The following is a 72089-nucleotide window of genomic DNA, read 5'->3' as shown; positions in this document are numbered from 1 at the left end:
AATACACTGCACCCAAAATATTTCATAGTTCAGCAATACTGATCAATCTAATAAACGTAAACCTACTCAATCCTTCCTATTCTGGTATTTTAAAGAGTACTTAGCAGAAATCTTAAGCAACCTAACTAATAGGGTTGCAAACTCCCAGCAAAAAAAAATAAAAAATAGGGAACCACCCCCCAAACCTCCACCTCATGATGCTTAATCGACGTAATCAACTTTAATTTGATGCAGTGTGGAAAAAAAATGCACAGAAAGAAATTATTTTTGAAAAATAATTAAATAGATTCAACATCTTCCTTCAACAGAACTGCAGACTGTACAGATGGTATCTTCCCAAAGGAAAAAGTAATATAGCTTACTAGGGTATATTAGACTTAACAGTTATTATATACAGTAATGGACTTTGGGTGTAAGATTCAGATAATTATTGATTAAAAGCCAGACATTTTAAATGAGAATAAGAAAGAAAAGTATGTCTTTGTGCCCCCTCTTCCCTGTTCATGCCCTATCGGCCCCCCTGGCTAAACTTTGCTAGATCCGCCCCTGGACAGTTACCAGCCGTCAGCTGCATAGAAAAAGATCCTGGTGTAGAAAGTAATATTAAATAAATTCTAACAACAGCTTATCAAGCTTAAACGTGCTGCTGTTGTTCAGCCGCTGGTTTCCTCTTTCTGGCGCGAAGTGGGCAATAAACAAACAAGAGAGACGGAGTCGTGACAGAAAAGCCGATCAGCTGATCATTAAGCAGTTTCATGATTGAAGTAGCAGCAAGAAGAGGCAGTCGCTCCAGGTATTGGTTGTTAAGCTTAACGCAGGAACGCTTTACAAACATTCAGAGATGAACTTACACACTTGCTTTACTTCTCTCTGGGATAACCTTCTCAGAGATGAAATGCTGGTTTGGTAGCAGGCTTCAAATACACACAGCCGCTCTATGATGTGAGCACACTGCTCCGACATGCTACGGTTATGAGCAGAGTGCTTTTTTTATATTTAATGGATCAGATTACATTTTTTTATTTCTCTTCGATCTCTGATCCAGTAATTTACGTCAGTATCGGACCGATACCGATACGTAATATCGGATCGGTCCATCTCTAGTTTGTACCACACAGCAGCCCATTGTATTAGCCAGATAATTGCATTACAAATGCTTTTAAAGTCTCCATGACCACAAATACTGTGGCGCGATCCAGTTAATTAGCTCGAATCAGAGGAAGCCTATTTTGGCACACCTGTCATTCAAAGCATGCCCCTAAGCCTCAACAAAACACAAAACAGGTGAGCTCTGAGGGAAACTGGTGTGTTAACATGTTTGCACTCTGGTACAAAGGTGTCAAAGTATAAGTTTGCTGTATGTAGCTTCCAGATTTAAAAGGCGAAACCAGTTTGTAGTACCTTCATTACTTAATAAGTTCATAGTCTTAATAACTTCACCTGAACTTCAGGTGTTATTTAATGCAAAATGGTGTTCATTGTCTGAGTTGACAAAGCAGGGCATGCTTGTTTTGGTTTATTCTTGGTTTTATTGTCATGTGATTGACAGGGTGTACTGTTTCTCGAACTGATTCCCCTCACTCATTGCTTACGGTTTCAAAACACAGTCTTCAAGGTGAGACTTTAATAAAAAATGGGTGATAACTACATCCTTTATAAACAGTCTGTGGTTGTAACATCTTACACAAATGATGACATAGTTCTTTTGGAAGAATACCCTAAAACCTTTTTAGGGGTTGGTAAAAACGAGGCATTCGTGTTTTCTATAGTGGTCCTCCATGGACTTAGGCCTTATCCTTCAATATAAGAGTGAAATTAGGATAAAATTTCAGGTGCAGCAACCATGTATTAACAAGGAGACTTTTGGGGGAGAACCTATTTGCAACTGATTTCACCTAGCAGCTATCAGCAACCAGTCGTCAACTGGGAGCTGGAGGTTGCCAGGGAGTCTTTAGGTCTGTGTGACTGATGCCTCCAAAGGTTGAACTCATTCGCTTATATAGAAACACTAAAAGTCAGCCAGAGATGAGTTTTCAGTGCACTCACAATTTTACGTATGTAATATTAATTCAGTAAAATAACTCTTTTTGGGGGTAGGGAGGGCTTAGCAAACAGTCGTGTTCACTGACTTTGAAATTGACTACTGTAACACCTTGCAGTCTGATGCTATTTTGCTCTTTCACGCTAACCTTATTGGAGACGGGTGTCCTCTCGCCCCCTTTTTGCACCATCATGTATGTGAAAGTGTGTAAAGAAGAGGAGAGAAGGCGAGGTGAGACGAAGGGGGGGAGAGCCTTTGATGAATAACTGCGGTACTGATGCTGACAGCACACTTCAGTAAGAGACCGTGTGTGTGTGTGTGTGTGTGTGTGTGTGCGTGTCTGTTTGTGTGTCTCTGTCTATCAGACGAGAACCAGGGATCCATCAGTACTGGTTCTGCTGTCGTCATATCTGCTTTTAAACCAATTCCAGCATTCATTCCCGACTATTTGAAGAGTTTTTGATGAATGGGAGTTTCCCACCATCCTGACTCTCACTCCTTCGTCTTCCTCCCCACCTTTCTCTCTTAAGACTCGAGCACCAGCACAGGCTGACACTGAGCAATCTTGATTTTCTCATCTGTTCACTACACGGGCCCGTTTTCCAATCTCTAACGCACCACTGATTCCTCCGAGAGACAAACACACATGCCATCGTGCTCTTTCTCCCTCTCTGTCTCTCTTCTGGCTCCAGGCTTGAACATTATTGCCAGTGTCCTCTCATTAGGTGGGTGGAGTGGGGGCACGTTTAGCATCTTTGCCAGATTGAGCTGAGCAAATACAGCTTAAATTGGGGCTTCATATCTAGGAAACATCCATACATCACCATCATCATCACCATCATCATCATCCCCACCATCAGGCTCCTTTCCTTGCCTCTCCACTCTGTTCCTCCCTCTCCACACAGTTTAATGATCCTACTATTCACCGAGCGTTTCCTTCATTAGCATTTCAGTAATGTCGCAGCCGCTGGGAACAGCGTATTGATGTGAGAGCCTTTTTCAGTCCATCATATTAAGGTGCAAGGAGAAATCATACGATCTGTATGATTTCTCCTTGCTCAGGAGTACAAATCATTACCATTGCATCTTCATCTGCAGGGGTTGCGTATTATTGCCGGCAGCTCGACAATTACTGACATAACTCTGAAGTTTACTTTTCAAAACAAAGCGTTTGAGTTTTTAGGTTTCAGCTGAACACACTGTGGGGCTGACCATTAGGTCAAATGATGGAAATGGACAAAAGGTGCAAGCCACCAGTAACTCAACTGTGAATATGCCCAGTTGGATGTGTTGTGCTCAGTCAGCTAAAATTAACAATTAAAACAACTGGTTTGGCTCAACGACTGCATTAGTTTTTTGGGGGTTTTCGCCCTTGTATCATTGCCAACAAAGCAAAGCAGCATCAGGGAGAATTCATTTCTTTTGTTAGCTATTGTAAACTTAATAGAATCACAGATGTAAGCACAGAAGCACATTTTCAACAGTACTGCACGATGAACAGAAAACACAAAGTGCAATCTCAGTGTAGTAAAATAGAACGGGTAGAATAGAAAGGGTGTTTAATAAAAAATTTAGTCTTTGGGGAAACTTTTGCTTGACAGAGCAATTTGCAGTTTAATGTCACCATCACTCACCATCTCCAATTCAAATCACTGAAACGTATCTGCCGGCTGCATTTTGTGGGGTTGGTGCCTTTTGGTGCATTTTAATGGAATGATTTGCCAAATTATGTGGCTACCTGTGAGGTACTGCTCAAGTTTTCACATCAGCATCATTTTGTGAGTGAAATCAGGCACATAGTACTAATTTCTTGGCCTGTGTCATGTACCCATGTAGTTTTAACTTAGAAATTCACCCTCTTGCACAAGTATGTGGTGTGGCTATGGCAGTGGGAAAAAAGTGAACTTTGAGGTTTACCAATAGTCTAATTTTAACCTGTAATAAAATCCAAAGGGAGGAGAGAGAGGAGGTGGGTCACTCTGTCTATGTCCAAATATGTAGCTCTGCATTTGTGTGTGTGTGTGTGTGTGTGTGTGTGTGTGTGTGTTCGCTTACATACATTGTCTGTTTTTTGTGTGTGTTTTTTATAGAAGAATGAACACATTCCTGTGTCTGCATTGACTGAATTCCCATAATCCTTTTCTCTGCACAGCCTGGGAGCCACACAAATGTGTGATTCTAAATCCAGCTTTACCAACTCAAGACCATTCGTATAACATAAAGATTAAGGATGACATCAAAGTACTTCTGGGTCCCCTTTGTCACTAAGCTGTCTTATCCAGAGTATTTAACTGCGCTTTATGCAGCTTTTAAGTGTCAGAAAGAAATGTGCTGATGCCTGAGCCACATTGTTAGACAATAGATTCAAGGGGGCGGTTAACTTAGTGAACTACAGAACTATTTTAATGAAAGTTAACAATAGTTTTGTTTTTTTAAGATAATTTTTTATTATTCTATATTTACTGCTGTGGCAAATTTAGCAGTAACTCATTATGCTGACATTCTTCCTATTGTAACCTGATCACTGCAGTTCTAATGTGCATTTTAAAATATGGAAACAGGACCCAGAAAATCCTCTAAAGTTGGGTTTTGTTGGTGCTTAAGGGTGAAAAACAGAAGGAAACAACATGTAAAGAAGGTCCAGCAATTCCATGCAATCATCATAAACCGTATTTAATCTAAAGGACTATTAAAGCGGTGTCCTGAGCATCAGACACAGGCCATCACACTGATTCAGATTAAAACTGGATCAAAAAAAACAAACAAAACCCCACAATAAATTCTTGCTAATGTCCTCATGTGTTGTCAGATAAATGGTAAATGGCCTGTATTTATATAGCGCTTTACTAGTCCCTAAGGACCCCAAAGCGCTTTACATATCCAGTCATCCACCCATTCACACACACATTCACACATATAGATAATAAAGATAAGAAAGCAAGATAAGTTGCCTTCTTATCTTTTTTTTTCTTTTTATCTACACGTGTGTTACACTGCGTTTATATTTAAGTGCATATGTATGCTATGACTCTATATATCTGTGGGTTGTTTTTTTTTTAACACTGAGGTGATCCTGAGGAGGAGATAACACAGAAAAAATGTGAGGATGTTACTCATGACAGCGCAGGACAGCGAAAAAGATGACACGTGGGCAGCGTAAGTGCGTGGCTGAGCAGAAATGAACGTGTGTGCATTAGCTCAACCTAAACCCACGGCAGCTCCGCGTGACACCACCTGGAGGCACTGCCACCACCCTCAAGGCACCTTTCCAAAAAACGCATCGAGTATTAACAGAAGATCAAAACAGAGGACCAGTAGTGCAGCCTCAGTCCACGCAGTGCTGCACTGTACACTGATGAAGCGCGTCCAGATGTAGAGGTCAGCGGCGGTTGCGTAATAATCCCCTTCTTTCTACTCCCGTATTTGGCAGCAAGACATCAAAAAGGTAGCAGCTCTGGGACTCCAGCTGGAGTCATTACTAATTCACAACAGTGGCTCTGTGAGAAGTGGGAGGATTGGATAACTGCATGCTGTCACAAGTCATCTGGAACACATGCAGACACACATCTTTTCTTCCCAGAAGCTTTTCATGTATTTTTGAATATGGAAGAGAATTACTCGCTGTTTTCCATCACGTAAAAATTGTACTTCTGAAATGTAACCAGCAGGGGGCGAGCTCAAAAAGCGCACCAACTGGCTGCAAACAGCAAAAGAAAGCAGGGTATTAAAAGGTTCACAGGTGCTGTGTTACATTAAGAACGATGTGTGCCTTACACAGGTGTAGTCAGCTCATTACATTTAGAATAACACGTAAAAATATACTAGTATGATTTTTTTTAGTATGATTTTTGTGGTGGAAAGATACTAGTCAACAGTATTATTTAGTATTGTGACAGTGTTACTTTATTTTATTACTATACTTAAATCCTAAGTAAAAAAGTAACGATATATACATAATATATATACCCTGTCTGCTCCTTTATTTTAGAGACTTAAAAATCTTCATGTTTATTACACCAGTATTTATCAAATATATGTTTTTTATTTATAAGATATTCTAGTTGAGGATATACTCTCGAGGCTATTGATGATGTATTTCAATGTTAACTCAAAGGTACATTTTTGCTTAACTCATCAGGCCTCACATCTTAATTTTCCTAAATTTAGTGCTTGTAAAGGTTAATGTTTTATCCCAAAAAGTTGATTCTGTTCATTTTGTAGCGTTTCACAAGTGACTTCTTCAGTCTCAGGTTTCAGCAGGTTTCCACAACTTTATAAACAGAGCATTTGTTAATTTTCCATAAGATTTAGAGATTGGAAATTATGACATGTTGTTTTTTCCTATTGTTTGAAATATTAGGAAAAATACAGTAGCTTCAAAAATAGGGCCCAGGGGCCAGAATCGGTCTAGCACAGACTCCAATCAGGCCCCACTAGAAAACATGAAGGAAGGCATACATTTTCATAAATTTTACAGCTTTATCTTTACTGGTAAAAACCTCCCACATGGTTATTCATGCTACACCCAAATAATAAAATAATGAATATGAAAAAAATTGTTTTCCCCCCCTTTTTCTGTTTTGTGTTTGTTTGTTTGTTTGTTTGTTTGTTTGTTTGTTTGTTTGTTTTTTACAATGGATACACAGGATACACTGTGTGTACAGACTTTTGTGTATGTTTAAATTTCTCAAAACAATAAACTGGAAATGAAAGATTAATATGAGACACAATTAAATCTCTTTTAATGTGTCACTTTATTTTCTGTCCATCCTGGGTAAAATTATTAAGGATCCAAGAAGGGCAACCCAGAGGAGCCCTGTTCATTTTATTACTAACCAACACTTTGTGAAGGCAACTGAATCAGTCATGTAAAACCTCCAGTCTCTCTAAACATGCACAAAGCCCGTCTCAGTCTGGTTGCGCTGATAGTTTTTACTATTAAAGAAAGACATTAATATCTACAGAAATTTATTAAGAGTACTGAGTGATGCTTAGTGGGGTAAAAGCAAAAGAAGCACGTGGATTTCAATATCAATACACAACAACAATACAATATCAGTGGATCTTCATTTATAGAGAGCGTGATAAACATTGGCAGAAATATTGATGGACAGAGTTTGGATAGAAAGCTGGAGACATGCACAGCAGCCCTAAACATGTAGAAATTGTCCATCTATACATCAAACTTGGAATTAAACTGAAAAACACATTCAGGTTTAAAACACATGCAAGCACAAGTGTTACTTACATGCAGATGTGCACCTGATATAAGTACAAATTAGTGCTTTTAGAAAATGTAAGTCATGATAGATACAAATGTTGGTATTTTTGCCTTCGGTCAGCATGGATTAGATTTTAAAGAGATTCTAGGATCTTTTTTCCCTCCAATGAATAACTCAGATATTCCCTGAAAAGCTTAAAAAGCCAATCTTACAGGTATTTTTTAACAATAAAATAAACAGTGTTCGTACTGAAACACCCTGCTCTCTACTTATCATTCAGACGGTCTTTTCTTCATCGAGCAGCCTGGCGAGTGAAAGGTGACACAGGAGCAGATTGCATGCCACGTTTGCTCCATCAAAGGGGCTTCACAGTTTGACTGTTACCGAATGATGACGCAGTGGCTTTTGAAGTGTCGGTGCTGAACGGGGTGACAGCTCTGAATGGTGCTCATCACGTGTGATTGTTGTGCAAAGTGTGGTGAAATGAGGCTTAATTGCAGCACAGTTAATGTTTCGTATTGAAGCACCTAAATATGCTTTACAGGAATCACTCTGTGCACTTAAAGAGCTGCATTTTGTCTTTCTGAGAATTTGAGAAAGTCGGAGATGTTCTGAGAGACCAAATCAGCGCTCGTTTAAAATGTTCAGGAAATGTGACTCACTGGGTGCCTTTGACAGGTGGAAAGTATTTTTTTCCCCCATTCCACTAATTTCATACTTGCTCGGTTTGTAAATGTTTTTTTTTTTTTTTGATGCATTTCACATTTGTATTAGCCTAAAGTCAAAATATGAGTAAGGATGCAAATGGCAACAACCCACTGCTTACTGCTGAGGGATGCAGTCAGCCGCACTAGAGCTGGTGTGATTTGGCAGCCAAACACTCCCACTATTTTCTCTGGCTGATGCTTGGGGCTGCCAACTGACTTCTGGCAAAGTTACTTTGCAATTTGCACCTTATCAATTCAACACACTAATGAGTGTGTGTGTTGAGCCAATATTCAATTAAAGTCATAATCAGCCACAACAGAAATGACTGAGAGATGACAACAGAATCTCAGAATGACAATTAAACGGCGTCATTAAACATACATTATGGAACACAAATGAAACGGCGAGAGGCGGGCTGGAGTGCAGTTTATATGTAATGGTGATTGAGCTGGTGTCAACTGGAATCCATTACTGGTCCCATTAAAGGGCGTCGATTGAAATACTTATGGGAAAAGGGAGCAAGCAGATCAGTTGCTTGACACCTGGAGTCCCAGGCTTCTACCGTTCTACCTTTAAAAGCCGGAGAGCAGTCAAATGCTGGAAGTGGAAGATATGTATATTAGGTTGTTACCTAGGAATTCTGGAGGGAGGGGAGTGGGGGTGTGTGATTGAGGGGGTGGGGGAGCTGCTAAAAGCTGTGAACTTCCCTTTTGTGTTTCATCTTGATGCATTCTCAATCATCCAGGGAAATAAATCTCCAAAAGTCACCAACTTGGAGTGTTTCAGTTTGCCATCTTAGGGAGAAATCAACACACATGGGTGTATTTCCTTTGTTGCTGAGATTTATTGATAAAAACAGTACAAAAGACCAACCATTTGTACACATATTTACAAATAATAATAAAAAGCGAGTGAGTACATTACAACATTTTCAGCAATCACTCACAATCCTGGCATCCATCACATCCACGCCACACTTTGTTTTGTTGTAAAGGGTGACAGTGTTTGGCTTCCTTTTGGTAGTGTTATCAGTCTGAACCACGCTGTGCATGCTGCTTGACCTTCCCATTGCTCACAATTTGAATTTGTTCACACTGCAGATGAGGAGACTGCTTCTCCACTGAAAAAGAGAGCTTGTTTGGGGACTGAGACAGCGAAAGATGGCACAGTGTGGCGTGAAGAACAGGTGGGGACCTGTCTCCCTTTCACCCCAATAGAAGCGTACGCTGCAGATGGAGAGCCAACGGCTAAGGCCAGGAGAAGTATCTCGAGTCGCCTTCAGAGCTTCCTGTGTTTCATCACTCTTGACATGCTTCATAGCATTCAAGAATGGACTATTCAACATGCACAGCAAACGGAGCATGTTCATTGGTTCATGGACCTCCCTGAACTAATGGCATTTATTGCAATTGTCATCAGGATTGTGAGTGATTGCTGAAAATGTTGTAATGTACTCACTCGCTTTTTATTATTATTTGTAAATATGTGTACAAATGGTTGGTTTTTTGTACTGTTTTTATCAATAAATCTCAGCAACAAAGGACATACACCCATGTGTGTTGATTTCTCCCTAAGATGGCAAACTGTAACACTCCAAGTTGGTGACTTTTGGAGATTTATTTCCCTGGATGATTGAGAATGCATCAAGATGAAACACAAAAGGGAAGTTCACAGCTTTTAGCTCACACACCCCCACTCCCCTCCCTCCAGAATTCCTAGGTAACAACCTAATATACATATGAATGACTAGCCAATTTAGCTTCCACTTCCAGCATTTGACTGCTCTCCGGCTTTTAAAGGTAGAAACGCAAAATGATGGCTCCGCGGGGGTTTAAGTGTTGAACAGCCTGAATTTGTGCAGGGAGGGGGGTGGGGGGTAGGTTGGGGTAGGGGTGGGGGTAGTGATATAAACCAGGTTAGTTTTGTTTTCACAATCAGGCGTTATGGTGCTTGTGTCACTGGGGAAAAAGTTATATTATATGCACTCATAAACACTTTCTGTTTTAATGAACAGCAAGGCCTAATTTATCATACAGTCATTGCTACAGTAAACAAAGACACACAGCCTATTTTTATACCAGTGAAGATGCTGCATAGCTTACAAGGACATAACATTAATAACTTCAATAACAACCACAGTCTTGGCCTTTTTTTAGTCCCCAGGTAACTTCAGAAAAGAGATAAAGTGACTTTTGTGGGTATGATGAAACCGAATGGTAATAAGTATGTTGCTTTGTTTGCTTTGTGATAGCAATTTGTCTTCACACAGGTGCACAGGTGTGTTCTGGGGCTATGGCACTTAATAAAAAAAACAAACCATAAAACAGCATCTTGTAACCTAATGCTGATTTTATTCAGGGCAGATTTCTCTGAAATTTAAAAATAATAAGGAAACTTCAGATACGTGAATAAAAACTATTATGCCTCCCTCAAAACAGCACCCACTAATTTAAGTTGTAGATATTGAAAAATTCTTATGAAATCAACTGCTGGCACCTGAACTTTATATATTACATATCACACTATGATGAGAACCCCAAACAACCGAGACTTTAATTGACCCAGTTTGGTTTTGTGAGTTAAGCTATAATCTTTACTATCATAACTGTAGTGTACTGTATGTAACACATGCACCAGAGCAAACCTCTGCCTGCTCCACTCCTGCTAAACAGGTGAAAATAGATTTAAGAGCGACAGGACTGCTGCTGAATCTTTGATTTTATTTATTTTCTGCTGTGTTTTACTTGACTCTATTTGAAAGAGTGAGTGTAAATACAAACATTTTTTTTGCCTGTCCCATTTGGTTCTCAAATGGATCATGACGGCCTTGCCGTATTGGTGCATTTGATCGACCTTTGCTGTTATTATTTATTTTATTTTATTTTCAGTTGTTACAGATGGGACAGACATGACTGAGGGATAGGAAAGGGAGAAAGAAAGAAGAAAAAAAATTTCCTGGATCACCTGTTGAGAGAAAAAGAAGAGAAAACAAGCAAAACAAAACAGAGCAACATACTAAACACAACACCATCACGTTAATCTAGGACCGACAGCGCACAATGTGCTTTGAAGTAGCAGTCAAGAAAGGTGTCGTTTATGTCTATGAACAGTGAACACCCGTGTGCACACCCATGTGGATCAGTGCGCTTGTATTCAAAAGGTTTCCCTATGTAATGGTCTGCTATAGGGTGTAGAGAGCCATAGCCCTGTCCCCCAGGGCATGAAGCAGGCATGGAGGCTGGATGTCTGGATGTCTGGAGCAGGCTCCAGAGATCCAGAGGCCCCAGAGTGTGAGAGCCCAAGGAGGACCACCAGAGGGGCATCCGTGCCACCCTCCTGGGAAGAGCTGAGGAGAGCCCCAGATGAGGGGTCACCCAGTAGCCACGGAGCAGAAACTAGAGGGGGCTGCACTGGCATGCCCGCCGGCTCTGCCGGCAGCCAGCTGTGCCAGAGTGAACCAAGCCGCAGGCCCAGAGGCCGGAGGGCCCCCTACTCCAGAGCCCTGACCGAGCAACAGGCGCCGGCCCTGCCAAGTAGCCACCAGGAGTGAGCTGGTACATACCTGAGTGCTCAGCCCCGGACACCAAGAACCACCAACGCACCGACCCCTGAGGGCATCAGTCACCGGCAGGGAGTGTGGTGAGGGGAGATAGGCCTCCATACTTTGGAGGGCTTGGGAGTTCCCAGAGAGGTGGAGTGTAAGACCTGACCTGATCACATAGACACAGACAAACAGGCACACACAGACACAAACATGCATTCCCACCCTCATGCACACATATACAAATACTCAGCACTCACCCAACGTAAGGATAGACATAAATGGACATGTACACACAATCACCCTCCCCAAACATACTCTATACCCCGGGTCCAGGTACCCTCGCCCCCAGAGGGGGAAACGGCACCTAGACCCAGGAAATGTTACCCTTTCCCCCGGGGTGGAGGCAAGCAGACCGCCCCGGGCTCCGCAGCAGCAGGGAGGCCCCGCATCCCAGATCCCAATCGAACGGCCAACGCTTCCTCCCAGCCCCCCCGCCCCGATGGCCAGCAGAGAACGGGGGTGTGTGAAGACCCCAAACCTCCCTCCTCTCGCTCATGTGTAGTGTTGCTGCGTGTTGTTCTTAGGTGGATTTAAAAAATGGGAGAGCATGGTGCTGTTGCCAGAGAACAGCAGGTGTTAGCACGGCCCCTCCCGAGGGTTCCTCAATGTCTACATGGATTTAAAATTGAGAGGTGGGCACTGGCGCCAGAGGAGGGGTTGAATGCTGTTGCATGCTGGGGGAGCAGGCTGAGGGTCGCAGATGCCAACAGACTTAATAAACTGATCCGTAAGGCCAGCAATGTTGTGGGGATGGAGCTGGACTCCCTCAAGGTGGTGTCGGAGAGGCGGATGCTGTCCAAGATAAAGACAATGTTGGATAACACCTCCCACCCACTCCATGACATGTTGGTCAGTCACAGGAGCACGTTCAGTGAGAGACTGAGATTACCGAAAAGCACCACTGAACGACACAGGAAATCATTCCTGCCTGTGGCCATCTCCCTGTACAACGCATCCACTTAACACACTGTTTGCTGCTACAACTACACATGTTTCTTTTCCAAATATTTATTTATAAGTGACTTATGTATGTATATATATGTATATATTGTACTATTCTTAGTTAGCGTATTGTCTGTCTTGTCTTAATGTTGGTTTAAAATGGAGCACTGTAACAAAAAATAATTTCCCCCAGGGATCAATAAAGTATTCTGATTCTGATTCTGATTCTGAATACACAGACTGTCCACTGGACGCCGTTGACGTGCCCACCCTCAAGGCCCTATATGTATGTGTTATGAGAGTGTGAGTAATGTGGATGTCTAAGTTGTGGAATAAAATTGAGGCACAGGTGGCCAGAAGGAGACAGAGGGGAGGGAAATGCCTCCCCTGCACCCTGGTGACACACCCGCACCCCAAGGCTCTACTTGTGTGGGTGGGTGTGTCGGAGCGGGAAGAGGGAGGAAGCTGGGGATGGGGAGGAAAAGAAGGGCCAGCTCCCCCGCTGACCCCAGTAGGCACCCCTGTCCTTCGGCACCCACCAAGGCAAGGGAGCCCAGGCCCATCCAGACAGGGGCCTATGGCAGCAGCACCGCCAAGCCCCACTGGACCTGGGCAGCCCACCCGACCCCACCGCAGAGGAAACTGTACCCACCCCAACAGCTTTTTGTTAAATATTGATAATTTAATAATTAGGAATCTACCCTCTGGATCTATAACTGTATCGAGTAAAATTGTTACTCCCCTTTGTCTAGAATTATAACAGGCTGCAAATACATTAGGAAACTCAGGTGTTTTAAGTTTGTTTAAACCCTGTGACAGGCCTGTGAGTTTCTTGTAATAAAACAACATCTGCCTGTTGTATTTTAAGCTGGTTAAATATCTTTAACCTCTTTTCTCTGGTGCCAGTTCCATTTACATTCCATGTAACAAACCTTAGTGTGCCCATAATTGTGTGTCTATGTCTAATGATGTACGCTGGGTGTTTCGTTTAGACGGGTGAAGAGAATGTGGAAACATCACTTGTTTGTAAAGAGAAAACAAATGTGTGGTGAGAGGCTCCATCAGTCTGACTATTCACTAATATGAACAAGCGTGGCTTGCGTGTGTGTCCTATAAGTCTGTGTGCACTGTGAGGCTGTTGTAAATGTGCTGCCGTTGAGCGCATGTGTTTGCTTGATTGTGGTGTGTGAATATGCAGAAATAGAGGGTGTTGTTTGTAGGTGAGTGGGGAAGTAGGTGATCACCGCAGTGAAAGAAAAGAAAGAAAGAAACCACGAGAACGGTGAGAGACAACAAAAAAAGAAAAAAAGAAAAAAATGGAAACTTTCCAATTAAAGCAATGAAGGAGGGTGACGGTGTTATATCGGCTATGACATCATACTGATATTACAAGGTTAAACACATGTTAAAGTAGAGTGTGAGTGAATAAGAAAAGAGTGTAGCGGGTTCTTATCTGGAGTGCAGTCAATATAACCACGGTGTGGTGCCGGGGTCGCGGTAGAGCTGTCCATCCACGTAGAGCCGGTCCATGGCAATGACAGCCCGGGAGCCTCTCTGGATGAAGCTACGTTGAACTGGGAACAGGACCATGCGTGAATACAGGATCTCTTTGGGGAACTGGTCGTTCACGCTGAAGTCTGTTCCTTTCAGCTCCTCTGTTCCTTTCAGCTCCCTCTTCACCTGTTCCTTCTGTTTGAATTGGCCGAATTTGGCCACAATTGGATGTGGTCTCCCGGTCGGCGACCTCACGGCCCCCAAGCGATGCACTCTTTCAAAGGCGATGTTCTTTACGGTGTCCTCCGGCAGCTTCAGGTGGATTTTAATGAAGCTTTTCACCGTTGCCTCAGCGTCCTCTCTGGCAGATTCTGGAATACCAGAAAACACAAGGTTGTCTCGCATGCTATGGGCTTGTAGTTCGATAACGGACTCTTTTATTTTTTTATTTTCTATGTTTAGCTAGGTCATATTATCGGTGACAGATTTGACCGACTCCCGTAGCGTGGCATTTTCAGAGGCAAGCGTTTCCACCTGCTGCTGGCTGAACTCCAGGGATTCACTCAGAGATTTAAATTCTAGGTGTAAAATCACCAGGGACAGCTTCGCATCGAAACTGGACTATCGCTTGTTGATTGACTCCAGGATGTCTGCAATGTCTTTGCCGGCAGGCGATGTTGTGCCGGGGGAGTCTGCCGGGCGACATCTCTTTGATGACGGTGTCTCAATTTTGGCCGGGAAAGATGCACTCTGAGCCTTCTTCATTACTAAATCTTGAAGCACCGGTTGATGTAATCTTGGAGAGCGTCTGAACTCTCCCTGTTGTCCTCCAGGGTGTTAGAGATGATAGGACAGATGTTGTTAGTTATATGACAATTGATTAGTATATTTGGTATACTTGAAGCTTAAAGAAACTCTAGACGTCTGACGTCACCATGGGTCCTTACCTTGTCCCGTCACTTACCTCTCTCCTCTCCCTCGTTTTTTTGCCATACCTTTGCCATTTTTTTAATATGCTGGGATATGTAGAAAATAGGTTTAAATGTTAAACCAATTTCTTCCAGTCAGAGAATGTTTAATTTGTTAATTTGTTTGTTAAAAGATTCAAACTAATAAAACAAGATTTAAAAAGAGACTTTTTAATTTGATTACATTTTATATGATGGATTTGCAAGTGCCGAACTCCAGGCCTTGAGGGCCGCTGTCCTGCAGGTTTTAGATGTGTTCTTGATTCAACACAGCTGATTTAAATGGCTAAATGACCTCCTCGACATGTCTTGAAGTTCTCCAGAGGCCTGGTAATGAACTAATCATGTGATTCAGGTGTGTTGACCCAGGGTGAGATCTAAAATCTGCAGGCACTCGGGGCCTGGAGTTCGACACCCCTGCAGAAAAAGTAGAATTGGGCTGAAAGATCTATTACTTTATTACCTGTTAAGGTTGTGTGTCATGTTTTTAAAAGTAACTCAGTATTTTTGAAAACAATCAGTAAAGTAATGGGATTACTTTTTTAAGAGTAGTCAGTAATTAGTTACTGATTACTTTTTCAAGTAACTTCACCAACACTGGTCAGGAGTGGTGGTCCCATCCTGCGGTAGTAGCTAGCTAGTTAAACAGCACCTAAAAAATGTTTAGCTATCCCACCTTGTTTATTAGTTGTTGTTGTTCCTTTTTAAAAAAATCAACAACCTTGTTTAAAAAGCTTCATCCGTGTACTGTAAGGCTGAATCTTGGCCATTCTTTCACGATTTCCATGACACTCATGTCTAATGCAATTTAACGCAGAGCCAGCCTGACGATTCTGGGCATTCAATGCTGGTTTTTGGCCTCATCCCTTGCGCACAGAGATTTCTTTTGATTCTTGGAATCTTGATGTTTTTATGCCAACGTAGATGATAAGAGCTTTGAGGAATGATGGCTGTGTGAAATGTTCTGGCTACTCTCTCTTTCACACACACATGCTCAGGTTTTATTGTATCGTTTTCTTTGTTTCCACTTTCCAGTCACTTTACTGGTTATTTTGTTCGTCTCACCAATCACTTGGAAAGCATCAAACAAACACACACACACACACACACACACACACACACACAAACCTACACAGTTAGCACCTATAGCAGACGAAGAGCGGGAGACAAACTGTGATTTAGTAGCAGTGTAAACTAGGAAACCGAGGCCCGCGGCTCTGCTTTATCAGCAGTGCTCCATCTTGCCATGGGAGACACGAGAACTCATTTAGGGTGTTGCCAGAGATGGTCTCGCACCAGCCGATAGCACGGTTGAATTACTATCCCACCTCCACTCTTTTATTTTTCTCAGTTTGTCTGCCTGTGTGTATGTGTTGTGTGCCTGAAGGTATGGCAGCAGGTGGAGCGACTGCCATTTGGAATAGTCTGCGACTACTGACACTCGAAATTATGCAAACTCATTTGTGTATCATCATAACACAGACACACACAGATAAGAGGCTAATAATGAGAACAATAAGCTAGATCTCATCCTCCAGAGTTTTAAAAGAAGAAATTATTATTACCAGGAATCATTTCTGACAATGGGTGATTTTTGCTGTGTGTTTGTGTGATGCTTCATATTGTGCTCCAGATGGCTCTAGGGTCACCATGGAGACTGGTGACATATCACCGGGATGTAGTGGGCGGTTTTGGCTTCCTGGTGTGTTCAGGGAGGTTGGAGGAGGGTGTGTTGGTGTCTGTTGCTAAATCACTTCCCAATTTATAGTCATCTCACAAACGGTAACGTGCTATTAATCTGGAGTTTTTCATATATATATTGTATATAACATAAACTCTATATTTCCTGACAAAAGTAGTTCTGTGTTTTATGTGTGTAATCCTTAGCAGATCTGGGTACTTAGCATGTGTAAAGCTACTTAGAGAAGGCTGATTAAGAGAAAACCCAATTGGAGAGACATCTCAGCTTTCTAAATGGTTTGACTGGCAGGTGATCTCTGACTGCTGCAACAGCAGAAATCTCTCTGCAAAAATAAAAACGAAAATTCATGCTGATCTGGAGCTCTGTAATACAAAAATGGTCATCTGACTGAAACAACCTGAGTTTTGTAGCCACACAGGCAGCAGAAACGTGTGGGAAAATTAGAGCCAAAGATTGTGGCAATAAATCTTGTTTAAACTGGATCAGCTCACTTCTGCTGTGATTGGTTTTGCTGTCAGACAACTAATGATGCTCTGGGAATTTGAAAAGGTCACTTGGCAGCTAAATGGGTCAGCGGTGGAGTTGGCTAGGTTGCTTGTTAAATGTTTAACGTTGTTTAACGGAATTCCGAGTAGCTTTGAAATGTGATTTCTTTTTTGATTGAGATGTTCCAGCAGGTCCCTGTGCACGCCTATAAGATAAAAGCTGATTAAAAATATTGTTTAAAAAACTGTTTGGGGCGTTTGTTTGAACTGAAGTCGGCTCATGTTTGGAACCAGACCATGGCCACTATGTTTTTTGACTTGTCGCATGATGCTCATGCAATCAAGAAAAACTAGCATTCCAGTAAAAGTGTGAAAAGCAGACATGACTGTAGCACAACACTTCTAGAGATTTGTCATCTCTATGTTCCCGGTAGCAATCTACCGACATACTCTAAATGAAGACAGAGGAGATCAAAGGACAACTTCTGTTTAGCAACATGATACATTATGTGTACATCATGAGTGGTTGGTATTAAGGAAAGTGTATGTAAGGTAAAGGTGAAGGTCCTGTTGCAAAACTCTGGGGACTATCTTTCTGTATGTAGTTGTCTTGAGTGTAGCTCATAATGTCACGGCAAAAACGCTAGACCACAGAATGGACCAAAACGCAGATTCAAGAAGGAGGCTCAGGATATGTGCAACTTGAGTTTTATGTACAGTGATCGGGCAAGATATAAACAGTGATATATACAGGGTGTGAATCAATACAAACAGTGAGCAAATGGTCACACTAGTGAACAGGCGACGGCTTTATACAGGAGCGTGGGCAAAACAATGACAGTAGCAAGTTCCAGTGAACATGACCTGTGAGTAATACTAGGGCTAAGAATCAAAACGCTATAAACACAAACATGAGCAAATGGTCAAAGTCATGGAAACGCTAACTGTGAGGATGAGAGGCAAACACTGACTAAAGCTGTGTCCCAATTCCTAGGCCGCTTTCTTCAAGGACCCGGCCTTCGTGGTCTACGTGGGCCGGGTCCTTCGAAGACTGAGAAGGCCGGAAGTGTGAGGCTGTGAAATGGGACAATCTAGCCTTCAGATTTGTGTCACCAGCTGTCGGTGGAGTTTAATAAACTCAGCCGTCTGCTATCAATTTGAAGTTTACACAGATACATTCTCGCCTGAAAATATCTTTAAAGTTTATTTTGTGACCTAGAAAGAGTAATATTAAATCTAAGTAGCTGCCGCCATTCTTGGAAACGGGAATTGGCTGAACCAAGCTATGAATTCTGGGATAGGTTGGGCCACGAAGGATACACCCGACCCATCCTTCAAATGAAGGACGCATTGGTCATGAAGCAGGCTTCTTATTGGGACTGCCTTCGTCGCCTGGCTGTGATGTAATCGGCCTTCAAATGCGGCTTCCGAAGGATGTGTCCAAGGAATTTGGATACAGCTTAAAGCTGCATGAGTTACATGGACAGGGACGGAAGCATGACAAGGGAGGTCCAGAGCTAGAGTGGGGCACGTGGACGAGTGAGCTGAAGGTCAGAGGCACTGTAACACAGGGAGAGGACAATCAGAGCGGAGCCAAGGGAACTCAAGGTAACTGATTCGTGTGTGAGAGGGGGAGGCAGGGTTTCAGGAGTCCGATTGAGTGTGGAGAATGATCTGATCCGAGAGATCCCAGAAGTGAGTCAGAGGAGCAGGCAAGGGAGCGTTGGAGTGGAGTCCGTACTGTAGTTGTGGCTGCGACGGTGGTAACCACTATTAATAAAGATAATTCAACTTTATTTTCTATTTTACCTTTAATAAAGTACCACACACAAAATATGTATTTGCTTCAAGATTTATTTTCGGCCTTTATTAGATAGCATGGTACAGAGGAGAGATGATGGAGTAGTGAGAAACGAGAAATGGTCTGAAGCAGACTCAAACCCAGACCTCTACAGTTATCAGCATCTGATTTCCCCACTGAACCAGGTGAGCTATAGCAGACAGATACACTTTAAGAAATGTATTATCAATATAAACAGATTATTTCTTGATCATAAAAAGATTGCATTTTGAAACAGAGAAAGATTGATAAACATCAAGCGTCACAGAGGACCTGTGGACAAAAATCACAAAAGAACTAATCAAGAAAACACTTAAATATTAAATAAATATGTCTATATATTTCAAAGTACATTAAAACTCCATGAAGATGCAAGGAAAAGGATTTAATTTTTTTTAAACTGCAAACATGAAGGTAAAATGTTAAAGAAATGATATGAATTCTAGTAAGCAAATTAACATGTGAACACTAACACAAACTACTGTTGGATGTTAGTGTATACAGTACAAATACATTAAAACAAAATGCACGTTTAATGTAAATACGTAAAATTTGTTTCTAAAGGTGAAAATGGTTTCAGTAGCAGGTCAGTCATTTTCATTTCAGTTGTGAGACGTTAACTCAGATGACCACGATGTCCTCTCTTCACAAGCTCAGTCTGAAAAGTAAGAAAAATAATTGAAATAACATTTTTATTTACAATTACATCAGAAGACTTATTATTTGGCTTTTGCAGATTTATGGATAAAGCTACACAGCTTCATTTATAACTTAGCTTGAAAAACAAAAGCATAGAAATAGACTGATTCAGCTATTCTGGCCACTGGTAAAAAAAAAAAAAAAGAACGCTAGAGAAAACTCATTTTACTATATATATAAAAAAAACACCCAGCACGCCCCTGCGGGTGGTTTATCCTTCAAGCTCGGGTCCTCTACCAGAGGCCTGGGAGCTTGAGGGTCCTGCGCAGTATCTTAGCTGTTCCCAGGACTGCGCTCTTCTGGACAGAGATCTCCGATGTTATTCCCGCGATCTGCTGGAGCCACTCGCCTAGCTTGGGAGTCACCGCACCTAGTGCTCCGATTACCATGGGGACCACCGTTACCTTCACCCTCCACATCCTCTCGAGCTCTTCTCTGAGCCCTTGGTATTTCTCCAGCTTCTCGTGTTCCTTCTTCCTGATATTGCTGTCATTTGGAACCGCTACATCGATCACTACGGCCGTCTTCTTCTGTTTGTCTACCACCACTATGTCCGGTTGGTTAGCCACCACCATTTTGTCCGTCTGTATCTGGAAGTCCCACAGGATCTTAGCTCGGTCATTCTCCACCACCCTTGGGGGCATCTCCCATTTTGACCTTGGGACTTCCAGGTTATACTCGGCACAGATGTTCCTGTACACTATGCCGGCCACTTGGTTATGGCGTTCCATGTATGCCTTGCCTGCTAGCATCTTGAACCCTGCTGTTATGTGCTGGATTGTCTCTGGGGCAACTTTACACAGCCTGCACCTGGGGTCTTGCCTGGTGTGATAGACCCCAGCCTCTATGGATCTTGTGCTCAGAGCTTGTTCTTGTGCTGCCATGATTAGTGCCTCTGTGCTGTCTTTCAGTCCAGCTTTGTCCAGCCACTGGTAGGATTTCTGGATATCAGCCACCTCCTCTATCTGCCGGTGGTACATACCGTGCAGGGGCCTGTCCTTCCATGATGGTTCCTCGTCTCCCTCCTCTTTCTTGGGTTTCTGCTGCCTGAGGTATTCACTGAGCACTTGGTCAGTTGGGGCCATCTTCCCAATGTATTCTTGGATGTTCGTTGTCTCATCCTGGACTGTGGTGCTGACACTCACCAGTCCCCGGCCCCCTTCCTTCCGCTTAGCGTACAGCCTCAGGGTGCTGGACTTGGGGTGAAACCCTCCATGCATGGTAAGGAGCTTTCTTGTCTTTATGTCAGTGGCTTCTATCTCCTCCTTTGGCCAGCCTATTACCCCAGCAGGGTACCTGATCACGGGCAGGGCGTACGTGTTGATGGCCCGGATCTTGTTCTTACCGTTCAGCTGACTCCTCAGGACTTGCCTGACCCTCTGCAGGTACTTGGTGGTTGCAGCTTTTCTAGCGGCCTCTTCATGGTTCCCATTCGCCTGCGGGATCCCCAGGTACTTGTAACTGTCCTCTATGTCTGCGATGTTGCCTTCTGGTAGTTCAATCCCCTCAGTTCTGACTACCTTCCCTCTCTTTGTTACCATCCGACTACACCTCTCCAGTCCGAATGACATTCCAATGTCATTGCTGTATAGCCTGGTAGTGTGGATCAGTGAATCGATGTCTCGTTCACTCTTGGCATACAGCTTGATGTCATCCATGTACAGGAGGTGGCTGATAACTGCTCCGTTCCGTAGTCGGTATCCGTAGCCAGTCTTGTTAATGATCTCACTGAGGGGGTTCAGGCCTATGCAGAACAGCAGTGGGGACAGAGCATCTCCTTGGTAGATCCCGCACTTGATGGTGACTTGTGCTATGGGCTTGGAGTTGGCCTCTAGTGTTGTGCGCCACATCCCCATTGAGTTCCTGATGAAGGCTCTTAGGGTCCCATTGATCTTGTACAATTCTAGGCATTCCAGTATCCAGCTGTGGGGCATTGAGTCATAGGCCTTCTTGTAATCAATCCAGGCAGTGCACAGGTTGGTCAGTCTGGTCTTGCAGTCTCGGCTGACTGTTCTGTCTACCAGTAGCTGGTGTTTTGCGCCTCTGGTATTCTTGCCAATTCCTTTCTGTGTCCCGCTCATGTATTGACCCATGTGCCTGTTCATCTTAGCCAATATGATGCCTGACAGGAGCTTCCATGTAGTACTGAGGCAGGTTATTGGTCGGTAGTTGGAGGGGACTGGTCCCTTCTTGGGGTCCTTGGGGATCAGGACTGTCCGACCTTCGGTTAGCCATTCCGGGTGTCTCTCATTAACTAGCACCTGGTTCATTTGTGCTGCCAGACGCTCGTGGAGTGCAGTCAGCTTCTTTAGCCAGTAGGCGTGAACCATGTCGGGCCCTGGTGCTGTCCAACTCTTCATACTGGAGACCCTTTCTTGGATATCTGCCACTGTGATGGTTACTGGACACTGTTCAGGGAGGTCGCTATGGTCTGCCCTCAGATCCACTAGCCACTGAGCATTGCCGTTATGGGTTGCGTCCTTCTCCTATATGCTCTTCCAGTATTGCTCCGTCTCCAGCCTTGGTGGTGCTGTTCTCTTATTATTATTGTTCCCTTGCCACTGAGAGTACACCTTTGCTGGTTCTGTGGAGAACAGCTGGTTTATTCTCCTGCCTTCTATCTCTCTGGTGTACCTCCTCAAGCGGCTGGCCAAGGCTGTGAGTCTTTGCTTGGCAGTTTCCAAGGCCTCAGGTATGGACAGCTTGCTGTATTTCTTATGCACCTTCTTTGTCGCACCTTTCTACAACTCAGTTAGTTGGCTAACCTCCCTCCGTGCTACTTTGATCTTGCCCTCTAGCCTCATTCTCCATGAAGGGTACTGCCCCTTGTGGCTGTTCAACTTGTAGCCAAGCATCTCACTGATCACTGCTGCCGTATTGTAGATCAGCTTGTTAGTGTCGGTAATCGTGGTTGTAGGTATTTTCCGTAGTGTTGCATTAACATCATCTAGCAGACCTTCTGAGGGTACTTCACGTAATCTTGGTAACCGGCTTCGGGGGATCCAGGTTTCAAGCTTGGCCATGATCCTATTTTTCAGGTCAGTTCCTCTCGCACTCAACGATCCTTCTCCTATCGCACTTGGGGCTATGTACCCAATCTCGGGTGGGGGTGATGATATCTCCCCCCTGACCTGGCGTCCTGACTCCTCCTTGCCGTAGCATTTGTGTTGTACCTCGTCAATCTCTAGCTGTGAGAGCAGTCCCTTCTTTCGAATGTTGGAACACTGAGCTACTAGTTGTATATATATATATAACAATTAACAATGCTGTGATGTATAGAAGAGAATACAAATGAATTTGTTGCTGTTTAAATCTTTGCTTGCTAGTTAGAGTGATGGCCAGCAAGGCCCCAGCATTACATGTTGCTTGATGTTTTGCGCAGTGTTGGGGAGTAATGGAATACATGTACCAGCGTTACGCATTTAAAATACAAAATATGAGTAACTGTATTCCGTTACAGTTACTGCTTAAATAGGTGATTAATAAATGGATTACATGGCAGTCTTTTCCCGTTTTATATGTTAGGCTATCCCCTCTCTAATTTTGGTAATTCCCTACATTGCTGTAAACCCAAACAAAACACACAATAAGAGGCTTTAATGTAAGCGTCCTGTTAATGGTGGTGGTGTCAGTTAAAAAAATGGACCCAAAGCCTGCACAACAGAGCCAGCAGTGCATGGCAGGAATGCATTTCTTACTTGGAAATTATGACGCAACTTCATATTTAAAGAAGAAAGGGTTGGGCGAAATATGACTGTGCAATCCAAACTCTGTTTGCCAGCAAGCAAGCCACTATTTGAAAAAAGACTCCATCTGCAACCTAAAGAAACATCTGGAATTAAGTTCTTTTTTAAAACTAATGGTAGCCTACTGCTAACTACCTTGTTTTAGTTCTGGTGGCAGCCTGGTTTATGTATCACTTCGGTATCTTCGATGTACTGTTGCTGCGTGATTTATTACAGTTACTGAAGGCTACTTGTCACCGAGCTAACATTGTTAGCTGGTGTTAGCTGAGTTTAGTTCATAGACTGCAGACTGTTAGACTTGATGGATAGCATTAACAGCTGCAAATAATCACATGCTGTTCGGAAAACAGTCTATAAACTAACCTCAGCTAATGCCAGCTACTCGGTGGCGAGTAGCTTTCAGTAATAGTAATAAATCACACAGCAATAGTACATTCATGTAGTTGTTAAATGCATGACAATATATTAAGTAATCCAAAGTATTCAGAATATGTTACTCTCATTGAATAACTTAATGGAAGACATTACAAACTACATTTTGGGGCATGTATTCTGTAATCTGTAGTGGAATAATTTTTTAAGTAACCTTCTCAACAGTTTAGTGTTTAATGATGTGTTATATCAGGGAACCTCTGATTTAGTGTCCAAGAGAAGAAATCGGTAAAGTTTCTGATAGGAATACATTTTAATTTTTTAGCATCAAGAATAGTAGCATTTGTTTCCAGTCTATTTGCTTAGCTTCTCTGTAGACTTGCACTGCAATTAGATTGACCTTTATTATAATTATGTATTTATTTTATTTTCGGGACAGACATGACTGGGGGATAGGACAGGGAGAAAGAATGAAAGAAAGAGAGGGAGAGAAAGAAAAACAGAGGGGAGAAGAGACGGTGAGAAAGGGAATAAATACAGCACCATCACAATAAACTAGCTAGCAGTAGATAACAGTAGATACTAAATATTAAACGCTATTGTCCAGCATGCAAGATAGACCGCGCACAATGTGCTTTGAGGCAGCAGCCAAGAAAGGTGTAGTCCGCGTCTGTGAACACCTGTGTGCACACCTGTGTGGATCAGCATGCTTGTATTCCAAAGGTTTCTCCATGTAACGATCTGCTAGGGAGTGTGGGGAGCCGTAGTCCTGTCCCCCAGGGCATGAAGCAGGTATGGAGGAGATCCAAGGCCCAGACATCCAGAGGTACCACATAGTGGTACTCTTTATAGAGCTCTGTAGATATGACAGTCAGACCTGAAGGAGAATGAAATGTTACTTATGACAAATGCTGCAATATGGTAATCCTACAGAAACCAAATAGCTTATTTTCATTGCACTGATTCTAAATATGGAGTTACTGTCACATACTCAAAAACATTTTGCAGACTGACCTGAAAAAGCGAGTGCCAGCAGTAGTGTCTTCATCGTCCTGAGAAACAGAAACTTTTTTGTCACTTTCTCCAACCACAATAAATGTACTTGATTTTTCCTAAAAATAAAAACTACTAAAAAGTCTAAGGGATAGTTTAAGTCTGTATTTGAATTATATACAGTATCCAAGGTGTTTGAGCTTTTTTTGCATGTGTATGACATTGAAAATAACTTCAGTATTATACTCATGCTTTGAAACTTTACCAAAGAATTTAAATGCAATTGAACTCCAGCCTCTGAACCACAGAAGTGGAAGAAGAAGATGTTGAGAGAAAAAGGCGACAACAGTAAAATTTTGAGACCATACTTTAGGCTTACCTAGACTTAAGAATGTGTCAGCTTGCTTCTCTTGTTCTTGTGTTGTTTATGTCTTTGCTCTGACTCTGCACACCTGAAACCTTCAGTAGAAATCTTCTTTCTTTTAAACACTTTCTCCCCTTCTTCTCTAAGGTAACTACGCAAAGCCAGTGTCACTTATTTATTATCAGAATAGCATGTAAAGACGTGAAAATTAAAAAAAGAAAAAAGAAAGTAACTTCAAAGTACGATCTAATTAGTTCCCAGAACTTAAAAACATTATGCAAACCCGTTGTCTTAGAAGAGCTAGGCATAGCTTACTAAAGATAAGTCAGAGCAACCTCCTCATTGTGAGTGAATAGTAGTATTTGTATAAACGTTCTATTTTTAATTTTCTTTCATACAAACTGAATGCAAGTAAATCACATTATGTTTGATCATCCTTGAACTTAAGCGATTTCTAGTAAAACAACACTTAATAAACACTGTAAGTGTGATTCAAAAAGAATAATTAGGAACATTTTTTGTAATGTAGTAAAAATCAGCCTAACTTACATTTTCACATGTAAAAAAGGATTTTAGCCAACTCTAATAAAGTGGTCAGAGTATCTGTTCTCCAAGGTAGTATTACACAGTAAAATTCGGAGTGTTAAAATAACACTTAAAGAGTTAAATTTAACACTGGTCCCGAGTCTATTTGGTCCTATTCGGAATTGGTGTTAAATCAACTCTTTGTATAGTGTTACAATTTTAGAGTAAAATTAACTCTAAATAGAGTAAAAATTTAACACTGAGTAACACCGCAGAGTGTTAAATGAACCTAACACTACTAGTAGTGTCATATTATTTACTCTATTATAGTGATAAATTAACTCTATTTGAGTAAAATTCCACTGATTTTTAACACTGAATTGAGTTATTTCAAGTTAACACTGGGGGTTCAAATAACTCTGATGAGAGTTGATGTTACTCTATACTATGTTATTCATACACTTTTTCTTGTGAAAAATTAGCTCTCATAGAGTAAAATTTTAAATTAATTTTACACCAAGTAGTGTTACTAAAACTCTTCCTCTTCCAGCATGAAAACCTGGTTTCTAATAATGCTTTAAAATATAAAACAAGTAAGCAAAAACCACAACTAGATAATACGTTTAACGGCTTTATTTTGATGTCAGGCTCAAAATATTAAAACATCTCATGTAGTGTACATAAAACACTACATACACAAAACAGTCATAAAACACTTTAAAACAATGAATTTAGTTCGGCATAAAATGACAATATGGAACCACATACAGGGAGGAATCAGAAGTGCCATACTTCATTTGAAGATCAAATGGTTTGAAGTAACACAGCTCTTTTATGTTCAACACCTTCAGCACCATATTGGGGTGCATTCTGACCTTAAATGCATGATAATGGTCATCAAAACACAGGGTTTCCATCAGTTTTCCACAGAGCAATACAATGTCATCTTTCACAACAATACTTTTGATCTTATAAAACACTGGAATCTCAGACACTACCTCTGTACAGATGATAAAGTCAGTGCGGTACTCTGTACCATGATGTTTTATCCACTTAGCTGAAAAAACACTGGTAGACAACGCAGCTCCAAATTTTAAAGCAATTTCTGGACCTTCTTTCAGCTCTCCAAGTGTCACCATCTTTCCTGGTCCTAAAGCTAATCTTTCGAGGCTAAAAGACTCCCAATACATGGCCATACAACTTTGGTGTTTCTTGGCCAATGTCATTGTAATGTTTTTAAAGCTTTTTAATTGCTTCTTAAAGAAGTTATGTTTGGCTTCGTAACGCATGCACCACATGTGCAGAATTGGGCCAATATTTCGTATACTGCGAGGGTAATGTATCATGAAGTGATGCTTTGGTAGGAGACTGAGTGTAGGAAATAACTGCTTAAAGAGCTGATGATGATCAATAATTAAATGTTTGAGGTAGATGGTCATACCTTCTGACAGCACTGGTGAAAACACAATATTGACAATTTGTAGAAGCAGAAGTAGAAGATGCCAGTAGCTATCACCCACCTGTACCAAATCGCCAAACATCAAAGGTACATTACGCAATAAACACCAAGATTGAATTGCATTTAGTCCTAAATCATTACTGCCATCAAACAACTTTACCCTTGGTGGGCGATTTCGCTGCTGATTGAAGCCATAGTCAAAGGCATGTATTCTACCAGCAAGTTGTTCAGCACTTAGGAAGTTCTCCTGAATGTACTGCAGCACAAGTTTCACCTCTAACTGAGCAACTCCCTCCAAAATGTCATGCATGATATCTACAGAAAAATTGTTGGCTGTGTTGAAATATTTAAGTGAATTCAAGAGACAAGTGCGTTTCACACCACATACATGAGGTAGCGTAGGATCTCTTTGTACACTTTCACAGTGCTGCTTATGCATATCAAGAGTTCTTAGTGCAACACCAGAATCATCTTCACAGAACACACTTTGAAAACAATCCTTCTCAAGCAGACAAAAACGACAACAATATCGAGCTGCAAATGACTCCACGAACCCAAACAGACTATGCAAGCCAAGATTGTCCCCAGTGACCTGGATTACAGTGCCATGAACCAAGTGTTTAAACATGGGAAGTTTCAGTCCCTCTGTCTCAAGAACTTTCAGATCATTGACAAGTGGCTCAAGGATTGAATTAAAGCCATAACGCTTTGAGTCTTGTGCATGAAAAAGAGCACACAAATGAATATTGACCAACAACGAATTAAAGATTGGAGGAAAATTCCTTAGTGTAAAGTATATTGCACCTAATTTATGTACACCCTTTTTAGAGCCCAGGGGATTTGCAGTTTCAAAGTCATCATAAAACAGTTGAATTTGTAAGGCATCTTTTTCTGCAGAAAATAGGGGACATCTTTTAACATAGGCAGCATCGATTAAGTCTGCATACACACCTTCTCTGAACATATTCCTCGACTTGAACATGTCGACAACATGGTGGTTTTGAAAGATAGTTTTCAGTGTTTCCAAAATAGGAACATATGCAAACCTATCGGTTACAATGACTTGATCAAAAGTCCCTGTGATCTTGTTTCTTCTACTGTCAAATCTTGTGCCAAGCACCATTTCAACAGGTTCAACAGTTGCCCATTTTTGTTTAAAGTGCCTATTTCGTTTAGCTTCTGAATTTAACAGTGTAAATGGATTTTCAAAGTTTTTGAATGACTGCTCTAATTTCTTTTTACTTGTAGTGTCCTGTGAAGGTAAGCTCTGTAAAGCTGCATCTTTAGCCTGAGTATGAATCTCAAAAAACACTTCCTCCATTGAGGAGACAAAACTATTCACAGTAGATTGGCTTAATCCAGCTGCCCTGAGCTGTGCAACAGTAGAGGCACACATATCCAAAGTGCTCTTATTTGAACTTTTCAACATTTCAGATGTTGTGGGTGTTTCTTCTACATTAGTTGACACCACCTCCCCTGTAGTGCTAACTTCTTTAACTGCCACATCAGGCTGTAAATTAACATCAGTGTCAGCCTGTTGGTCGAAATAGTTAAGGTGTTTGGTATTTAAATGTTTTCTAAAACCTGAAAAAGTGCCAAACACACAGCCACAGTCACGCTGGGCACATTTAAGGCGAAGATTTCTTCCAGGTAAGTAACCATGGACTAACCGTAAATGCCTAACAAGCATGTTTGAACCAGTAAACTCAGCCTGACAGACAAAACACTTCATGATGGAGAATTAACCTTCAAGCCCTAACGAAGCAACCTTGTCCTTATTTCAGCAACTCTGGGACTTTCTTTGATTTTGCCAACATCTATATTGTACACTGTGGTTTGGATGAACGTGTACATGTTGTGAAGCATGGTGTTGTAAGATGTGCTAAACACAAAATGTGCTTTAAACAGTTCATCAAAAGCACCAAGTGAAGAGGTAGACTTGCATGGTATGGCATTCTTGTCAAGAATAATGAAGAACTGGTGGATGTCATGCTTTTTCACCCCAACAGGCAGGAGGTAGGGTTGAGTGCTGGTAGTGATGGCATCAAGGTGCTCTTGGATATTTGTTCCAGTCTGAAAAGACAAATACAGACAGACAATAAGAATCAAGTGTTTCTTAAACTGGTAATTCATACCATAAAAATAGAAAAGAAACAAACCTTCTTGAAGACCACAAGATGCCTTTCTGCTTGAGAAGCTGACACCTTTCCTGGTCTCTTCCGACCCTGACCAGATGGTGGAATCAAATGTAATAGCAATAGAATCGCTGCGAGGTCACTGTCCCAGCCTGAAAAAAATATTTGTTTTTAATAAAGTTGAATCATCCTCATCAATAACAAATTTCAATGCATCTGCATTGACAAAATGTTTGAGTAGACCCAAAATACAAAAGGACAGCTGTTCTGTGACAAACATTATATATCCTGTGAATGTTCTAATTAAAGAAATAACAGCTCACCAATGTCAGCATTAACTTCAGTGGCATCCTCAGGAGAGTCAGCTGCCAGCAAGAGTTCTTCCAGGTCACTGGTAGAAGGAAGCTTCCTGCCTTGTTGGATAATCTTTCTTTTGAATGTTGTTGGCCACCTCTCCAGCAACCTGCCTGATACATCTTCACCAAACATCAGTACAAAATCCTGTTCGATCTGTAACAGGGATAGAGAACAGAGAATTATATCTGCTATCTGCAAAAAATAAAATGTGTTTACATTGTCAATGTAATGAAAAATATTCACCAAGCCTTTGATATCTTTGAAACGTGGAAACACAGACAGTATGTTGCTTGACAGCAGGGGGTCAAGGACCATGTTGTGTCGATAAACAAATGTCAACTTCATCTTCTTCTTGACTGTGTCTTCATCAGCTGAATGTTTCATCAGAGCGATTGCTTCCTTGCACTCATCCTCACTCAGCACGTTCTCTGTAACAAACTGCAACTCTCGTCTGACAGTTGGTCCACCACACTGATCTTCACCCGATGATCCATCTCCTGGTGCTAGACAATATGAAATACAACTTTATCAAAACTAATAATAACATTTGATAACCATTATTAATACAGAACCACAATTTGGAACTGTATTATATGATTCCACTGAATTATAAGTGTTACCTCCAGATGTTAATCGCCTCTCTTTAGCAGTGCATCTCTGTATGGTTTTAATCCTCCAGGCCAAGTACCCAGTGCCACTCTCGCCATCATAATAATGTTCCTTCTCGCCATCATAATAATGTTCCTTGGAGAGTGAGACATACAGACATTTTGTTTATTAATTTATCAGTAAGTTATGTGACCATGAACAGTTGATGAGGACATAAATTTTGGCAGGATTTAAAATTTTGATTTTAGTTGTATCAGTTATTGCTGTTAGCTACTTACATAGCCATTTTTTGAGTACGGGTCACTGAGGTAAGGGAAAAAGGTTACAATTCCTCTGGCATACATTTCTTTTACCTGCCGTGGTGGTGATGTACTGCAAGATCAAAAGGAAAAGAACTAGTCAGCTTCCCTGGAATTAATAGAGATTTAAAATAATTTGAAAATGATAGTAAAAATCACAGGGCCAGAAATAAATTACCCATTTTTTTCTGTCATGTCAGCTACCAGTATGTTGACCATTTTTCTTCTGGTTTCATCCACCAGGGACTTGGTCCGATTGTACTCATTTATTATACGTTCTCCACCAGGTTTGCTTGTGAGAATGGATTCCACCAACTGGAAAACACAATAAAAATATTCTACAGGTTGATATAACCACCGCAGTTCAGAACACTTAAACTACAAACAAAAAAGACACTATTAGAAGAATGTGGAAATCATTTAACTCTTACTTGCTTAGCTTCTGCATCCAGCTTCTGACGTTTCCTCAAAGGGCTGTCTGAAAGGATGACCATATCCTGTGAATCTGATGAATGTGGCGATGATAACTGGAACCGCTCAGGAGACACTTCTGCAACAGATGTTTCCAGACCTTAAAAATAGGAGCAAAAACAAATCAGTTTACATCGTCCCTCCATAGACTCATTTTATACACTCTTTGATTAAACGATGTAATAATGACACTAAAAAAAGACATCCAATGAAACACAAATCACTCAAACAAACCTGTTTCATATTTGATGGTTAGTACCCCGGTTGAGGGATCTGTTACTATATCCTCAAAAACATCCTCATCCAACTCAGTCCCTGAACTATCAAAAACTTTCACTCCTTCTGTTACGGCTGGCGCACCAAACTTTGCAAATGCTGGAAACAAGCACACAAGTTTGTGTAAACAAAAAGACATGACATTTAATGTTTTGTAGCTTAAAATGAAGATCATTTCAAGATACTCTTTCAAAAATGAGTCAGATAAACAAAGGCTAAATTATTAAGCGCCACTAACATGCTTGATAAGTGGTAGATTAAAAGGAGTGACACTCACATTATGCAGTTTTCCCCCCACTAAATATACATTCATAACTAAGATGCTTCCAAAACACAGATCATTTTCAATTAATCATAAAATGCAGTTTGAAGAGACTAAATAACAAAAAGAACTTAAAGCCCCTTGTACACCTTTTTAATACAATGTTGGTTTCTTACCGGCAATCAAAAACTCCTTAAGGCTTGGCTCAGATACTCTAACGAATTTCTGCACACCTCCGAGTTTTGCTTTAAGCAGCATGCTTCCTGTAGACCGTAATTTCTTATAGTCAGTGCTCTTCATTGAACTACAGTAAACAGAAAATGTGAATATTAAAACAGTCCCATAAATCAGAATCAGAATCAGAAAGGGGTTTATTGCCAAATGTTGAGCAGGTTTACAACATTAGGAAATTGCTGCGGTGCTTCAGTGCAAACATGCTGTCATAAATAGCACTTAAATAGACATGAAAAAATAAAAGTAGGAATAAGAATTAAAAGTGCTACGTAGAAAGATATATACATGAGTGCAGGTGGTGATCAGTGCCAAACATGGAATGATGCAGTGACACAGCGTAGGGTCATGTGTTAGTGGCGGGGACAGTCATATGGTTATTGTTCATGTGTCCAACAGCAGAGGGGAAGAAACTGTTCTTATGGCGAGAGGTTCTGGTGCGAATGGACCGGAGCCTCCTGCCTGAGGGGAGCAGGTCAAACAGACTGTGTCCGGGGTGAGAAGGGTCAGCTGAGATCCGGGCTGCACGCCCCAGTGTCCTGGAGGTGTACAGGTCCTGCAAAGATGGGAGTCTGCAGCCAATCACCTTCTCAGCAGAGCGCACAACACGCTGCAGTCTCTGTTTGTCCCTGATAGTGGCTCCAGCGTACCACACGGTGATGGAGGAGGTGAGGATGGACTCGATGATTGCAGTGTAGAACTGCATCATCGTCCGTGTTGGCAGGTTGAATTTCTTCAGCTGCCTCAGGAAGTACATCCTCTGCTGGGCTTTCTTGATGACGGAGGTGATGGTGGGCTCCCACTTCAGGTCCTGGGTGATGGTGATACCCAGGAAGCGGAATGAGTCCACAGAGGTGATGGGGGTGTCAGTCAGGATGATGGGGGGGGAGTGGAGCTGTGTGCTTCCTGAAGTCCACAATAATCTCCACTGTCTTCTGGGCATTCAGCACCAGGTTGTTGTGGCTGCACCAGGACACCAGACGTTCAACCTCCCTCCTGTAGGCAGACTCATCCCCGTCCGAGATGAGCCCAATAACGGTGGTGTCATCTGCAAACTTGATTAGCTTGACAGACTGGTGGGTGGAGGTGCAGCAGTTGGTGTACAGGGAGAAGAGCAGAGGAGAAAGAACACAGCCCTGAGGGGAGCCGGTGCTGATGGTCCGGGAGTCCGAGACATTCTTCATGCTACATGCTGCTTCCTGTCCGTCAGGAAGTCAGTGATCCACCGGCAGATGGGATCATGCACATTCATCTGGGAAAGCTTGCCTCGGAGATGGTCTGGAAGGATGGTGTTGAAGGCAGAGCTGAAGTCCACAAACAGGATCCTGGCGTAGGTTCCTGGGGAGTCCAGATGCTGCAGGATGAAGTGTAGGGCCATGTTGATGGCGTCGTCTACAGACCTGTTGGCTCTATATGCAAACTGCAGGGGGTCCAGGAGGGGGGCCGTGAGGGTCTTGAGATGGGAGAGAACTAGGCGCTCAAATGACTTCATGACCACAGATGTCAGAGTCACGGGTCTGTAGTCATTTAGTCCAGTGATCCTAGGTTTCTTGGGGACAGGGATTATGGTAGAGGACTTGAAGCAGGCAGGCACATGACATGCCTGCAGTGAGGAGTTGAAAATGCCAGAAAACACTGGGGCCAGCTCGTTTGCACAGTGTCTGAGGGTGGCAGGAGACACGCCGTCTGGGCCGGGAGCTTTCCGAGCATTCAGGTTCTTAAACTGCTTCCTCACATCTGCTTCATGAATATGAAGAGTTGTGGTGGGAGGAGGTGGTGTGAAATCCTCTTTTGTGTGGGGTGAGGAGGGGGGTGTTGTAGGTGAACAGTTTGAAGGTGGTGATGGCTCTATGGAGGGGGGAGAGGTGGGGGAATTAGTGTCCAAAGTGCCTCTATTGTTGGGGCCGTTGGAGGTGTGAAGGCTGCCTGATGGCTCGTCAAAACGGCAGTAGAAGTCGTTAAGGGTGTTGGCCAAGAGCAAGTCATCAGTGGAGTGGGGGGTTTTAGGCTTGTAGTTGGTGATATTCCTAAAACCTTTCCACACAGAGGCCGAGTCATTCTCTGAGATCTGCTGCTGCATCTTCTCAGAGTGCTGGTGTTTAGCAATGTCCACTTCTTTAGTGAACCTGTACTTGGCCTCTCTGTAGCAGTCCCTGTCTCCGCTTCTGAACGCCTTTCTCTTTTCCAGCCACAGCTTTTTGAGTTTAGGAGTAAACCAGGGTTTGTCATTGTTATAACTCACCCTGGTGCGTGATGGCACAATGCTGTCCTCACAGAAGTGGATATAGGAGGTGACAGTGTCCGTAAACTCGTCCAAGCTGTTAGAAGCAGCCTTCAATGTGTCCCAGTCTGTGGTCTCCAAACACGTGCGAAGCTCCTCCACAGCCTCGTTGCTCCACAGTTTTTTAGTCCTCACGACAGGTTTGGAGAGCTTCAGCCTCTGTCTGTACGCGGGGATTAGGTGGATCATGACGTGGTCAGAAAGTCCGAGTGAAGCGCGGGGCACCGCGCGATAGGCCCCGCTGATCGTGCTGTAACAGTGGTCTAATGTCCTCTTGGCTAAACAAGGCTAAACAGCCTTGCAATGTGATTTCTTACACTATATGTTACTTTTATGTCAGTGTAACAAGGTGTCAAGATATAATCCTTAATACAAAACTAAAATAATAACTACTACTTTTTACCATTTGTCTGACCTAACTTAGCACTAGGGAGTCAGTATTTTGTTCATCTTTAGTTTAACATACTGAACAGTCTGGTAACCAAAATGGAAAAAGCAGCAGGGTAACTTTTGTCAATACCATCAACTCACAATAAATACAAACGCTGTCATCTTAAATTCAAACTACTAAAAAAAAGCATTAAAAACTGAATCCTGGACATTTTGGATATTTTATCAAGCTTATAACACCTGCTGACAGTTACTGGTTGTAATCCTGTAACCGTAAAATCGCTGAAGACAGCCGAGTTAAAATAAGACAATAACCTTACTGAAAACGACCTCTATATCTGGTACCTAGGTATCAAAAAAAAGAAAAAAAGAAAGATGTAACATTTAGTGTAAAATTTTAATTAGTTAATGCTTGAGTTAGGTAATTTAAAATTTAACGATAACTAGCGAATTGCCCGCGCACTGAGGTTAGCCAAAATGCTAGTTAGCTAGCTAATGTTAATATGTAGATCCCAACACATGGAGGGTTTCATTTAATGGAATTTCGAACATGCTAGAACACAACACAATCACCACTACACACTGAAATAAATTTTGATAACAAGCCTTACAGTCCAACACGGATATCAGTCAACTTTTTTAGCTAATTAACAACCTTACATTAGCATACAGACAGTGTCACATTTGCTTCTGGTACAAAATGAAATATATAATAAACATGGACAAAAGGAATGTAACCTTATTTTAACGTGCTACCTGTGCTTAAAATGTCGAATTGTTGGTTTAATAAGTAAATATGAACAACTTACCCTGCAACTGATGTGAAGAAAATGGCGTCGTGAAAAATCCTCTTGGTTTGAAAACCAGTCTGTGGTGGGAGGAGCTTTCTAGAGTAACGTTGACACTGCCTCTTTTAACTCCAGGAATCATCACCCACACTGGGGGGCGTTTTGCTCCAGCTGTTGTTATAATGACTCTATTAGAGTAAATACACTTTAACACTGCTGATTTAACACTGGGAAATTTACTGTGTATAAAGGGTAGTGAACCATGAACAACACAAGATAGTCTTAGTTTTAATTATTCTCTTAACTTTATGTAAAGCTTTGTGTTTTATATTGACACAATTACACACACACACACACACACACACACACACACACACACACACACACACACACAGGTACTGTACAGCAAAAATGTTAAAACATGTGCTTTAAGTGAATAGTCCTAAATAAATGCTGTTAATCTGGAAACAGTATCTTAACTTGAAACTTATTTAGATCAGCTGGAATCAAAAGACTGAGCACTGGCATGTCTATCAAAACTTGAGGATTTTACTGGGATGGGGTCCAGAAGGCCCTCGGGTCATCTGAAATTTACTTTAACACGTGGTATAAATTATACATGTATGTAAACTCTTGTAAACTACAGACATCAGACTGTCTCCTCTATCCCCACATTTTTATATGTATTTTGTATACTCGTACTGTACTTTGTCTACTCTATGTAGAAAAAATTGCTTGGTCACGTTAAAACTTTTGCTGAGTCACATTGTATTTATTTTTCCTTTTGCTTTAAATCTAGACTGCCAGCCAAGATATTTGATGGACTGCTGACCTGGCTTTTGCACAAGCAGAAGGTGTACTGGCATCACTGGCTATCACTGAGGAAGAGAAGAAACAGATTGAGGAAGCAACAGATGGGGAAATAAAGAATGCATTGTGGTAAGAATGTGCCTTGATATTAATTCTGTTAGGTGCTAAGTAAGAAATTTAATGAACTATGCCTCTTAATTTGTGTTTTTATAAAAGGTCAGCACTAAAAAGAATCACAGCCAGCAACTCTGGTTTGTTCTTGGGTGCAGTCAAGCAGAGCTCATGTCCTCCTTCCTTGTTTAGGACTCTACTTGGCCAACCTGACAGGATTGAAAGTAAGTTAGTATAAAAGGGGTCTGTGCTTCTATGAAATTATGGCTAAGAGATATTTTCATCCCCAAAGGCAAGTGACTGGGGGATCCTTCATGAGTCAAAGGCCAAGCTGTTGTACATTGACTGTGTCACAGGGTGGAATGAACAAGTTTAACTTGGTGTTTTTTATTTCCTTGCATGTAGTGCTGTGTTTTATTTTTTGATCTTTTATTAGCGTGTAGTGTTTTATTTTTGAGGGGTTATTGCATGCTTGTTTGTGTTTGATATGTGATTTGTTCCGGGGGGGATGCCCATTGCACCGCCCCTCCTGATCATTAACTTGACACACCTGGGACCAATCAGGGTTCGCCACAGTTATTCAATAAGAGGCAGAGAGAGCGAGGGACAGGAGGAGAGACATGGCGTAGTAACCGGGGTTGGCAACAGAGGCGTGCGGCAAAGGAGAATGGGACCGGAGATCGCGGACGACTGCGCACGGGAGAGAGTGATTGGGGATGAGCAGAGAGGTCTGTGTTGGTGCTGAGGGGAGGTATCTCCTCACCGAGAGAGGCCCATGGCAGGGGATTGAGAGGCAGCAGGCTGGCACCTTATGTCCCTGGGACGGCGAGACCATGGCTACGCGTGTGAAGCACAGCAAAGTGGCGGGCAGAGTTAGGAGCTCTGCCCATCCGGGGTAAGACGAATCTCCGGTGGAATCAAAGAATGGTGACTGCCGCTGCCCCTCTCTTCTTTTTAGTCGGCACCAGAACGAAGAGGCAGACAGGACGGTGATGGTGCTGCTGGTTTCTGCGCTGTTTGGACTTTTATTGGACTTTATCTTCGTGGCTAAGGCCATTGGATTTTAGGTGTATTGTTTTAATGTTTTTAACTTATGTTCTCCCTGGCCAGAGTATTTTAGTGCTTTCTTTGTAAATAAATTATAGTTTTGACAACCTGAGTTTATATTTACTACTTCCCCTGCTCCTCCACTGCTCTTCCTGTTAGAAGGGTTTCCCTTCTGTTTCAACCTACCACCTAGTGTCTACACAGCAAATCCAGCATGTCCAAATTAACACTGTCGGATTTGATTTCAACACTATTAAAGTGTCTATATGGGTCCACACCAGAGAGTGTTAATTTAACTCTTTTTGGAGAGTTAGTACGTTAACTCTGATTTAGTGTTAAACACCAAATCTGTCTGGAGTTGATAATTTAACACTTGGTGTTAAGAGTTTATATATTAACTCTCAAAGAGTATTTTAGTTTAACTACGTAAGAGTTATCTTCTAATTCATTCTAAAAAGCGGGAATTTTACTGTTCTGAACTTCTAGAAATTTCTTTTGGAAATAAACATTTACTAAAAAGATGCAATGGTTTTTGAAAAACATTTATTCTGAACTGTGCACCACAATTTCAAAACATTTTCTGAAAGATGTAACAGTATACATGTTCTCACTTTCATTAGAATTTTGTTTATCAAAAGGTCTGACATGGTAAATGCAAATAATAGCATTCTCATCACTTATTTCTTCAATACAATATGCATGTCCTTCATTCATCCCTTTGTGGAACTTCAACGCACTTCTGCTCTCCCCCATATTCCATCTTCACAAGCATATCCTGTGTGGAGATTGAATAAAAATTAGTTGACACTAATTAATGGCACAAATAATCCAGTAAACAATTGCAGCACAGTAAAAAAAAAAGGAATCCTCTTTGAGCCATTACTTGTGTAAAGTATTTTCCCAAAAGACAAAGACACAGGCAACAGGTAATACTGAACTAAATGTAAAACCTCAACCTTTTTCATTTTTACCTAAACCGTGTGCACAAAACTCTGGAGGGATCTAAATGCTACCATAGAATCCAGTCAGGACGTCAGCTACTGCTGTTTGCTCGTTTGTTTGTTTTTTTTTTATGAGCGATCGTTTTCAGGCTTCAAGTAGCACCATTATACCAACATTTCACATTCTAGACATTGTTTTAGGTGTATTTGACCAAAAGTTTGACTGAAAATTCACATGCAAGCTTTTTTTCAAGGCTGTGGTATTTGCCCGCAAACAATACCTTTCAACTAGCTAAAACAGAATGTTATGCTATCACCGAGCAACATGGCTAATGCCTTTCACACAGCTTTGTCTCAACTCCAAAGAGCCACAGAAGTAAAAGCTCATAATAATAATTGAAACAATCTTTGAAAGAATGATTTACCAAGCATGGCAAACAACTCAAATATGTAGAGCAAAATGTTCTGAAAGGGCTTCACTTCACTTCGATTGGAGCCGTGCTGGGGGCGGAGTCTGTGAATTTACTCTATTGGTGTCATAGCCCCTCTAGGAGTTCAGAGTTAAGAGGTCAAGAGTTAATGTTTCCATTGTAACACCTCCAGATTTGACAGAGAAACACTCATTTTTAACACTCGATTTTAACTACTATCATTTTACACCTCAGAGTTACATTAAAAGAATGTGACTCTGCTTAGAGTAAAATTAACTCTACTTTTGCAAGAAGACTATTAACACCAAAACATTTAACACTTTTGAATTTGCTGTGTACTTACTGGTGCAGTTATCAAGGAGAGAGGACTGTTTTTATCCAACAGTGGCCTACTTGAGCATCATTGAGGTGAAATGCATGGTCAGCCAGAAATAAAATTATCTTGCAGGCAGCAGAAATCAAGGGCTTTTTCTTAGAGCTGGATGAGGCAAGTGGTTCCCTGGTATTAAAAAAGAATCATAACTACTGGCATCAGATCCAGGGCAACCTACCTACATCTCACAGGGGCTAACTGCAGTCACCTTGTGACTTTGTAATTGCCTGTTGACAGAGAACAAATTGGATCATTTGGAAATGTTCTACTGGGAAAGTTTTTGGCCCAACATTCTATTGCCGCTATGAATTCATACCTGCACGGGGGGTGCAACGATCAAACTATTTCCAGTTCATTTTAAAATATATTGTAAATATTTGCATATTTATTGTAACTGTAAATACATTTAGAGAAATTCGTAAAATATATCAAGTTTTGATTTTAAAAAGAAAATGTTTTGGACAAAAAATTGTTCTTGAAAATAAAGAGGTGTTTGGACGTGTGTCTGTATCCAGAAGGTCGGCTTACAAGCGTCATCAGGCGAGTTCAGGAGAGTTCCTGTGCTGCAGCCAGTCACACCTGCTGCTCATCAGCCATCACCAGCTGTAGCTGAAAGCCTTCGTCAGCAGCCTCTCTACTTAACTAGTGCTGTGTCCGAATTCAGTGGAAGGATGCTCATAAGGACACTACCTACCTACGTCACATAGCTAGTGTTCTTAGACGGACAGGTAGTCAGGACGTGAGCAGCTGTGGACAGCCCCCTTTTTTTTCCCCATCGAAACTTTATTCAAAAGGAACAATGAGACTCGAACGAAGGCAAGTTGTCCACAGCCGTTTATATGTTGGGACTCATTGTTGCTGATCACTAACGCCACGTGCGAAAACGGAAAGATGGACCGGGAAATGTTGCTCCGTGTCCTGTGCACTGTTTAATCCAAGAGGAGCTACAAAACTATGGCGTTATTTTTGTGCCACTATTCTGAGCGCACGTAGAAAACATTTGCATTGTGTGGGCATTTTGAGGAGAAATTTATTTTGAGAAAAGAAAAGCTAAATTTAAGTGAACAAAATTCATTGCTGCGTGCAAAAAATGCGTGCAAAAAATGTATTTCAGTGTTTGCTATTATCCATATACACACACAATAGCAGCCCCTCTCAGTTTTTGCGCTTGCGCTTGTTTGCAATGTGTTGCTCGCGCTCTCAACATTTCTGCCCGTGCGCGCTCAACTCTTTCTGTACACCGTTATATTTGTGCCACAAAACCAGCCAATCACAGACTTGGATGCAAAAAAAAATCTGATTGGCTGTTTTGGTCTCCAATCAGCTCGAAATGACGAAATGCAATATCCCAGAATCCATTTCGTCCAAAACTCAAATGAGGCCGTGGCGGAGGAACACAGAGTGGCGGAGTTTGAAATATTACCTTTCTGGGTCACAAAATAAACTTTTAAGATATTTTCATGCGAGAATGGTGCTGTGTAAACTTCAAATATCTGCTCGATTTATCAAGACATCACATATTTGCATAAGTGCTCTAACGTTTTCCGAGATATCACTTATGAAGTTCAATGGATAATGTCAATAACTGAATGACAGCCAGTCATTCGCACACATTCACCATATCATAAAGAAATATATAAAGTAAATGTCCCTGAAGTTAATATGAGAACATGCGGTATGCATATCCGATCAGTCATTGGATCCTGTAACTCATTTGTGTGCCTCGAATGGCAGAAAAATGTCACAAAGCTGAAAACAGGGTACTTTAGAGTACAGAAACAAGCTTAGTTACACAGATGAACTGTATATGTATGAAAGTATAAGTATTGTCACACGCATTAGTATATTTTACATGAGCATAATGATCAGAATAATGCTTGTATCCCGTAATATAAATGAAACCATACCCTTCCACTATAACTGTTTATGTTGTTCTCCACCTTTTCTTCAAGCAGACCGTTTTTTCAACCAGGAGGATACGGGGCCTGATTTTCGGGTAAGCAGGGAGTCCCTGGCAGTGTTGCTAAATCTCCTGAACTGCCACAGCCCACTGTACAGACAGTCAGTCTACCCTCCTCCAGGGCATTTCATCCTCGCAGATGGAGGGTACCCATGCCTCCAACGTCCACTCCCCCTCATCCCTCCCTACAAGAAGCCAGTCCAAGGTGTGGGAGCCCAGCGCTTCAACAGCCACCATTCCAGGGCATGCTCCATTATAGAGCGTGCTTTTGGAATGATGAAAACGAGGTTGAGGGCCATTTTCCTGCAAGTACTGGAGTGCACCACACCTTTGTACCCCACGTAAGTGACCATCTAATGCCATGTGAATATTTCAATATATAATATTTGTGCGCAAATGTGTGTGTGTGTGTGTGTGTGTATGTATACACACACACACACACACACACACACACACACACACACACACACACACACACACACACACACACACACACACACACACGTGTTTGTGTTGTAACCACTACAGGTTGTAACAGTATATGCCATCCTCCACAACATCTGCTTCAGTGCTGGTGACATCGTGGCCCCAGTGGATGAGCGGAGGATGAGGAGGGGGAGGCTGGTTTGGAGGCAGTTAGTGGTGCTCCTTGGCGGGACCAACTGTCATCTGAGGTGTCAGTCTTGGAGGAGGTACCACTAGTCCACGACTACTGTTAACAGGCAAGTGAAAATTTGTCTAGGAGTCCGTTTTCTGGTGGCATATTGCACTTTGTCAAACTATTGTCTGCTACAGAGTTACAAGTATTATACTAGTAGTAATATGGCATCCACCATCTCCTGCTTGACATCTTAGTGGTGCAGCAGCCGTCAATTGAGTCAGCCCTGCAAACCTGTAGATGGACAATGCAGTGGACAGTGGGAGGAAGCATCCTAAAGCTCTCTTTGCAGACCACCCTGTGTTTCTCCACTCGCTGACCACAAAAGAGTAACCGTAGGTCACAGTTGCAGCACTCCATCTATGTGTGATCTGTCTTCAGCAGATCCAGCAACACTGCCAGACACCACCTGTAATTTGTTGGAGTTGTGAAAGAAACGGTCCAGGAACAGGTCACTCAGGTTAATCTTGTGTGAACACATGTAAATAGCTGCAAATATTGTAGTCTTCAAATACTGCTGATGCTGATGATTCTTTTTTGTTGTTGTTCTTGATATGTACTCTGTTTTTGACTGAATATCCATTTTTAAACTTAGTATCATGTCAATACATGTTGATAAAATGGGTTCAGTGACAATTACTGTTTGATTCCATTTATTGCGCACATAAGACTTTTAACTTCCAACACAAATAGCACAATGCAACAAAATAATTAAAAGGAAAGCATCTGCAATTCAGGAAATAAAAGGTGTCTGGTGCCTGGAAAATTATACACAGAAAGACAATGTCAAAGAAAATTAGAGGGGCGCAGCAGTCATTATAGGATCAGCAGTCATTATGGGATCAAACGTTCCAGAATCGAAAAAAGTCTATCCATTCGCTCTCTGCTCTCCTGCGCCCTTCTCTCCTCGGCCTCCCTTTGTTACTGCATGTCCTCTCTGATGAGGTTGAGCAGCTCGTCATCCCGATCCCGTTTCCTCTTCCTTCCTGTTGTCGGTGGCTGACTGTCTTCCTCATCAGTGTCAGATCCCGCTAAGTTTTGGTCACCCACTGAAATTGGCCCTGGAGTGTCCTCAGGGAGAGTGGAAAGTAGGACAAGAGGCCTAATGAAAGGCCTCTGTCCTATTACCTCGTCCATGAGGGCAAACCAGGGCCAAGTAGCAGCAGTGGGCTTCCCACTTACACCCTCTCCTGACCCTGGCTACTTGCAATCCCCTGCAGACCCATCTTCTCAGGGATTGTCCTGATCACACCCTAAAAATAAGAGAAGATTGAAACCTTGGCAACTATGTTAATCCATACATCCAAACTTTTTCACAGCAGAACACCAGAGGAATACCGTCTGGACATCACAGGTTCTGTACAGCATGAGTGTTAATGGAACCATATTCATATACGGGTGTAAATTGATTTTTTCTTGTACCTCCAAGCAGTAGCGGTTTTAGATACGGGCGACACGGGCGGTTGCCCGGGGCGGCATCGTGGTGAGGGGCGGCATTACCGGCATCGGCAAAAAGAAAACAAATGCTCATACTCATGCTGCACTGGCCATGGTGAAATGTGGATGGTATTGGCCAGCACCACAGGCACTGGTGTAATGTGAATGTCCTCAGCCAACACCACCGGCCTTTCTGTGATGATGATGGCCTCACAGGAAGCACTGGCAGTGGTGTATTGTGGATGGTTTCGGACAGCACCACATGCCCTGGTGAAATGTGGATGGTATCAGCCAGTAGCACTGGCCCTGGTGTGGTGATAATGGCCTCACAGGGAGCACTGGCCCTGGTGTAATGTGAATGGCCTTATCCAACACCACAGGCCCAGGTGTAATGTGGATGGCATCAACGAGCAGCAGAGTGGTGTGGTGAAGATGGCCTCACAGGAAGCACAGGCCCTGGTGAAATGTAGTTGGCCTCAGCCATCACAACAGGCCCTGGTGAAATGTAAATGTCCTAAGCCAGTAGCACAGGCCCTGTTGTAATGTGAATGGCCTTAGCCAACACCACTGGCCCTGGTGAAATGTGCATGATATCGGAGCACCACAGGCCCTGGTGTAATGTGGATGGCATCAACGAGCAGCAGAGGCCCTGGTGGGGTGATGATGGCCTCAAAGGAAGCACTCTCCCTGGTGTAATGTGGATGGTAGAAGCCGGCATCACAGGCCCTGATGTAATGTGGATGGCCTGAGCCAAAAGCAAACTTGCTGGTGTAATGAAGATGGCCTCACAGCAAGCACTGTCCCTGGTGTAATGTGTATGGCCTCAGCCAACAACAGTGGCCCTGGTGTAATGTGGATGATATTGGCCAGCACAAAAGGCAATGGTGTAATGTGAATGTCCTCAGCCAGTAGCACAGGCCCTTGAGTATTGTGGAACGCATCAGGCAGCAACACAGGCCCTGGTGTAAAGTGTATGGCCTAAGCCAACAACAGTGGCCCTGGTGTAATATGGATGGTATTGGCCAGCACCACAGGCCCAGGTGTAATACGAATGTCCTCAGCCAACAACACTGGCCCTGGTGTAATGTGAATGGCCTTAGCCAGTAAGCACAGACCCTTGTGTATTGTGGATGTCATCAGCCAACAACACAAGCCCTGGTGAAATGTGGAAGGCCTCATTCAGCACCACCGGCCCTGCTGTGATGATGATGGCCTCACAGGAAGCACCTGCAGTGATGTAATGTGGATGGCCTCAGCTAACAACACTGGCACTGGTGAAATGTGGATGGTATTGGCCAGCACCACAGGCCCAGGTGTAATATGAATGTCCTCAGCCAACAACACTGGCCTTGGTGTAATGTGAATGGCATCAGCCAGTATCACAGGCCCTTGTGTATTGTGGATGGTTTCGGACAGCACCACATGCCGTGGTTTAATGTGGATGGCACCAACGAGAAGCACAGGCCCTGGTGAAATGTAAATGTCCTCAGCCAGTAGCACAGGCCCTGTTGTAATGTGAATGGCCTTAGCCAACACCACTGGCCCTGGTGAAATGTGGAAGGCCTCATTCAGCACCACCGGCCCTGCTGTGGTGATGATGGCCTCACAGGAAGCACTGTCCCTTGTGTAATGTGGATGGTATTGGCCAGCAGCACAGGCCCTGGTGTAATGTGAATGTCCTCAGCCAACACCACTGGCCCTGGTGTAATGTGAATGGCATCAGCCGGTATCACAGGCGCTTGTATTTTGTGGATGTCATCAGCCACCAACACAAGCACTGGTGAAATGTGGATGGTTTCGGACAGCACCACAGGCCCGGGTGTAATGTGGTTGGCATCAACAAGTAGCACTGTCCCTGGTGTAATGTGGATGGTATTGGCCGGCAACACAGGCCCTGGTGTAATGTGAATGTCCCCAGCCAACACCATTGGCCCTGGTGTAATGTGTATGGCATCAGCCGGCATCACAGGCCCTTGTATTTTGTGGATGTCATCAGCCAGCAACACAAGCACTGGTGAAATGTGGATTGTATCAACGAGTAGCAAAGGCCCTCGTGTAATGTGGATGGCCTCAGCCAGCACCACCGGACATGCTTTGATAATGATGGCCTCACAGGAAGCACTGGCAGTGATGTAATGTGGATGGCCTCAGCCAACAACACTGGCATTGGTGTAATGTTGATGGTATCAGCCAGTATCACAGGCCCTTGTGTATTGTGGATGGTTTCGGACAGCACCACATGCCCTGGTGAAATGTGGATGGTATCAGCCAGCAGCACAGGCCCTGGTATGGTGAATATGGCCTCACAGGGAGCATTGGCCCTGGTGCAATGTGGATGGCCTCTGCCAGCAACGCAGGCCGTGGTGTGTTGAATATGGCCTCAGACGAAGTACTGGCCCTGGTGTAATGTGGATGGCATCAGCCAGTACCACAGGCCTTTGTATATTGTGGATGGGATCAGCCACCAACACAGGCCCTGGTGAAATGTATTTGGCCTCAGCCATGACCACAGGCCCTAGTGAAATGTAAATGTTCTCAGCCAGTAGCACAGGCCCTGGTGTAATGTAGTTGGCCTCAGCCATCACCACAGGCCCTCGTGAAATGTAAATGTCCTCAGCCAGTAGCACAGGCCCTGTTGTAATGTGGATGGCCTCATCTAACAATACTATCCCTGGTGAAATATGGATAGTATTGGTCAGCACCACACACCCTGCTGTAATGTAAAAGGCCTTAGCCAACACCACTGGCCCTGGTGAAATGTGCATGATATCGATAACTTCATATAAATATTTATTGACGAAATAAAGCCTTTTTTTACAACTGCATGAAGTTAGCTGTAACTTTTGATAGACGACTCAGACACACATATTTATGGCTTTATCTTATAGAATCCAATATCCTCGTGCTGGGCAAATGGGTTTTGCAGCTGTTTGAGCTAAGATTTTCAAGTTATTCACATAATGAAAACCTATACTTTGTTTCGGGCGAGTTCCTCATTCAAATGCATGTAATAGTCAGAAACGCACTGTCTTGACGAAATAAAGCCTTTTTGTACAACTTCATGAAGTTAGCTGTAACTTTTGATAGAAGACTCAGACTCACATATTTATTTATTTATTTTATTTTTTTTGCCTGTACCGTTTGGCTCTTTTGCCATCAGAATTGTTGTCTAAAGGCAAAGAAAGATGCCCAACGGATTTACTTTACCAAATTGACCATCCCAGCCTTGCCGTAATGGTCCATTTTATTCACCTTTTATTGTTTATTTTATTTTCACTTACTGAATACGGGACAGACTTGACTGGGGGAAAGAAGGGGAGAAAGAAAGAGGGAAAGAGAAACAGCTGAGAAGAGGGATGGGTGAGAAGGGCAAAAGACAAAAACCAACAGAATGGGCAAAAAAAAAAGAAAAAGAAAAAAAATGCATATATCAATCACCTGGATCACCTGCTGAGAAAGAAAAAAGAAAACAAGCAGAACAGAACAAGAGTAATAGGATAAACAACATCACAATGATATATGGGAATATGACAGTATATACTAAATATTAAACATTATTGTGCAGCACATAAGATCAACAGAACACAGTGTGCTTTGAGGTAGGAGCCAAAAAGGGTGTAGTTTGTGGGTGTGATCACCCGTGTGTACACCTGTGAGCATGGACGCGCTTGTTTTTTTAAAAGGTTCCTTCATGTAATGATCTGCTAGAGGGTGTGGGGGGGCCACAGCCCCGTCCTCCAGGGCATGAAGCAGGTATGGAGGAGATCAAAACTCCAGACATCCAGAGGCCCCCAGAACACAAGAGACCAAGGAAGACCAACAGAGGGGCAGCCGCGCCACTGTCCCAGAAAGAGCTGAGGAGAGCCCCAGATGAGGGGTCACTCAGCAGCCGCGGAGCAGAAGCCAGGGGGAGTTGCAGTGACGCGCCTGTGAGCTCCGCCGGCAGCCAGCCGTGCCTGAGTGACCGAGCCCCAGGCCAAGAGGCCGGGGGTACCCCACCTCCGAAGTGGCCTGAGCGAGCCCCAGGCTCCAGGCCCCGATAAGCGGCCGCCAAGGAGTGAGCCGGTGTGTACCTGGATGCCCATCCCCGGACACAAAGAACCACCAACGCACCGATGTCTGAGGGAGTCCGCCACTGGCAGGGGAAGTGGTAGTAGGGGGAGATAGGCCTCCAAACCTTGGAGGGCCTGAGATGTCCCCAGAGAAGTGGTGTCTGACACCCAACCTGACATATAGACACAGACATACAGGCACACACATATACAAACATCCATTCCCACCCTCATGCTCTCATATGCACTTACTCTACACTCAACCAACGTGGAGACAGACATAAAGAGACGCTGTACACACGATCACACTCCCCAAGCGTACTCTACGAACCGGGTCTAGGTACCCTTGCCCCTGGAGGGGGGAATTGCACCCAGACCCAGGTGGTGTTACCCTTTTCCCTGCGGTGGGGGGAGGCAGACCGCCCGACTCCGCAGCAGCAGGGAGGCCCCACACTCCAGACCAGTTGCACTGACCTCGGTAGTAATGAAGGTGTTTGAGAGGCTGCTGAAGAACATCATCTCCTCCTCCATCCCAGACACCACAGATCCGCTGCAGTTCGCCAACAGATCCAACAGATCCACAGAGGATGCCATCGCCCACGTCCTACACACCACTCTCAGCCACGTGGACAAGAAACAGGGTAACTATGTGCGAATGCTGTTTGTTGATTACAGTTCAGCGTTTAACACAATAGTGCCCTGCAGACTGTTCACAAAGCTGAGGGATCTGGGACTTAACAGCCGTCTGTGTTGGACTTCCTCACTGGCAGAACTCAGGTGGTGAGGGTGGGCAGGTGCTTCTCCAACAGCATCACCATCAACACAGGAGCACCTCAGGGATGTGTCCTCTCGCCACTGCTCTACTCCCTCTACACTTCAGACTGTGTGGCCACCCATGGCTCCAACACCATTGTGAAGTTTGCTGACGACACAGTGGTGTTGGGTGCCATCTCCAACAACGATGAGGCGGCCTACATGGATGAAGTGAAGAATCTGGCATCGTGGTGCCAGGACAACCACCTCCAGCTGAACGTCAGCAAGACCAAGGAGCTGGTGGTGGACTTCAGAAGGGGTCAGCACAGAGACTACAAGCCCATTATCATCAATGGAGCTCCAGTGGAGAGGGTGCAGTCCTTCAAGTATCTTGGTGTCCACATCTCCTCAGACCTGACATGGGCTGCCCACATTCAGGTCCAGACCAAAAAGGCTAGGCAGCGCCTGTATCACCTACGACAACTGAGGAAGTTCAGGGTCTCTCCAAAGATCCTCAGGATTTTCTGTACAGGCGCTGTGGAGAGCATCCTCACACAGAACATGACATCGTGGTTCGGGAACAGCTGTGTGAAGGACCATAAAGCTCTCCAGAGAGTGATCCGTACAGCAGAACGCTGCTGCAGGATTGCTCTCCCCCCGCTTCAGGACACCTACACCAGGAGATGCCGGACTAGAGCAGCGCAGATACTGAAGGACTCGTCCCATCCAGGCAACAAACTGTTCCAACTTCTGCAATCTGGTAGAAGGTTCCGCATCTTCCGGGCAAGGACAGAGAGACTCAAGAGGAGCTTCTATCCCCAAGCCATCCGTGCCCTAAACACACACACCCGCCCTCTCACATCATCTATAATTGACTGAGACAGGACTCTCTTCCAGACACTCTAAACCAAGGCACAATGTACATTTCAATTCCTTTAATTTTAAATATGTTTATATTGTCTATCCTGTAAAATAGTCAGATGTCTATTCATATTAATGTACAGAATTCACCTGCTTGCTGCTACTACTGCACATTCACCCAGTGTATATACTATATGTATGTATATATATATATATAATGTTCTTCCTCTACACCCCCCCCCCCCCCCCCCCCCCAATTTTTGCACATGTCGAGGAGCGTGTCAGGCTACATTTCACTGTGTGTTATACTTGTATAACTATGCATGTGACAAATAAAGAACCTTGAACCTTGAACCGCAGTCGGACGGCCAACTCCTCCTCCTAGCCCCCCCGCTCCAGCAGGCCGCAGAGAATGGGGGTGAGAGAAGACTCCAAACCTCCCTCCACCCGCTCATTGTAGTGTTGATGCATGTGTGTTCTAAGGTGCATTTAAAACCCAGGAGGGCATGGAGCTACCTGCCAGAGAGCAGCAGGTAAGCGCATGGTCCCTCCTGCTAGCCCTCAATGTCTACGTGTATTTAAAATTGAGAGGTGGGCAACGACGCCAGGGGTGAGGTGTACACCCTGATGGTAATTTGGATTCCATGTATCGTGCCCACCCCCAAGATCCTATATATGTATGTGTAATGAGAGTGTGAGTAATGTGAATGTCTAAGTTGTGGGATAAAATTGAGGCAGAGGCAGCCAGAAGGGGACAGAGGGGGGGGGGGTAGCCTCCTCTGCACCCTGGTGACATACCCCTACTCCAAGGTCCTGCATGTGTGGGTGGTTGTGGTGGAGCGGGAAGGGGGAGGCAGCTGGAGATGGGGAGGAAAGGAAGGGAGGGGCAAGTGACCCCTCCCTGGGGCCAGCTGCCCCACTGACCCCAGTAGGCACCCCCTTACTCCGCGACCCGCCAGGGAAAGGGGGCCCAGGCCCCACAGAGCCCGGGACAGTCCACCCAACCCCACCACAGAGAAAACTGCACCCACCCCACCATCCACTCATCTTCCAGACTACATAAGACAATAAACGCCCAGGCTGAGATCTTCCTCCACCTCTCCTGTATCTCCCCCTCCTGCAGAGAGAGTTCCTGAAGAGAGGAAAGTTCCTGCAAGATGTGACAATCTCCCCCACCAGTTGAAGAGCCCCCCAGGTGGCTCGATGCACCGGCGGCACCCTGCTCCAGGGCTGGGCCCCCATGCACCCACCCGCCCACAACCCCGGCAACACACCAACCAGGACCCAAGCCCCCGAGGCCCGGCCCGGGCCCCAGCCCAGAGACGGAGCGCCCCCAGAACCTCACGCCCATCCCGGACCCACCCAGGGGCAGCCAGGCTACCAGGTCAGTAACCCACGTCCGTCAGCACAGACCCTCCCCTAGCCCCGCTGCACGCAGCCGCGAGGAAACGGTCACCTGAGAGCCAACAGAGCCCCTAACCGGACATGACTGCTACCCCGGGTTGAGCCCCCCAAGGAAGATGCCTCCGGGGAACCCCCCGACGCCCTAAGCCCGTCCCTGCCCCCACACCAATCACAACAGTGAAGGCGCGACCAAACTATGACCCCCCACCCCCACTAGGTGATGGAGCTGATCAAAGGAGCCCAGAGCAATTGATCTGATGTGGTGGCAGAGGCTGTATCAAGACTAATGTAATCTAATAGATAATTTCTATATTGGTTAGAATTAAGATTATTTTTATTTTTCCAGTTCATGAGGACTGTTTTCTTGGCTATGCATAGGGCAGTGAAAACCATATGGGCGATATTCTTTTCTGAAGTGACATTATCTAAGCTGCCCAACAAACACACTAAGGGGGAAGTTGGAATGTTACATTTCAGACACTTCGATAAGTCTTCACATATCTCGCGCCAAAACTTCTGAACTGGTGGACAGAACCAAAGAGTGTGGATGTAATTGTCCGGTGAATTTGTTTGGCAGTGTGAGCAGTTGTTGGTAGACGTAAAGCCCATCTTGAACATCCGATGACCTGTATAGTGCACTCTATGTAATATTTTGTATTGAATTAATTGAAGTCTGGGATTTCTAATTAGATGAAAGGTTTTTAAGCAAATCTGAGACCAGAAGTTTAGGTCTAAGTTAACTGATAAATCCGCTTCCCATTTTGCAATAGGAAGTGATATTGATTCATCTGTTTTAGAAAGCATTCTGTATATTTTGGATAGAAATTTGGGGGTTTTAAGAGTAAGAAATTGAACCACACTTGGTGGTGTTTGTAGTTCAACTTGACCCGGTTTAAATTTCTTTTTTACTATGGATTTAATTTGTTGATATTCTAAAAATCTTTTCTTGTTGATCCCATATTGTGTAACTAGTCCGTCAAATGAAATAAATTCTGTTCCTTCTAGTATATGTTCTAAATATTTGATTCCTTTACCACTCCAATCTGAAAAGTTTATCATATTATTGTTTTGTAATATGTCAGGGTTGTTCCAGATAGGTGTACGTTTGCATGGGATTAATGAAGATGCCGTCAATTTTAGAAACTCCCACCATGCTGTCAGAGAAGAGCTGATGTTGATGCTTTTAAAGCATTCATGTCGTTGGATGTTTGAGCTGATCAATGGTAGGTCTGAGATCTCTAGATTATTGCAAAGTGCTTGTTCTACATCTAGCCAAGGTTCATCTAAGAGGGTATGTTTTAGCCATCCTGAGATAAACTGAAGCCTGCTGGCTAAGAAGTAATGCTGAAAGTTAGGTAGTTCTAATCCTCCTTTATCCTTGGTCTTTTGTAGTGTTTTTAAGCTTATACGTGGGGGTTTATTTTTCCAAAGGAATTTGGACATACATGAATCTAGAGATCTGAACCAATCTTGTGGCGGTTTAGTTGGGATCATTGAGAATAAATAATTTATTTTTGGTAAGACCATCATTTTTATAGCGACAACCCTTCCCATGAGTGATATGGGTAGACATTTACATCTAGCCAGATCATCTTCTACCTTCTTTAAAAGTGGGATATGGTTTAATTTAGTTAGATCTGCAAGCTTGGGAGAAACATTAATACCTAAATATTTTATATTTCCCGATTGCAGTGGTGTAGAAGAGGAATTATGGAAGGAGCAATTAATCGGTAGGACTGTAGATTTTGACCAGTTAATTGAGTAATGTGATATTCTTGCAAAAGAGTTTATCAATTCAATCACCCCAGAGATATTGGTTTGTGAATTTTGGAGAAAGAGTAACACATCATCCGCATAAAGGCTGATTTTATGTTCCACGTTCTTGCATTTTATGCCCTTAATTACTGAATTCTGTCTAATTGCTGCTGCTAGTGGTTCAATAAAAATTGCAATCAGTGAAGGGGAGAGTGGGCATCCTTGCCTGGTGCCCCTCAAGAGACAGAAGCTGGAGGATGTCTGGTCATTTGTTCTAACACAAGCTGTTGGGGAATTATATAATATTTTTAACCAGTTTATGAAAGAGGATCCAAAACCAAATTTGTGTAAAGTTGCAAATAGAAATTTCCAGTTAACTCTGTCAAATGCTTTTTCTGCGTCTAAAGAGAATATTGTAGTTTCTAGGTTTTTACTGTATGAGTAGTCTATCAAATTAAGTAATCTACGTGTATTTGTTGATGAGTGCCTACCTTTTATGAAACCAGTTTGGTCAGGATGAATTAAGAGGGGGGTTATTTTCTCCAGTCTCTTTGAGAGAGCTTTGCAGATTATTTTAAGGTCTACATTTATAAGGGATATTGGACGATAGCTTGAGGGATATACAGGGTCTTTGCCTGGTTTTAGCAGGAGATTAATGTTTGCAGAATTCATATTTGATGGAAGTCTGCCCTTTTCTTTAATTTCCAACAACGTTCTGTAGAAAACTGGGGCTAGAATCGACCAGAATTCTTTGTAGAATTCTGCAGGGAAGCCGTCTGGACCTGGAGCCTTATTATTGGGCATACTTATCAGGGCTTCCTGGAGTTCACCTGGTGTCAGTGGTGAATCCAGTGCCATTGCTTGAGTGTCCAATAATTTTGGAAGAGTTATGTTGTCCAAAAACTGATCAATTTCTTTTTTAGATGGGTTTATTTGTGGTGAATACAACGTTTTATAGAAATCCCTGAAAATGTTTATTTGTATCGGTTCATATATTGTGTTCCCAGATGAATCTTGAACAGCACATATAGTTGTTTTTTCTTTATTTATTTTTAGCTGGTTTGCTAGAAATTGACCGGATTTATTACCATGTTCATAATTTTGTAGGCGTAGTCTTTGTACTAAGAATTTTGTTTTTTTATCAATTATCTCATTTAATTCTAGTTTTGTTTTGCGTATTTTGTTCAATGTTTCCTGATCTTGGTGGGACGCGTAGGCTTCTTCTAGTGATTTGATGTTTTTTTCTAATTCCTGAATATTTTTGTTTTCTTTTTTCTTTTTATGTGATGAGAAAGAAATTAGGCAGCACGGTGGCACGGTGGTTAGCACTGTTGCCGCACAGCAAGAAGGTCCTGAGTTCAATTCCAACATCAGGCCGGGGTCTTTCTGTGTGGAGTTTGCATGTTCTCCCCGTGTTTGCGTGGGTTCCCTCCGGGTACTCCGGCTTCCTCCCACCGTCCAAAGACATGCACTTAGTGGGGATAGGTTAATTGGATAACCCAAATTGTCACTAGGTGTGAATGTGCGAATGAAAGTCAGTACGAATGGTTGTCTGTCCCTGTATGTTGGCCCTGCGACAGACTGGCGACCTGTCCAGGGTGTACCCCGCCTCTCGCCCTATGACAGCTGGGATAGGCTCCAGCGCCCCCCGCGACCCTGAAAAAGGATAAGCGGAAGCGAATGGATGGATGGATGGAGAAAGAAATTATTTTACCTCTCATCACAGCTTTCCCTGCTTCCCATAGAACAGAAGCTGATGTTTCGGGAGTGTCATTATAGTCCAAATATGAAGTCCACTCTTTTTTAAAATATTTAATAAAGTCTTCATCTTTAAGTAGTGATATATTAAATCTCCAGTTTTTTCTTGGCGTAGTATTATTCTTGTGCATTAGTGTTAAAGATACAGGACCATGATCGCTGACAGCTATAGGGTGAATCTCAGTGTCTGAAATGTCGTTCAGCAGTGAGCTGCTGACCAAAAAATAATCCAGACGAGAGTAGGAGTGATGGACATGTGAGAAAAAAGTATATTCCTTACTGGTGGGGTGAAGGGAGCGCCATGCATCGCAAAGACCAAAGTCGCTCATATACTGTTTGATTATATTTGTGGACTGCCAATTACACTGAGTTCCCGCTGTATTGAGCCTATCCATGTCTTCATTTAGTCCAAGGTTGAGGTCGCCTCCAAGAACAAGTGTGCCATCTAAGTGTTCAGAGAGTGCACTGACAAAAACGTGAAAGAATGAGGGATCATCAACATTTGGACCATATACACTTGCAATACATAGCTTTTTATCAAGTATAGATATTTTAATGATTAAGAATCTGCCCTCTGGATCTATAACTGTATCGAGTACCATGAAATTAATATTTTTATGTATTAAAATTGCTACTCCCCTTTGTCTAGAATTATAACAAGCTGAGAACACATTAGGAAACTCAGGTGTTTTAAGTTCATTCGAACCTCTAAGAGGTCTGTGGGTCTCTTGTAATAGGACAACATCTGCCTGTAGTTTTTTGAGTTGGTTAAATATTTTTAACCTCTTTTCTCTGGAGCCAGCTCCATTTATATTCCATGTAATGAACCTCAGTGTACCCATAGATGTTTGTGTATAACTAGGGATGTATGCTGTGTGCGTCGCTTAGACAGGTGGAGAGAATACATCACTTGTTCATAAATAAAGAGAAGGAGAGAGAGAAAAAATGTGTGGTGAGATGCTCCCTGAGTCTGCCTTTGTGTATGCATATTTACTAATATGAGTAGGCTTGGCTTAAGTGTGTGTATCCTAAACGACTGTGTGCGCTGTCTGACTGAAGTATGTTGGGGGTCGCGGTGGAGCTGTCCGTCCACGTACAGCCGGTCCACAGCGATGACAGCGCGGGAGCCCTTCTGGATAAAGCCGCGTCGGATTGGGAAGAGGACCCTGCGTCGTTCCAGGATCTCTTTGGGGAACTGGTCGTTCACGCTGAAGTCCGTTCCTTTTAATTCCCTGCCGCGGCTTTTCACATGTTGCTTTTGTTTGAAGTGGTCGAATTTGGCCACGATAGGCCGTGGTCTCCTGGCCGTAGCCTGAATGGGGCCGAGGCGATGTACCCGATCGAAGACGATGTTCTTCACAGTGTCCTCCGGCAGCTTCAGGTGGGTTTTGATGAAGCTTTTTACCGTGGTCTCCGTGTCCTCTCCAGCGGCTTCTGGAATACCAGAAAATACCAGATTATCACGCATGCTACGAGCTTGTAGATCGATAACTGTTTCTTTTATTTTTTTATTTTCTCTATTGAGCTGGGTAACATTATCTGTGAGACATTTCACCGACTCCCTTAGCGTGGCATTTTCAGCAGCAAGCGTTTCCACCTGCTGCTGGCTGTACTCCAGGGATTCTCGCAATCATTTAAATTCTCGGTGAAGAATCTCCACCAAGGACAGCCTTGCGTAGAAACTGGACAATCGCTTGTCGATTGACTCCAGTATGTCGGCAATATCTTTGCCGGCTGGCGATGTTGAGCCGGGGGAATCTGCCGGGCGTTGTCTTTTCGACGACGGCGTCTCAGGTTTGGCCGGGGAAGCTGCACACTGGGTCTTCTTCATCACGAGATCCTGAAAGCACTGATCAATAGAATGTTGGAGAGTCTCTAAACTCTCCTCGTTGTTCTCCAGGGTGTTGGAGATTATTTAGACAAATAGTGTTAGTTATAAGACAATTGATAAGTGTATTTGGTAATACTGAAGCTTAAATGAATTTGTTCAAATCTAAACTACCATTTGCTTTAATTTTCCGCCAAAATCTCTGGCGTCTGACGTCAGTTACAACATGAGTCGCTTACCTTGTCCGTCACTTCCATCACTTACCTCTCACTTCCGTCCGTTCCGTACAACTTCATGAAGTTAGCTGTAACTTTTGATAGAAGACTCAGACTCACATATTTATGGCTTTATCTTATAGAATTCAATATCCTCATGCTGGGCAAACAAGTGTTGCAGCAGTTTGAGCTATTCACAAAATGAAAAACTGTATTTTGTTTCGGGCGAGGTCCCCATTCAAATGCATGTAATAGTCAGAAACGCACTGTCTTGACGAAATAAAGCGTTTTTGTACAACTTCATGAAGTTAGCTGCAACTTTTGATAGAAGAGTCAGACACACATATTTATGGCTTTATCTTATAGAATTCAATATCCTCGTGCTGGGCAAACAGGTTTTGCAGCTGTTTGAGCTAAGATTTTCAACTTGTTTACATAATGAAAACCTATACTTTGTTTCGGGCGAGTTCCCCATTCAAATGCATGTAATCGTAAGAAGCGCACTGTCTTGACAAAAGAAAGCGTTTTTGTACAACTTCATATAAATAGCTCTAACTTTTGATAGAACACTCAGACACACATATTTATGGCTTTGTCTTATACACTTCAATATCCCTGTGCTGGGGAAACAGGTTTTGCAGCTGTTTCAGCTAAGATTTTCAAGTTATACACATAAAGAAAACCTATACATTCCTTCGGGCAAAACAGTATATATACGTGGATGGATCAGCCAGCAACAAAGGCCCTAGTGAAATGTACTTGGCCTATACCATGAAACACAGGGCCTGGTGAAATGTGAATGGCCTCAGCAAGAAGCACAGGGCCTGGTGCTGTGAAGATGGCCTCACAGAGAGCACTGGCTCTGATGAAATGTGGATGGCATCAACGAGTAGCACAGGCCCTGGCGAAATTTAGTTGGTCTAAGTCAGCAACACAGGCCCTTGTGTAAAGTGGATGGCATCAGCCAGCAACGCAGGTTCTGGTGAAATGTATATGGCCTCAGAAAGCAGTACAGGCCCTGATGTGGTGAAGACGGCCTCACTGGGAGCAAAGGCCCTGGTGAAATGTGTTAGGTATCGGCAAGAATCGCAAGGCCCTGGTGTAATTTGGATGGCCTCAGCCAGCACCACAGGCCCTGGTGTGGTGGTGATGGAATCACAGGAAGCACTGGACGTGGTGTAATGTGGATGGCCTCAGCCAACAACACTGACCCTGGTGTAATATGGATGGCATGAGCCAGCAACGCAGGCCCTGGTAAAATTAGGATGGTATCAGCCAGAAGCACAGGCCCTTTTGTGGTGAATATGGCCTCACAGGGAGCAGTGCCCTGGTGCAGTGTTGATGGCATCAGCCAGTAGCACAGGCCTTTGTATATTGTGGATGGGATCGGCCACCAACACAGGCCCTGGTGAAATGTAGTTGGCCTCAGCCATGACCACGGGCCCTGATAAAATGTAAATGTCCTCAGCCAGTAGCACACGCCATGTTGTAATGTGGATGGCCTCATCTAACAACACTGTCCCTGGTGAAATATGGATGATATTGGTCAGCGCCACACACCCTGGTGTAATGTGAATGGCCTTACTCAACACCACTGGCCCTGGTGAAATGTGCATGATATCAGTCAGCCCCAAAGCCCCAGGTGTAATGTGGATGGCATCAACGAGCGGCAGAGGCCCTGGTGGGATGAAGATGGCCTCACAGGAAGTACTGTCTCTGGTGTAATGTGGATGGTAGAAGCCGGCATCAAAGGCCCTGGTGTCATGTGTATGGTATTGGCCAGCACCACAGGCCCTGGTATAATGTGGATGGCATCAGCCATGACCACAGGCCCTGGTGAAATGTAAATATCCTCAGCCAGTAGCACAGGCCCTTGTGTATTGTGGATGTCATCAGCCAGCAACACAGGCCCTGGTGAAATTTAGAGGGTTTCGGACAGCACCACAGGCCCTGGTGTAATGTGAATGGCCTTAGCCAGTAAGCACAGACCCTTGTGTATTGTGGATGTCATCAGCCAGCAACACAAGCCCTGGTGAAATGTGGATGGTATCAACAAGTAGCACAGGCCATGGTGTAATGTGGATGGCCTAAGCCAGCACCACACACCCTGGTGTGGTGATGATGGCCTCACAGGAAGCACTGGCATTGGTGTAATGTGGATGGCCTCATCCAACAACACTGGCCCCGGTGAAATGTGGATGGTATTGGCCAGCACCACAGGCCCTGGTGTAATGTGGATGGCCTCAGAGAGGACCACAGGCTCCAGTGTGGTGATGATGGCCTCACAGGAAGCACTGGCAGTGGTGTAATGTGGATGGGCTCAGCAAACAACACTGGCCCAGGTGTAATGTGGATGGTATTGGCCAGCACCACAGGCCCTGGTGTAATGTGATTGTCCTCGGCCAACACCACTGGCCCTGGTGTAATGTTGATGGCATCAGCCAGTATCACAGGCCATTGTGTATTGTGGATGGTTTCGGACAACACCACTAGCACTGGTGTAATGTGGATGGCATCAACGAGTAGCACAGGCCCTGGTGAAATGTAGTTGGCCTCAGCCAGTAGCACAGGCACTGTTTTTATGTGGATGGCATGAGCCAGCACTGCAGACCCTGGTGAAATGTGGATGGTATTGGCCAGCAGCACAGGCCATGGTGTGGTGAATATGGCCTAACAGGGAGCATTGGCCCTGGTGAAATGTGGATGGCCTCAGCCAGCAACGCAAGCCCTGGTGTGGTGAAGATGGCCTCACAGGGAGCACTGGCCCTGGTGTAATGTGGATGGCATCAGCAAGTATCACATGCCCTTGTGTATTGTGGATGTCATCAGCAAGCAACACAAGCCCTAGTGAAATGTACTTGGACTCAGCTAGTAGCACAGGCCCTGGTGTAATGTGGATGGCCTCAGCCAATAACAAAGGCCCTGGTGTGGTGAAGATGGCCTCACAGGGAGCACTGGCCCTGGTGTAATGTGGATGGCATCAGCCAGTAGCACAGGCCTTTGTATATTGTGGATGGGATCAGCCACCAATACAGGCCCTGGTGAAATGTAGTTGGCCTCAGCCATGACCACAGGCCCTGGTGAAATGTAAATGTCCTAAGCCAGTACCACAGGCCCTGGTGAAATGTGCATGATATCGGTCAGCACCACAGGCCCAGGTGTAATGTGGATGGCCTCAGCCAAAAGCACACTCCCTGGTGTGGCGAATATGGCCTCACAGGCAGCACTGTCCCTGGTGTAATGTGTATGGCCTCAACCAGAAACAGTGGCCCTGGTGAAATGTGGATGATATTGGCCAGCACCACAGGCCCTGGTCAAATGTGGATGATATTTGCCAGCACCACAGGCCCTGGTGTAATGTGAATGTCTTCAGCCAGTAGCACAGGCCCTTGTGTATTGTGGAACGCATCAGCCAGCAAAACAAGCACTGGTGAAATGTGGATGGTATCAGGGCACAGGCCCTGGTGTGGTGAAGATGGCCTCACAGGAAGCACTATCCCGGGTGTAATGTGTATGGCCTCAGCCAGCAACAAAGGCCCTGGTGTAATGTGGATGGCATCAGCCAGTATCACAGGCCCTTGTGTATTGTGGATGGTTTCAGACAGGAACACATGCCCTTGTGTAATGTGGATGGCATCAACGAGTAGCACAGGCCCAGGTGAAATGTAAATGTCCTTAGCCAGTAGCACAGGCCCTGTTGTAATGTGGATGGCCTCATCTAACAACACTGTCCCTGGTGAAGTATGGATGGTATTGGCCAGGACCACACACCGTGGTGTAATGTGAATGGTCTTAGTCAACACCACTGGCCCTGGTGAAATGTGGATGGCATCAACGAACGGCAGAGGACATGGTGGGGTGAAGATCGCCTCACAGGAAGTACTGTCTCTGGTGTAATGTGGATGGTAGAAGCCGGCATCAAAGGCCCTGGTGTAATGTGTATGGTATTGGCCAGCACCACAGGCACTGGTGTAATGTGTATGGCCTCATCCAACACCACTGGCCCTGGTGAAATGTGAATGGCCTTAGCCAGTAGCACAGGCCCTTGTGTATTGTGGATCGCATCAGCCAGCAACACAGGCCCAGGTGTAATGTGGATGGCCTCAGAGAGGACCACAGGCCCTAGTGTGGTGATGATGGCCTCACAGGAAGCACTGGCAGTGGTGTAATGTGGATGGCCTCAGCAAACAACACTGGCCCTGGTGAAATGTGGATGGTATTGGCCAGCACCACAGGCCCTGGTGTAATGTGAATGTCCTCTGCCAACACCACTGGCCCTTGTGTAATGTGGATGGCATCAACGAGTAGCACAGGCCCTGGTGAAATGTAGTTGGCCTCAGCCAGTAGCACAGGCACTCTTTTTATGTGGATGGCATCAGCCAGCACTGCAGGCCCTGGTGAAATGTCCATGGTATCAGCCAGCAGCACAGGCCCTGGTGTGGTGAATATGGCCTAACAGGGAGCACTGGCAGTGGTGTAATGTGGATGGTATTGGCCAGCACCACAGGCCCTGATGAAATGTAAATGTCCTCAGCCATGACCACAGGCCCTGGTGTAATGTGGATGTCCTCAGTCAACACCACAGGCCCTGGTGTAATGTGAATGGCCTTAGCGAGTAAGCACAGGCCCTTGTGTATTGTGGATGTCATTAGCCAGCAACACAAGCCCTGGTGAAATGTGGATGGCCTAATTCAGCACCACACACCCTGGTGTGGTGATGATGGCGTCACATGAAGCACTGGCAGTGGTGTAATGTGTATGGCCTTATCCAACAACACTGGCACCTGGTAAAATGTGGATGGTATTGGCCAGCACCACAGGCCCTGGTGTAATGTGAATGTCCTCAGCCAACACCACTGGCCCTTGGTGTAATGTGGATGGCATCAGCCATGACCACAGGCCCTGGTGAAATGTGCTTGGACTCAGCTAGTAGCACAGGCCCTTGTGTATTGTGGATGTCATCAGCAAGCAACAAAGGCCCTGGTGTGGTGAATATGGCCTAACAGGGAGCATTGGCCCTGGTGAAATGTGGATGGCCTCAGCCAGCAACGCAAGCCCTGGTGTGGTCAAGATGGCCTCACAGGGAGCACTGGCCCTGGTGTAATGTGGACTGCATCAGCTAGTATCACATGCCCTTGTGTATTGTGGATGTCATCAGCAAGCAACACAAGCCCTAGTGAAATGTGCTTGGACTCAGCTAGTAGCACAGGCCCTGGTGTAATGTGGATGGCCTCAGCCAGCAACAAAGGCCCTGGTGTGGTGAAGATGGCCTCACAGGGATCACTGGCCCTGGTGTAATGTGGATGGCATCAGCCAGTAGCACAGGCCTTTGTACAGTATATTGTGGTTGGGATCAGCCACCAATACAGGCCCTGGTGAAATGTAGTTGGCCTCAGCCATGACCACAGGCCCTGGTGAAATGTAAATGTCCTAAGCCAGTACCACAGGCCCTGGTGAAATGTGCTTGGCCTCAGCCATGACCACAGGCCCTGGTGAAATGTAAATGTCCTCAGCCAGTAGCACAGGCCCTGGTGTAATGTTTATGGCATCAGCCAACTACACTGGCCCTGGTGTAATGTGGATATCCTCAGTCAACCCCACAGACCCTGGTGTAATGTGAATGACCTTAGCCAGTAAGCACAGACCCTTTTGTATTGTGGATGTCATCAGCCAGCAACACAAGCCCTGGTGAAATTTGGATGGTTTTGGACAGCACCAAAGGGCCTTGTTAAATGTGGATGGCCTAATTCAGCACCACACACCCTGGTGTGGTGATGATGGCCTCACATGAAGCACTGGCAGTGGTGTAATGTGTATGGCCTCAACCAACAACACTAGCCCAGGTGTAATGTGAATGTCCTCAGACAACACCACTGGCCCTGGTGAAATGTGAATGGCCTTAGCCAGTAGCACAGGCCCAGGTGTATTGTGGATTGCATCAGCCAGCAACACAGGCCCTGGTGAAATGTAGATGGTATTGGCCAGCACCACTAGCCCTGGTGTAATGTGAATGTCCTCTGCCTACACCACTAGCCCAGGTGTAATGTGAATGTCCTCAGACAACACCACTGGCCCTGGTGAAATGTGAATGGCCTTAGCCAGTAGCACAGGCCAAGGTGTATTGTGGATTGCATCAGCCAGCAACACAGGCCCAGGTGTAATGTGGATGGCCTCAGAGAGGACCACAGGCCCTAGTGTGGTGATGATGGCCTCACAGGAAGCACTGGCAGTGGTGTAATGTGGATGGCCTCAGCAAACAACACTGGCCCTGGTGAAATGTGGATGGTATTGGCCAGCACCACTAGCCCTGGTAAAATGTAAATTTCCTCAGCCAGTAGCTCAGGCCATGTTGTAATGTGGATGGCCTCATCTAACAACACTGTCCCTGGTGAAATGTGAATGCCCTTAGTCAACACCACTGGCCCTGGTGAAATGTGGATGGCATCAACGAGCGGCAGAGGCCCTGGTGGGGTGAAGATGGCCTCACAGGAAGTACTGTCTCTGGTGTAATGTAGATGGTAGAAGCCGGCATCAAAGGCCCTGGTGTAATGTGTATGGTATTGGCCAGCACCACAGGCCCTGGTGTAATGTGAATGTCCTCAGCCAACACCACTGGCCCTTGGTGTAATGTGGATGGCATCAGCCATGACCACAGGCCCTGGTGAAATGTGCTTGGACTCAGCTAGTAGCACATGCCCTGGTGTAATGTGGATGGCCTCAGCCAGCAACAAAGGCCCTGGTGTGGGGAAGATGGCCTCATAGGGAGCACTGGCCCTGGTGTAATGTGGATGGCATCAGCCAGTAGCACAGGCCTTTGTACAGTATATTGTGGATGGGATCAGCCACCAATACAGGCCCTGGTGAAATGTTCTTGGCCTCAGCCATGACCACAGGCCCTGGTGAAATGTAAATGTCCTAAGCCAGTACCACAGGCCCTGGTGAAATGTGGATGATATTGGCCAGCACCACAGGCCCTGGTGAAATGTAGTTGGCCTTAGCCAGTAGCACAGGCCCTGGTGTAATGTGGATGGCATGAGCCAGCAACGCAGGCCCTGGTGAAATGCAGATCATATCAGTCAGCAGCACAGGCCCTGGTGTGGTGAATATGGCCTCACAGGGTGCATTGGCCCTGGTGCAATGTGAATGGCCTCTGCCAGCAATGCAGGCCCTGGTGTGGTGAAGATGGCCTCAAAGGGAGCACTGGCCCTGATGTAATGTGGATGGCCTCAGCCATGACCACTAGCCCTGGTAAAATGTAAATTTCCTCAGCCAGTAGCACAGGCCATGTTGTAATAAGATAACCTTTATTAGTCCCACACGTGGGAAATTTGTTTTGTCACAGCAGGAAGTGGACAGTGCAAAAGTTATGAGGCAAAAATTAGAATACAATAAGAATAAATACAGTACACAACTGTACAGAATAGAATAAAATAAAATACTATATACAGTAGAATAAAATAAAATAAATATACAATAAGATAAACATAGAATACAAATACAAATACTATATACAACTGAGTAAAAATACAACGATGACAGAAAGGATTATTGCACTTAGTATTATTGCATATGTATGGATGTGTGTGCTTGATCAGTTAAAGTCTTTATTATGGAGTCTGACAGCAGTGGGGAGGAAAGACCTGCGAAATCTCTCCGTCCCACACCGTGGGTGCCGCAGTCTCCCACTGAAGGAGCTGCTCAGTGCTGTCACAGTCTGCTGCATGGGGTGGGAGATGTTGTCCATCAGGGATGACAGCTTAGCCGCCGTTCTCCTGTCACTCACCACCTCCACTGGGTCCAGAGGGCATCCTAGAACAGAGCTGGCCCTTTGGATCACCCTGTTCACCCTGTAATGTGGATGGCCTCATCTAACAACACTGTCCCTGGTGAAATGTGAATGCCCTTAGTCAACACCACTGGCCCTGGTGAAATGTGGATGGCATCAACGAGCGGCAGAGGCCCTGGTGGGGTGAAGATGGCCTCACAGGAAGTACTGTCTCTGGTGTAATGTAGATGGTAGAAGCCGGTATCAAAGGCCCTGGTGTAATGTGTGTGGTATTGGCCAGCACCACAGGCCCTGGTGTAATGTGAATGTCCTCAGCCAACACCACTGGCCCTTGGTGTAATGTGGATGGCATCAGCCATGACCACAGGCCCTGGTGAAATGTGCTTGGACTCAGCTAGTAGCACAGGCCCTTGTGTATTGTGGATGTCATCAGCAAGCAACAAAGGCCCTGGTGTGGTGAATATGGCCTAACAGGTAGCATTGGCCCTGGTGAAATGTGGATGGCCTCAGCCAGCAACGCAAGCCCTGGTGTGGTCAAGATGGCCTCACAGGGAGCACTGGCCCTGGTGTAATGTGGACTGCATCAGCTAGTATCACATGCCCTTGTGTATTGTGGATGTCATCAGCAAGCAACACAAGCCCTAGTGAAATGTGCTTGGACTCAGCTAGTAGCACAGGCCCTGGTGTAATGTGGATGGCCTCAGCCAGCAACAAAGGCCCTGGTGTGGTGAAGATGGCCTCACAGGGATCACTGGCCCTGGTGTAATGTGGATGGCATCAGCCAGTAGCACAGGCCTTTGTACAGTATATTGTGGTTGGGATCAGCCACCAATACAGGCCCTGGTGAAATGTAGTTGGCCTCAGCCATGACCACAGGCCCTGGTGAAATGTAAATGTCCTAAGCCAGTACCACAGGCCCTGGTGAAATGTGCTTGGCCTCAGCCATGACCACAGGCCCTGGTGAAATGTAAATGTCCTCAGCCAGTCGCACAGGCCCTGGTGTAATGTTTATGGCATCAGCCAACTACACTGGCCCTGGTTGTAATGTGGATATCCTCAGTCAACACCACAGACCCTGGTGTAATGTGAATGACCTTAGCCAGTAAGCACAGACCCTTTTGTATTGTGGATGTCATCAGCCAGCAACACAAGCCCTGGTGAAATGTGGATGGTTTCGGACAGCACCAAAGGGCCTTGTTAAATGTGGATGGCCTAATTCAGCACCACACACCCTGGTGTGGTGATGATGGCCTCACATGAAGCACTGGCAGTGGTGTAATGTGTATGGCCTCACCCAACAACACTGGCCCTGGTGAAATGTAGATGGTATTGGCCAGCACCACTAGCCCTGGTGTAATGTGAATGTCCTCTGCCAACACCACTAGCCCAGGTGTAATGTGAATGTCCTCAGACAACACCACTGGCCCTGGTGAAATGTGAATGGCCTTAGCCAGTAGCACAGGCCCTTTTGTATTGTGGATCGCATCAGCCAGCAACACAGGCCCAGGTGTAATGTGGATGGCCTCAGAGAGGACCACAGGCCCTAGTGTGGTGATGATGGCCTCACAGGAAGCACTGGCAGTGGTGTAATGTGGATGGCCTCAGCAAACAACACTGGCCCTGGTGAAATGTGGATGGTATTGGCCAGCACCACTAGCCCTGGTAAAATGTAAATTTCCTAAGCCAGTAGCACAGGCCATGTTGTAATGTGGATGGTCTCATCTAACAACACTGTCCCTGGTGAAATGTGAATGCCCTTAGTCAACACCACTGGCCCTGGTGAAATGTGGATGGCATCAACGAGCGGCAGAGGCTCTGGTGGGGTGAAGATGGCCTCACAGGAAGTACTGTCTTTGGTGTAATGTAGATGGTAGAAGCCGGCATCAAAGGCCCTGGTGTAATGTGTATGGTATTGGCCAGCACCACAGGCCCTGGTGTAATGTGAATGTCCTCAGCCAACACCACTGGCCCTGGTGTGGTGAAGATGGCCTCACAGGGAGCACTGGCCCTGGTGTAATGTGGATGGCATCAGCCAGTATCACATGCCCTTGTGTATTGTGGATGTCATCAGCAAGCAACACAAGCCCTAGTGAAATGTAGTTGGACTCAGCCAGTAGCACAGGCCCTGGTGTAATGTGGATGGCCTCAGCCAGCAACAAAGGCTCTGGTGTGGTGAAGATGGCCTCACAGGAAGCACTGTCCCGGGTGTAATGTGTATGGCCTCAGCCAACCCCACTGGCCTGGGTGTAATGTGGATGGAATCAGCCAGTATCACATGCCCTTCTGTATTGTGGATGTCATCAGCAAGCAACACAAGCCCTAGTGAAATGTGCTTGGACTCAGCTAGTAGCACAGGCCCTGGTGTAATGTGGATGGCCTCACCCAACAACACTGGCCCTGGTGAAATGTAGATGGTATTGGCCAGCACCACTAGCCCTGGTGTAATGTGAATGTCCTTTGCCAACACCACTAGCCCAGGTGTAATGTGAATGTCCTCAGACAACACCACTGGCCCTGGTGAAATGTGAATGGCCTTAGCCAGTAGCACAGGCCCTTGTGTATTGTGGATCGCATCAGCCAGCAACACAGGCCCAGGTGTAATGTGGATGGCCTCAGAGAGGACCACAGGCCCTAGTGTGGTGATGATGGCCTCACAGGAAGCACTGGCAGTGGTGTAATGTGGATGGCCTCAGCAAACAACACAGGCCCTGGTGTAATGTGGATGGCATGAGCCAACAACGCAGGCCCTGGTGAAATGCAGATCATATCAGCCAGCAGCACAGGCCCTGGTGTGGTGAATATGGCCTCACAGGGAGCATTGGCCCTGGTGCAATGTGAATGGCCTCTGCCAGCAATGCAGGCCCTGGTGTGGTGAAGATGGCCTCAAAGGGAGCACTGGCCCTGATGTAATGTGGATGGCCTCAGCCATGACCACTGGCCCTGGTAAAATGTAAATTTCCTCAGCCCCTAGCACAGGCCATGTTGTAATGTGGATGGCCTCATCTAACAACACTGTCCCTGGTGAAATGTGAATGCCCTTAGTCAACACCACTGGCCCTGGTGAAATGTGGATGGCATCAACGAGCGGCAGAGGCTCTGGTGGGGTGAAGATGGCCTCACAGGAAGTACTGTCTCTGGTGTAATGTAGATGGTAGAAGCCGGCATCAAAGGCCCTGGTGTAATGTGTATGGTATTGGCCAGCACCACAGGCCCTGGTGTAATGTGAATGTCCTCAGCCAACACCACTGGCCCTTGGTGTAATGTGGATGGCATCAGCCATGACCACAGGCCCTGGTGAAATGTGCTTGGACTCAGCTAGTAGCACAGGCCCTGGTGTAATGTGGATGGCCTCAGCCAGCAACAAAGGCCCTGGTGTGGTGAAGATGGCCTCACAGGGAGCACTGGCCCTGGTGTAATGTGGATGGCATCAGCCAGTATCACATGCCCTTGTGTATTGTGGATGTCATCAGCAAGCAACACAAGCCCTAGTGAAATGTAGTTGGACTCAGCCAGTAGCACAGGCCCTGGTGTAATGTGGATGGCCTCAGCCAGCAACAAAGGCTCTGGTGTGGTGAAGATTGCCTCACAGGAAGCACTGTCCCGGGTGTAATGTGTATGGCCTCAGCCAACCCCACTGGCCTGGGTGTAATGTGGATGGAATCAGCCAGTATCACATGACCTTCTGTAATGTGGATGGCATCAACGAGTACCACAGGCCTTGGTGAAATGTAGTTGGCCTTAGCCAGTAGCACAGGCCCTGGTGTAATGTGGATGGCATGAGTCAGCAACGCAGGCCCTGGTGAAATGCAGATGGTATCAGCCAGCAGCACAGGCCCTGGTGTGGTGAATATGGCCTCACAGGGAGCATTGGCCCTGGTGCAATGTGGATGGCCTCTGCCAGCAATGCAGGCCCTGGTGTGGTGAAGATGGCCTCAAAGGGAGCACTGGCCCTGGTGTAATGTGGATGGCATCAGTCAGTATCAAAGGCCTTTGTATATTGTGGATGGGATCAACCACCAACACAGGCCCTGGTGTAATGTGGATGGCATCAGCCAGTAGGACAGACCCTTGTGTATTGTGGATGTCATCAACGAGCAGCAGAGGCCCTGGTGTTGTGAAGATGGCCTCACAGAGAGCACTGGCTCTGATGAAATGTGGATGGCATCAACGAGTAACACAGGCCGTCGTGAAATTTAGTTGGTCTAAGCCAGCAAGTAAAGTGGATGGCATCAGCCAGCAACGCAGGTTCTGGTGAAATGTAGATGGCCTCAGAAAGCAGTACAGGCCCTGGTGTGATGAAGATGGCCTCACAGGAGGCAGTGGCCCTGATATAATGTTGATTTCATCGGTCAGAAGCACAGACCCTGGTCTGGTGAAGATGTTCTCACTGGTAGCACTGGATCTGGTGTTATGTTGATGGCATGAGGCACTAGCACAGACCCTGGTCTGGTGAAGATGGTCTCAGACAGGAAGCACAGGCCCTGATGTGGTGAAGACGGCCTCACTGGGAGCAAAGGCCCTGGTGAAATGTGTTAGGTATCGGCAAGAATCGCAAGGCCCTGGTGTAATTTGGATGGCCTCAGCCAGCACCACAGGCCCTGGTGTGGTGGTGATGTCCTCACAAGAAGCACTGGCAGTGGTGTAATGTGGATGGCCTCGGCCAACAACACTGACCCTGGTGTAATATGGATGGCATGAGCCAGCAACGCAGGCCCTGGTAAAATGTGGATGGTATCAGCCAGAAGCACAGGCCCTTTTGTGGTGAATATGGCCTCACAGGGAGCAGTGGCCCTGGTGCAGTGTTGATGGCATCAGCCAGTAGCACTGGCCTTTGTATATTGTGGATGGGATCAGCCACCAACACAGGCCCTGGTGAAATGTAGTTGGCCTCAGCCATGACCACGGGCCCTGATAAAATGTAAATGTCCTCAGCCAGTAGCACACGCCATGCTGTAATGTGGATGGCCTCATCTAACAACACTGTCCCTGGTGAAATATGGATGATATTGGTCAGCACCACACACCCTGGTGTAATGTGGATGGCCTCAGAGATGACCACAGGCCCTAGTGTGGTGATGATAGCCTCACAGGAAGCAATGGCAGTGGTGTAATGTGGATGGCCTCAGCAAACAACACTGGCCCTGGTGAAATGTGGATGGTATTGGCCAGCACCAAAGGCCCTGGTGTAATGTGGATGGCATCAACGAGTAGCACAGGCCCTGGTGAAATGTAGTTGGCCTCAGCCAGTAGCACAGGCCCTGTTTTTATGTGGATGGCAAGAGCCAGCACTGCAGGCCCTGGTGAAATGTGCATGGTATCAGCCAGCAGCACATGCCCGGGTGTGATGAATATGGCCTCAACCAGCAACGCAGGCCCTGGTGTGGTGAATATGGCCTAACAGGGAGCATTGGCCCTGGTTCAATGCGGATGGCCTCAGCCAGCAACGCAGGCCCTGGTGTGGTGAAGATGGCCTCACAGGGAGCACTGGCCCTGGTGTAATGTGGATGACATCAGCCAGTAGCACAGGCCCTGTTGTAATGTGGATGGCCTAATCTAACAACACTGTCCCTGGTGAAATATGGATGGTATTGGTCAGCACCACTGGCCCTTGTGTAATGTGAATGCCCTTAGTCAACACCACTGGCCCTGGTGAAATGTGGATGGCATCAACGAGCGGCAGAGGCTCTGGTGGGGTGAAGATGGCCTCACAGGAAGTACTGTCCCGGGTGTAATGTGGATGTCATTAGCAAGCAACACAAGCCCTAGTGAAATGTAGTTGGACTCAGCCAGTAGCACAGGCCCTGGTGTAATGTGGATTGCCTCAGCCAGCAACGCGGGCCCTGGTGTGGTGAAGATGGCCTCACAGGGAGCACTGGCCCTGGTGTAATGTGGATGGCATCAGCCAATAGCACAGGCCTTTGTATATTGTGGATGGGATCAGCCACCAATACAGGCCCTGGTGAAATGTAGTTGGCCTCAGCCATGACCACAGGCCCTGGTGAAATGTGCATGATATCGGTCAGCACCACAGGACTAGGTGTAATGTGGATGGCATCAACGAGCAGCAGAGGCCCTGGTGGGGTGAAGATGGCCTCACCGGAAGCACTGTCCCTGGTGTAATGTGAATGGTTGAAGCCGACATCACAGGCCCAGGTGTAATGTGGATGGCATCAGCCAGCAGCAGAGGCCCTGGTGTGGTGAATATGGCCTTACAGGAAGCACTGTCCCTGGTGTAATGTGTATGGCCTCAGTCAGAAACAGTGGCCCTGGTGAAATGCAAATGATATTGGCAAGCACCACAGGCCCTGGTGAAATGTGGATGATATTGGCCAGCACCACAGGCCCTGGTGTAATGTGAATGTCTTCAGCCAGTAGCACAGGCCCTTGCATATTGTGGAACGCATCAGCCAGCAACACAAGCACTGGTGAAATGTGGATGGTATCAGGGCACAGGCCCCGGTGTTGTGAAGATGGCCTCACAGGAAGCACTGTCCCGGGTTTAATGTGTATGGCCTCAGCCAGTATCACATGCCCTTGTGTAATGTGGATGGCATCAACGAGTACCACAGGCCCTGGTGAAATATAGTTGGCCTTAGCCAGTAGCACAGACCCTGGTGTAATGTGGATGGCCTCTGCCAGCAATGCAGGCCCTGGTGTGGTGAAGATGGCCTTAAAGGGAGCACTGGCCCTGGTGTAATGTGGATGGCATCAGTCAGTATCAAAGGCCTTTGTATATTGTGGATGGGATCAACCACCAACACATGCCCTTGTGTAATGTGGATGGCATCAACGAGTAGCACAGGCCCAGGTGTAATGTGGATGGCCTCAGCCAGAACCACAGGCTCTGGTGTGGTTATGATGGCATCACAGGAAGCACTGGCAGTGATGTAATGTGAATGGCCTCAGCCAACAACACTGGCCCTGGTGAAATGTGGATGGTATTGGCCAGCACCACACTCCCTGCTGTAATATGAATGGCCTTAGCGAACACCACTGGCCTTGGTGAAATATGCATGATATCGGTCAGAACCACAGGCCCAGGTGTAATGTGGATGGCATCAACGAGCAGAAGAGGCCCTGGCGGGGTGAAGATGGGCTCACAGTAAGCACTGTCCCTGGTGTAATTTGTATGGCCTGAGCCAGTAGCACAGGATGGCATCATCTAACAATACTGGCCCTGGTAAAATGTGCATGATATCGGCGCATGTAATAGTTAGAAACACACTGTCTTGACGAAATAAAGCCTTTTTGTACAACTTCATGAAGTTAGCTGTAACTTTTGATACACGGCTCAGACACACATATTTATGCTTTTATCTTATAGACTTCAATATCCCTTTGCTGGGCAAACAGGTTTTGCAGCTGTTTGAGCTAAGATTTTCAAGTTATTCACATAATGAAAACCTATACTTTGTTTCGGGCGAGTTCCCCATTCAAATGCATTGAAATCGCAAGAAACGCACTGTCTTGACAAAAGAAAGCGTTTTTGTACAACTTCATATAAATACCTGTAACTTTTGATAGAAGACTCAGATATACGTATTCATTAGGGGTGCAACGATACTCGTATCGATATTGAACCGTTCGATACAGTGCTTTCGGTTCTGTACGCATATGTATCGAACCATACAAAATTTGTAATTTATTTTATCAACTTTCCTTCTGACGATGCTGTCTGTGTTGAGCGCTCAGTGAATCTACGTTCAACTACTCCGCCTAGGCTGCACTGTCGAGTGCAGATCCACTGAGCGCTCAACACAGACAGCATCATCAGAAGGAAGAGCGCAGGGCAAGCTAGCGAGACAGAAGTTAAGCTCTCCTTGCAACATGGCAAATTGAACCTCCCCCACCCTCATTCAGATCTGGCGTTTGGAATTATTTTGGTTTTCATGTGAGGTATGACCCTGAAGGTAAGCGAGTCATGGACTAAAGTAAAACAGTATGTTGGATGTGCCACGCAATGCTCAATTACATGGGTGGGAACTAGTGTGTTAGCGCATTTAGCTCGTTAACGTGTTGGCCGTCTAGCCCCACGCACGGGGCGATCAGGGGTAGCTCGTTAACGGAGATTTGCCGTGTTGTGGCGTTAACGTCATTTCAATGAGATTAACGCTGACAGCACTAGTGAGAACACAACGAATATGACTGCACGTTTACGCCGACATCATCCTAGTGCAAAGACAAGTGGAAGCAGACAAAAACAACAAGCATGCATGCTACAAACTTTACTCGAGTCATTTAGACAGCCGTTAGCACATGATTCTCCTTATGGGGACCTGATATGTTTAATATTGTGGCAAGCTCAGACAAGGTGGAGATGGAGGTGTCCATAGCTGGACTGGCCATCGGGCATACCGGGCATTTGCCCGGTGGGCCGCTGGCGATTTTTTGTTTTTATGGGCCGATGGATTTTTTTTTTTAGGAAGGGTATATATAATGAAAGGTGCTGGATTGGCCAATTGGTCATGATCGACTCTGGGCTGGACCAATTACAGCCGAGGAGGCCGAATGCACCCGCCCCCTTGTTTAGCAATCACGTGATTTTCGCGCATCGCATGCCGGGAAATCGTGGCAAAACAATCCAAGTACCGCATCAAATGCAAGCATTTGCAGCACCGCAAAACGTTCATTCTCCGGTTCCAATAC

The 72089-nt window shown here is 45.0% G+C and overlaps 1 protein-coding gene across 1 annotated transcript; it reads right to left on the bottom strand.

Annotated features, from left to right (window-relative positions):
* Positions 1-26329: 26329 nt before the first annotated feature.
* On the bottom strand, positions 26330-35370 carry LOC112430153 (uncharacterized). The gene is made up of 11 exons (XM_024798303.2): positions 35285-35370; positions 31750-31877; positions 31270-31410; positions 30996-31135; positions 30743-30879; positions 30544-30637; positions 30277-30400; positions 29900-30159; positions 29623-29809; positions 29324-29451; positions 26330-29237 (listed from the first exon to the last, which is right to left on the bottom strand). The coding sequence occupies exons 2-11, from the start codon at positions 31871-31873 to the stop codon at positions 28920-28922; spliced, it is 1653 nt and encodes a 550-aa protein (XP_024654071.2). The 5' UTR covers positions 31874-31877; positions 35285-35370; the 3' UTR covers positions 26330-28919.
* Between the last annotated feature and the right edge of the window lie 36719 nt (positions 35371-72089).

The sequence above is a fragment of the Maylandia zebra genome, linkage group LG22 (assembly GCF_041146795.1).
Source record: "Maylandia zebra isolate NMK-2024a linkage group LG22, Mzebra_GT3a, whole genome shotgun sequence".
Taxonomy (NCBI): Eukaryota; Metazoa; Chordata; class Actinopteri; order Cichliformes; family Cichlidae; genus Maylandia; species Maylandia zebra.
This window is presented reverse-complemented; position numbering and strand designations above follow the sequence as displayed.

What these genes read in the sequence shown, in the direction of transcription:
- LOC112430153 (XM_024798303.2), bottom strand. Translation starts at nt 31,873, where the DNA reads ATGAAGAGCACTGACTATAAGAAATTACGGTCTACAGGAAGCATGCTG. An exon ending in GACATGACAGAAAAAAATGG is followed by an intron (nt 30,638 to 30,742) that starts GTAATTTATTTC and finishes TTGATCTTGCAG; the next exon opens with TACATCACCACCACGGCAGG. An exon ending in TGAAGTTAATGCTGACATTG is followed by an intron (nt 29,452 to 29,622) that starts GTGAGCTGTTAT and finishes TATTTTTTTCAG; the next exon opens with GCTGGGACAGTGACCTCGCA.